A 71,157-nucleotide genomic window follows, 5' to 3' on the forward strand; every position below is an offset into this window, starting at 1 on the left:
TTATTTTTTTTAAGATTTTATTTATTCATGAGAGACACAGAGAGAGGCAGAGATATAGGCAGAGGGAGAAGCAGGCTCCATGCAGGGAGCCCGATGTGGGACTCGATCCTGGGACTCTGGGATCACGCCCTGAGCTGAAGGCAGACACTTAACCACTGAGCCACCCAGGCATCCCTATAATTCCTTTAAAAGTGTGCCTGGATTTGTTATGGCTTTGAGCTATTAGGCACTTTCTCAACTTACAGATGTTTATAAGTAGAACCACTAGTGTTCTTGTGAACGCACGTGGCTGGTGTGGTGTTAAGTTTTGGATGCTAAGGAAGATCTTTGCAATCTGTTGAGGTGGACAATCCTGCTTCTGTTCATACCTATCTGGTTCACCACTCAGGGGGCATGTCCGTATTGGGATGTGCATGTGCTCAGAAAGTGTGTTCAGTTTCTTGGATGAAACTGATGGGAATAAGCCCTTGGAGAGCAGTGGTGGAAAGGGTGTGGAGTCAGGGGGCCTGGGTTCGAATCCTTGCTCTACCTGCTAACTAATGAGTCATCTTGAGCCAACTCATGGCCTCTCCAAGCTTCGGTTTCCTCACCTGTAAAATGAGTGGAATGAAAGCCAGCTCACTCAGGGGGTGATGGTGACCAGGAAAAATCTTACAAATTATAAAGCACCAAATCTGTGGTCATGTGGTAACCATCACCCTTTGAATTCTTCACACACATGCCAGGGGACACTCTGCAAGTCTGTTGGATGAAATAGGAGACAGAGAACGACCAGCCAAATGGAAAATGAACTGATCCACCCTCCCCGCGGCCCCCCACCCCTCCTGCTCCCACTTTGAAGCTCCCACAGCTGTGAGTGAGAGCTGTGCCCCCAGCCTACTCGGTGCCTCCATTACAGACCTCAGGTACACAGCCCTCAAGATGCATTTGTAATTTTTATTGTTATATCTTTTAATTTTATTTTGCTCTCCCTGCTGTCTTGAGCAGGGGAGATAGGGAGCTGGTATTTATGGCTGCTCCCGCGACCTACCTCTTAGAATGTATGTATCAGTTAATTTAATCTTGCCTGGTCTTATTTAAACTGTTTTCCTGATTCACTCTCTTCATTCTCCATCCACAACCCCTCCTCCCCTCTCATCCCAGCCTCTTTTCTGTGGCTGATTCTGGGCTCCCTTTCCTCCTCCTCCCCTTCCCCCTCCCCCCTTCTCCCTCCTCCTCCTCTTCCTTCCCCTTTTCTCCCCTCTTCCTCCCCTTTGTCCTCCCCCTCCCTCCTCCCCCTCCTCCCTCTCTTCCCCCTCTTCCCCTCCCCTGTCTTTCTCTCCCTGCCTCCCTCTCTTCTTCCTCCTGCCTTGCCTCTGGCCTGAGCCTTTCCAGCCCTGGGTTCTGGAGGATGAAGAGGCCTCCTACACTGAGGTTGCTACAGTATTTTTCTGGTTTTTCCTCTGTGTGTGTGTGTGTGTGTATGTGTGTGTGTGTCTCTCTCTCTCTCTGCCCCGGTGCCTGATTGACATTTACAAATTACCCAGCTGAAAGTGTTCAATCCCTGACCCGCCTGTTTCTGTTCAGCAATGAGTGAGATTTGCAAGCATTTTGTCATATAATTACTGCAAATCCCTTGAAAATTTCCACAACAAGGCCAGATGAATGGTAATTTGGGGGCCTCCAGCCCCCAGTTGCTGTGCCAGACCACAACGGTCTGAGGCCAGAAATGCAAACCAGCCCTGTGTGTGTGTGTGTGTGTGTGTGTGTGTGAGTGTGTGTGTGTATTTTGGAGGGTGGTCTGGGTAAGGGGGCTCACTGGTCATTTTGTTTATTTCCCCTAGAGATTTCTGGGAAAAAACTTGAACGGTGCAGATACACATACTTCTCCACTTTCTTCCTTGTGGTGTGCATGCTGTAAAATATTTGGATTGGGAGATTTATTTGCTTTACACGGGTGTATTTGTGCTGATTTTATTGTATTGACTGGGTGCATTTTTTCTGCGTTCCACTACAGTTTTATTGTGTGCCAGTCCTGGGCATACATCACCTGCATTGTTTTCTGCAAAAATTACGCCCTGTTTCACTGTGTCTTGATAGGACTTACTACATTAGTACCTAAGTGGGGAGATTTGCAGTTGCCATAGCTGTCTCGCTGCCTCCCTCCGCCCCCGGCCACCCCCCACTTCTGGGTAGCACCGGGCACTTTGGGCTAGAGACCTAAGCACTTGGGTTTCTGTGGCTGCCCTGTGGTCCCTGGACCTGGGGAGGGGGATGGAAATGGAAGAGGTGATTGTGTTGGTCATGGGGTCATGTGGTCATGGGATTGAGGGTGGAAGAGGTCATGCCCAGCGCTAGGATGGAGAGAGGATGAGGTCCTCAAAGAGGAGAACCCTGCTAATTTGTCTGCTTTTGGCCAGCATTTGCTGGATTCATCCCTGGAGAGTATTCATGGGCCTTTCACAGTCTCTTCTGGGGAATTAATGAGTGTGATAGAGACCACAAGTTCCAGTTCCACCCTTACCATAGGCAGAGGGTTTGGCTGACATCTTCATGGGATAGTAGCTCTTCCTATCTTATGGATGTGGAAACAGTAGCATGGAGAGATGGCGGTCACTTGCCCTAGATCACACACTTAGCAAGTGGTGGGTGGAGATGGTAAAGCCCCTGACGGCTGGATACCAGGGCCTTCTTCTTACCCCTTGGGGATGCCCAGGAGGAAGGACACCTGGGACAGGTGACTTAAGGCAGAGAGGGTTAAATCTGGAAAGGGTCTTATAAACCATCTAATTCACCTCCATGAAAGATGGGGAAATTGAAGTCTGGGGGGGATCAGGGCAAGCGGGCTGTTGGCAGTTAAGTGGAGGAACCTTATTTTCCTTTTTCTGGGACTATTTATAGGGTTGGGGTCTGACTTTTGAGTTCTGTCTGGTCTTCCTGGACCCTCCATAGTGTGAGTGTGCGCCGGTGTGTGTGGTGACTGTATGTGTGAGTGTGAGTCTGTATGCATGTGTGCACGTCGGGCAGAGGGCCGGAGGAGAATGCCATAGCCTGAGTCAGTGGGTGAGATGGACCACCTGAGGTAGGCCTAGACCCCCTGCTGTCTCCCAAGGTGACTGTAGCCATCTCTTCTCAGTTCCTCTGCCCTGTGGTTCCTGACACTACCTCCTCTGTGACTGTGTTTTATGAGGGGGCTCATAGATAGAGGTGGGTCTGACCTGTTCCCAAAACTCTCACAGATGTCTTCTCATTTATAGCCCCTGGTCCTGGTGGTCAGTGAGTACGAAGGAAATGTAAAGGATTGATTTCAACATCTTAGCTCCTCCCCCCTCTCCATACCACTTTAAAAAATGCCAAAAATGATATAATTAAATTAAATTAAAAATGTGTCTTCTAATAAACTATATTTCCTCATGGTGAAGTCCCATTTTTGAGGTGAGGTTGTAATATCATACCTAGAAATGTTTTCCTTTGGGTATGAGCCGTCTCTGCCAGTTAATTGTTTCTACCATCATCTTAGGAGTGGGCAAGAGCAGCCCCACCTCTAGGGAGGGTCCTCTGGAAGGAAGCTGCTGAACAGCAGTGGTTGGGGCATGTTTGAGGGTAGGAGTCTGCCCAGCAGGCTCCGCCTGGCACCTGGAGACAGCCCTGGGAGATGCTCTGGACACAGTGGCCCCTGCAGGTGGGGCTGGGGAGGCCTCTGCTCCTCAATCTACAGGTAAAGGTACATGCTCTGCCCTCCTGCACACACCTGCCTACATGTGTTACCCGGCCCCATGTGCATAGAAGTGCTCATACCCACAAACATCACAAACATGTAGGCAGACAAACTGCCAATTTTATTTGTTTTTTTAAAGAGTTTATTTATATTTGATAGAGCAAGAGAGAGAGATAGAGAGAGAGAGAGAGAGAGAGAGAGAGAGCATGAGCATGAGCAGGGGGAGGGACAGAGGGAGAAGTAGGCTCCCCACTGAGCAGGGCTTGATCCCAGGACTCTGGGATCACAACCTGAGGGAAGGGACACTTAACCAACCGAGCCACCCAGGAGCCCCCAAACTGCCAATTTTAGATACTGACTCAGTTATGTGAACAAATACATGCAGGCTTTCTATGTCGTGGGCAGTACTGTGTGTGTATGTGTGTGTGTGTAAGCACATACGAGATATATGAGGTATATATCTTCCCATCAAATTGAAATCAGCCCATGGCTTTGGAGTCAAGAAACCAGGTGTCAGCCTTCTCTCATCTGTGACTCTGTGTGACCTAAGGCAATTCCTTTCCCTCTCTGGGCTCAGTTCTCTCTCAGGAGAGGATTAACTAGCCACAAGTCCCTGTGAGCCCTCCTTCTCTCTTCCAGGTTGTTTGCTTCTTTCTCAGGGTTTCTCTGAAGGAGGCAGGAGGTGTCTTTCCCTCTTCCTGACCTCCAGCCCCTGCTCTGTCTCATGGCACTCAGAGTGTTCGCACTTCCTCTGATCACTCTCGGTCAGAACCCCCTGATGCCAAGAACCCCGTGATGTCCAGAGGAGACACCAGTGCAGGCCACGAGCATGGGAAGGTAGGCAATGGGTGAACTGACCATGATTCTACCTTCTGCTCAACAGCTGCCAAGGGCATGACCAGATAAGCCTAAAATTTGGGTTTGGGCCAGAAGTTGTAAGGGGTCTCCTGGGTACCCCCACTCCACTCTACTCCTGAACCTCCTCTCTCCATGGATCTCCCTGCAGTGGAATGGTGAAGAGGCTCATCCCACCAACTTGGAGCAGTATCAGCAAAAGTCCAAGGGATGGCAGAGGACAGAGAAAGGAAGGGAGGGAGGCTGTGGAGGAGGCAGGCCCAGCTGGGGAATGTTGGAGATTCTCAGCCAGAGGGTCACCTGTACCTCCCCTAAGGGGAGGCTCTTGCTCAGTTTCCCCTGACAATACTAGAAATGGAAATATGAAAGTTTGGAGGCAAGTGCCTGTATCTGTGTACTAGATGGATTTATATAGCATCTCCTTTCTTGACTCCCCCTGAATCACACCCTCACTGGTGTGAGGGAGGAAGGGGGTAGAGCAGGGTGGTAACCAGGGGCAACCCCCCTCCTTCTCCCTCACCCTGAGTTAGTACCACTGAAGAGCTCTTCAGGGCCAGCAAATCACCCACATAATTATCCCTGGAAGTAATGGGCTTGGAGAGGTGGGGTTGGGGGGTGGGTAGTGTGGGAGGGAGCTCAGGATGAGGGGTTTGTTGAAGCTGAGGGAGCACAGGGATCCATGGGAGGTGGACAGGGACAGGATATGAGTGCTGGGCAGGTGTGGATCCCAACTGCCAACTCCTCCATCCCCTACTCCTTGTCTGCTTTCTGCATAAGAATCAGATTTGAAGGCTGTTGTGTAGTTTGAAACCTGATGTGTGTGTGTGTGTGTGTGTGTGTGTGTGTATGTGAGAGAGAGAGAGGGAGAAAAGGAGAGAGAAAGAGAGAAAGAGAAATAGAGGGCTGGGCCAAAACTAGGTACAAGTGTTTCAGGTTCTGTTCCTCTTCTTTGAACAGAAGTTCCTTCCTTGGAGGAAGGTGTGTGTGTGTGTGTGTGTGTGTGTGTGTGTGTGTGTGTGTGTGTGTAGGGAGGCTGGGATCAGACTCTTCCCCTTTCTGGGTTTAGGATGAAAACTATAATCAAGGTTTACAGCTTGCCACCCTCACCCCCATGACTCATTTCTTTTTTTTTTTCATGACTCATTTCTATTTAGAGTTTAGAGGGAGTGTGTGCATGCGTGTGTGTGTGTGTGTGTGTGTGTGTGTGTGAGAGAGAGAGAGAGAGAGAGAGAGAGAGAGAGTGAGAGAGAGGCAGACAGACCGACAGACATACACAGAGAGACAGAGGGGTGGTGAAGGGTTAAACTGAACGAGGCTTTTCAGGGCAGCAGGGAGGGGGTGATCTTTGAGGATGGAGCTAACTTCTGAGCACAGGCCCCAGATTACAAGGCAAGGCTGAGACTGGGGAGCTGGGTCCAATGGCTGGTCTATGTCAGCGTCTGGATGCTTCTCTGCCTCCCGCCAACCCATCCGAGCTCCAGCACAAATTTGCATTTAAATAGAGATTTTTTTTTTTAATGAGAAGGACCCAAGGGAGCCCCCAGACTATTAAGTTTTCTTCTGGGGGCTGTGCAGATCCTTCTTCATTTGCCCCTCCACCCCAGCCTCCCACCCCTCCTCCCCCAACCGTCATATTATTCTGTGGCCATATATTCTGAGGGCCAGATGAGGCCCCGGCTCTGACAATCTGAGGGCACTTGTGGGGACAATGGGGCCGGCGCTCTTGGGAAGATAGAGGACGCTTAGTGCTCGACCCTGATACCCCTTCCTCTTTGTCGGCTGAGGCCTGAGCACCCCACCCTTTAATCTCTCTCCTCTGGCCCTGGGGAGTAGAGGGGACTGGGCTGGGGGGTCCTGCTGCTGGCAGGGCTTTAAGCAGCAGTGGCAGGATGGTGTGATCATCATATTGGGCAAGGTGCATTAATTAGGAGGCAGGAGATCTGGTTTGAGTCCTGGCTCTGCCATTCCCAGGCTGTGTTGCCTAGTGCAAGTCACTTAATCTCTCTGATCCTCAGTATCCTCATCTGTGAAATGGGGCTCATAAGAGAAGCCTCCTTTGGGGTGAGCATAAGGTGGAATGCAGTAATAGGTTTAGCAGAGTGCCAAGCACAGGGTATGCCTCCACTGATCAAATTGAGAGGATTGGGTGGAGGGGAATTTCAAGGAGAAAGTCTGACGCTATGGAGAAAGAGGAATTGAAGGCGGGAGACCAGTGCTTCTTATTAGCTGTGAGGCTTTCCCTGTTTTCCCTGTTATGGTTGAGATGTTCTCATCTGAGCTAAGACTCGTGAACAACAGTTAATATAGCCAGGACTTGGGGCCCATGGCACCCAGTGTAGATTCTCAGTAAAGGTTAGTCCTCCTCTACTTTCTGTTCCACAGAGTGGGTGAGCTGGAAAGGTGTTCCAGGCACTTAGAAAATGTTTGGGAGGACTGGGGCCAGGGCAGACCCTCAGAGATCTGAACCTCTGGTGGACCCTAGGGTGTTCATCTGTGGGAGCTTGGGACTTGAAAGCTCTGGATGAGAAAGGAGGCCGGCTCTGCATGCTGCCCTTCCTCCTCCCAGGGACAGCCCCTGCTGGGTGGTGACATGGCTTTCTATGTTTAGGGGGAGTCACGGGAAATGAGGTGTTAGGTTGAGGAATGAGTGCGAGGTTGGCTGATGGCTGAGGAGTTTGGGAGGGAAATCAAGGGAGAAAAGGTCAGCTTGGATAGGCTCACTCTACCCTGTAGCTCCCATCACTAGTTCTGGGGGAAAGAAATGAGATATGACAGGTCCCTGGCCACCTGGGATGGGCTGAGAAGGAACACCGGGTGGGCATGGAAGAGGAAGTGTGTGTGTGTGTGTGTGTGTGTGTGTGTGTGTGTGTGACCTGTTAATCCTGATTCATCCCTTGCCCCCAACCCCAGATGCTGGTGGGCCCAGATGGGTCTTGGCATCTCAACTAGCAGAGTGACAGTGACAAGTTCTTTGATTAGAAAAGCCTCTGAGGATGATCCCTACCACAGACTCCTCCTCTCCCTCTTCCTCTTCGTTCATTTCTCCTTTCTCTTCCTCTTTTTCCCTGTCTCAGTTTCTATTTCCTTACCACTCTTTCATTTTTTTTTGAATTTTTAAGGAAATAATGTCTCACCGGCAGAGTTGGAGAGCCCCTCCATCAGGCCTGGCTAGCTCAGAATGCACCTCTGTAAGAATCAGGAAAAGGTGACCCCTCTGAGAAGACCCAGCCTGGGGATGGCGGGGACTGTGTGTGGTGGTTAAGGGTGCTTTCTGTGAACGAGCATCCTTCAGCCTGGTGGACAGAGCCTCCTCACAGGCCATGGCTGTGCCAGTGCAGGGAAGGCTGGACTTGGGCAGCGAGCAACCTCCACCCTGGGTCCCCCTCCTCCTCCTGCAGAGGGCCACCTCTGTCCAGATGAGGTTGTGGGTCCTTCACATCCGTGGCTTTGTATTTGCTCCCCTTTTTTCACTCCTTCTTCACTTCCTCTCTCTTCTTTCTCCTCCTCTTCTTGCCAGAGCTCATCTCTACCCAGAATGAGCCTTAACAAAAGAACACAGTCTTTTGCCCGTGTCTGTGTCTTTGTATAGCAAGTTCCGTATGTGTGTACATTATATCTCTTCTTGGGATGAGTGTCTTTGTGTCTTTCTCTTAGGGCTTGGCTCACAATCATGTGACTGGTGTGTATCCATGTGTCTCTGTGTATCTCAGCTCTCTGGACCCCCAACCATTCCTTCACCCGAGCTTAGAAGGGGACTCCATGAGGTTGAGGCCCTGTGCTCTCCAATCCTCTCCTGGTCCCTTCCTAGCCCAGGGGTACTTCCATGATTCTCAGTATTCCACAGAGCCAGTGAGAAGGGTAAACTGAGGGCCTGCCTTTCTCTACCTGCATTGGCTTCCAAGTGAAGTGGGTCTCCCTCCTACTTCCCTCCTTGGGGCGCCTAAGGCCTCCGAGACCAGAGATGCTAGGGCATGGGCAGGGGAGGGGGCAGAGAGGAAAGAGGCTGGGCAGGGGCTGGAGGCCCCTGGGACCCCTTTCCACAAGGACAGAGGCGGCACCAGCTGCTCCACAGAAGAAATATTCCCCAAAGTCAGAGTGGTCGTCTCGTATTTTAAGTGGTCCTTATTTATCACCGTCCTCCTGGGCTCCCTTTCCTGGCAAATGATGATAAAAGACAGCAGTGAGGGGGGGAGCGGGGGGCCGTTCCCGGCTGGCCCTGCAGCTGTCAGAGGTGGCAGCGCCTGGGGAGGTGCAGACACACAGCAACACATGGGCACAGTGACACACACACACACACACACCCCAATACTCATGCACAGTGATTTGCACACACAGACACACAATACCACACCTGCCAGTGGTGGGTGCACACACATACACACATATTCAGCTATGACAATGACATGCCCCCATACTGCTGAACACACACAGGTATGCCTAGTGACACTCAGAGCTGTGAACATCCATGGTCTGACACACGCCCAGGCACCCCATATACCAACACATGTGTACACTGACCAAAGCAAGCCTGTGTACACATGCCCATCCTGGGTACTCACCCACTCTTCTCGCCCACTGGGCAGATGGAGCCAGGACCTTCCGTGGGTCTGCCTTAGATGGTCTCCGCGTGTGCGCCTCCAGATGAGGCCACTACCTCTGAATGGCAGCCAGCAGATGTGTGTACATGCATGTATTCAGACACGTGGATGTGCAAATGCACTCATAGTCCAATTGCAAAAAAAAACACAACCCATCAAACCTCACCTCACACCATGCACAGAAGTTAACTCAAACTGGAGCATAGACCTAAATGTAAGATGGAAAAGCAATAAAACTTCTGGAAGAACACATGGAAAAAGGCCTTTGTAAGCTTGGGGTAGGCAGAGCTTTCTTGGGTTAGAGCACAGTGATAGCTGGAGTTGTATAGTTTTAAGCACGGGCTTTGAAATAAAAAGAAACTCTCAGTGATTCCTGTTTTATTATGTAACAGGCTGCATCAACTCTGGCAAAGTTACTTGCTCGCTGTGAGTCAGATGCCCTGTACAGGGAAGGTATTAATACTACCTACCTCTCTGGATGCCTGAAAAGCTCAGAGAACTAATACAAGTGAAAATTAAAAACTGTGACCTGCCTTACAAAGGTCAGCTAAATAGAAAAAAAAATCAGTTTTGTGTATTGTAATTATTCACACACGTCTATCTAGGCACAGCTCCTAACTGGCAGTCCATGACCCGTACACCTTCCAGCCGAGTGTGTGTGTGGGGGGCATGGGGACCTTCCTCCAGAGAAGCCCCCTCCCCGTCCCACACCCTTCTCCACATTAGCTGCCCAGTTGCCAATCAACCTCCCTCCCTAGCCTCAGCCCATTAGTACAGCTCCCTGGGGGAATCTATTTTTTAAAGGTTATTAGCAGATTATTGGTTCTTTATCAACCTCGGGTCTCCAATCTCCAATCTCCCAATGAAGCCATTGTTGCCTAATAAGATGCACTTGATGATCCTGGCATGAAGGTGGTAGAGGGCCTGGTGGGGGTGGGGCAGCTAGAAGGACGCAAGGGTTAACAGCACCGCCCCAGCCCCCACCCCCTTGGTCCTCAAATAGCTGAACTACTGTATGTTGTAGTTTTCAACTGCAAATCATCTTTAATAGCAGACATCACGGGATGGCTCATTACATTAAGCTATTTTTCATGCTATCTGCTGTAATATCCTCTAATCCAATGCGTTTCAAATCACCTCGGGCTAAAATAAGAGACATAGCGATGTAATAGCCTAGTGTATTAGTGGGTTAATTGCCCTGTTGTACTCTTTCTAGTAGCTATCTCTGGAATGACTTCTATATTAATTGTAAATTGCTTAATACATTTAACTCCTTGCCATCGCCCCGTCCCCTAACGAACAAGGCCACTACCCAGTTGCTTGATGGGAGGGTGTGTGTGTGTGTTTGGTGGGTGCTCCTTTCCAACCCCAGCTCACCTCTGTCTTCTCAGCCCAAGCGGACAGAGCTGGCTTGGAACATACTTCCCAGACTGATGAGAGGAAGGGAATGAGGGAGCAGTTACTGAATGCCTGCTCTATGCCAGGCCCTGGGCTAGGCCTTTGCACCAGAGCCTCATAAGACCCTGAGCAGTGGCAGTATTCTCTCCAGAGGTCATGTGACTTGCTCAAAGTCACAGAGCTAAGACCTGATGAAGCTGCTTCTGTGCCCAGACTTAAGGGCTCCTAGAGCCACAGTGTCTAGGAGCAGGACAGGACCCTAGTAGGGCTTTGAACACGAGGTCAACTGTGGACAGTAGCGTCCTGGGGAGGACCCTGTGGTCTGGAGGGGAGGCACACAGCTCTTGACCTGAGGGGGATCCTCCATCGGATGGGGGAGACAGAAGCCTCTATTCTGGGGCCCTCCAGTCTGGTGGGGAAAGCAATTTCTGTCCCCTGGGGAATCCTCAGTCAGATGGGGGGCGTGGGGGTACCAATCCCACTCACCCACATGGAGGAAGCAGAAATCAGATACAGATGAAGAGATGTGAGGCAGAGTGAGTGGTCACTGCAGTGTGCTGGGAGGATGAAGGCCCCTCGGCACCCCGGGGAGCCTCAGCTCCGGACTGGGCACGGGGCCTCATCCTGGTGGGTGGTGTGGGTTGGGGATGCGTGTGCCTTCCTCTCCCTTCCAGGGCAGATGTTCTTTTCATTTCCCTCAGGGCTGACCCCCTCCCACGACAGACTGGAGGGTGGGGACACCTCAGGTGGCAAGGCGGGGGATGGAGACCTCCTCCTCTCACGGCTCTGGTTCCAGGTCCCAGCGCCCACACCTGCTCCCCCTTCTCCAAAGAGGCCTCAGATGTCCTGCGGGACCAGGACCTGGAGTCTCTCCCGCATCCCGCCCCCCCACCCCGCCCCCTCTGTAGGCAGGACCAGGGGAGATCCCCGGAGGCCAAGGGAAAGGGGTGAAGGAAGGGAGCGGGGCTAATGCAGCCCTGTCACAACGGAGCCGCCCGGGTGGGCTAAACGGTCACCTTCGGCAGATTAGCACTTTTACCACGCACGCTCGCACGCTCGCTCCTCGTGAGTGACGTTCAGGAGGTAGTTACCAGGTCACACCCCGGCCGGCGGCTGGGCGGAGGGCGCACCTGCAGGCGCACCTGCGAGCGCGCGGGGCCCCCGCACCCGGCTCCGCCACCGCCCGCTCCGCGCCCAGGCCCAACGCCAGGCCCCTGCTGAGTTCGGAGCGGGCGGTGGTCGCCCGGCCCCCAAGACGCTGTTTGGGGCAGGAGAGAGAGCAACGAGGCCGGGGAGGCCGGGAGCCGGGGAGCCGGGGAGCCGGGGAGGGCGGGAGGCCGGGGCGCCGCCGTGGCCCGCGGGCGTCCCCTCCTCGGGGCTCCCGGCGGCGGCGGGGGGCCGGCGGCGGCTTTGTTGGCGGCCGCTCGGGAGCAACCTTGAGCGCGGGCGCTGCGACAGTGATTTAGGTGCTGGCATTGGAGCGTGAAGGTAAATGGCCACATTTCACCGTCAGAAGGTGAGCCGGCGGCGCCCGCCCCTGCCCTTCCCCCCAAGGCCCTGGCGGGGTGCGGGTGGGCGCTCCCGCCCACCCTCCCTGGACAGGAGCCCCGGTCCCTGGGCTGCCGCCCCAGCCGCTCCCCCCCTCCCCTCTCCTCCCCTCCCTCCTAGGGGGGAGGCTAGGGGCGCCCTGGACTGCTCCCGAAGCCTGGCCTCCACCCTCAGCTGCCCTGCTGGGGAGGCCAGCTGAGGTTACGTATGGCCGGGACATTTGCGGGTGTGTGGGAGGGGGGAGGCGGGGGGGGGGGGGTTCTGCTTCTGTCGGGAGAGGGGTGGGTGGGAGGCACCTCCTGGGTGCTGCCTGAGGTGCGGAGAGCTCACATACCCCATCTTAACTCCTTATGGGGCTCCTGAGCAGGGCCTACCTTATGTCCACGATGCAGATGTGGAAATTGAGGCCAAGGAGGTTAAGGGACCTGCTGAAAGCCTGAGCAGGGAAGGGGTGAGGAGGCTGGGGACACCTATCCAGGAGACTTCTGAGTCTGTGGGGAGCCCTCTCTTGCCCAATGTATTGCCTTCAAGAGCTCTGGGATCTAGATGAGGGTGGGGGGGCAGGGAATGAGGCCTCCAGCAAACCTCCTGCTGTTCGGGGTTGTGGTTATAAAAATAACACATGCTCTTGATATTTTAAAAAAATCCGGAAGTGTGGGTGTGATTAGGCAACACTTCATCCTGACTACTCTACTCCTTCCTTCTTCGGACCGAGACTTCCTTGCCTGGGAAACCCCCCCCACTCCCTCCACTGTGGTGCTGCCCCTTGAGCCTACTGGTTCTGAGTCAAGCCCATGTGAGTGCAGTGCTGAGATGAGTAACTTAATTCAGTTTGTTATTTTTGCTGAGAAAGAGAGGGAAGAAGAAAGAGGATCAAGCTGGGGTATGTGTGCATTGCTTGAGCAGGGGCATAACAACCTGACAGGATAGTCTCCAGCCCATCACTTTCCAGACTTGCAGCAGGGCTGCCTAGCACAAGGAAGGAGGTGGGGAGGAGGTGGGGGAAGAGGAAGCCCAGGGCTCCAGGTCTTGGCCGGGGAAGCCTTCTTGCACTGCCAGCCTTCACAGAGGTCTCAAGCCAGTGGAAGGGAAACTGCTCTCTGGCTCCACTCAGGCAGCTTTGGTTATTACTATTCATAAGAGCTGCCTTTTGGGGGCACCTACTGTGTGTTATGTATACCTTTAATCATGCCAGCAACCCTGTGTGAAGTGTGTGTTGTTACCCCCATTTTATAGGTGAGAACTGAGGCTGGGTGAGAATGGAGTCCCTTGTTCTAAGACTCCGTTGTTGACAGGTGGTAGAGCTGGACTTGATCTGAGTTCCACTTACCCTAAAGATTCTTCTCTCTGTAGCTTGCTGCCTCTTTGCTCCACTGTCTGGGTCTTGGGGGAGGGGAGGGGAACCCACCCAGAGCTCAATGGGAAAGGAAGCTGGCATTTACCTCCTGGTCAGAGCAGAGAGTAACTGGGTGAGGTGAGTGGAGGTCTGAGTTCTCAGGTGCTCTCTGTGCTCCTGGTTGAGGTTACCTTTAACTCTGGGCAGACAGGAGGCAAAGGCAAGACAGAGGAATAGGGTCACTCTATAGGCTGCGACCTGAGGGGCTATAGATTCTGAGGGTCTCAGAAGAAGATGGCCTGGATGGGAGAGAGGCTATCTTTTCATGGTCTAAAACACTGCTAGAGGGGCCAAAGAAACCAAGCAGACATTTTATAGGGGTGGAAGGCAGGTATAGACATCCCAGGGAGTCCATCCTCCCTAGGTCAGGGCCTGGGTGGGAGCCAAGCTAGTCATAGGACCCAGCTGCACAGCAGGCTGAGATGGTAGTGAAGATGGGCCCAATATCAGAAAGCCCTCATTCCTCAGACCCCCATGACTATGACAGTTTCTACTAGTTACTATTTAGTGAATACCTACCATGTGCCGCAGACTGTGCTATAAGGCTTCCCTTAATCCTGCCCACCACTGTAACGCAGTAGGAACTATTATTAACCCCATCTGACAGAGGAGTAAACAGAGGCACAGACTCCCATCATGCTGAGACTCTTCCAGGTCTGCTTTCAGCACCCATGGGGCTGGCCAGGAGGTCACAGCATGCAGAGAGAGGCTTCCAAACACTTAATTTCAGCACAAGCAGGGTCTGGCTCCTGGAAGCCCGTGGTTTTTTTTTTTTTTTTTTCAGATTTTATTTATTTATTCATGAAAGACACAGAAAAAGAGAGAGAGGCAGAAACATAGGCAGAGGGAGAAGCAGGCTCCCTGTAAGGAGCCCATTGCGGGGCTTGATCCCAGCCCCGCCCCCCCGCCCCCCCCCCCCCCCCATCATGCCCTGAGCCGAAGGTAGATGCGCTACCACTGAGCCACCCAAGCATCCCTCCTGGAAGCCCTCTTACTGTTCTTGGCTTTAAGTGGGTGAAGGCATCAGTCACAGCATGTAGAGAGGAGCTTCTAAACCCTGAAAGCCCTCAGTAGACACAGCTCTTACTCTTCTTGGCTTTAAGTGGGTAAAGGCATCAGGATGGAGCCATCTAGCCTTTCAGCCCTGAGCTTGAGGGGTCCTATTTCCTACCTGGGGTTTCAGGGTACACCTCTCCTTCCCAACTTTTCTCAATCTGCCTTTGTGTTTCCACCTAGCCTTGGATCTTGGAAGATGCATGTGTGTGCATGCAGGCATGTCAGAGAGGGAGTCAGTGGCTTTAGAGATGTCACTTGTCCTGTGAAGAACGCCAGGCAGAGTGCAGGCATGCATGTTTCCTGAAAAGCCCTTCCCAGGATAAGGTCGGAGTGGGGAGCTTCAGGATCCCCCACCCCACCACCACCATTTCTGATCTCGGCCGGTCACATGGATGGAGGTGGGCTATGTTGGGCTAACTTCTTTCCCTTTCATTGGTCTTCACTTTGGTGATGAGACCAGGGTTCTCTTTCCGGGTCCTCAGCATTCTGCTGTGCCCACCCTGGTCCTTAGAATCTTTGATTTGTCCAGTGCAACGCCTGTTAGGGATCCAGACTGCAGCTGGTCCAACCCAGTCTTCTGAGTGCTAAGGAGAGGGAGGCACAGAGAAGAGGAGTGACTTGTATGAGGTCACACAGCCAGCGAGTCAGTGGCAGGCCTCCAGATGATGCTAGGGAAGGCCGCCAGATGAGAATCTCATTGGACCCCCAGTTTGGAGGGGTCCTGAGTATTGAAGGATGCCACTCCCTCCTCTTTCCTGGGGTGTTGTCAGCTTGAGCACCGGCCACCCCCTCCCTGTCCCCACATACCAGCGAAATTGTCTTAATGCAGCAAATTGTTCATATGCGTGTAAGCAAATATCTCCTGAAATTATCTCTTATCACCAAACAGGCTGCGATGCTCACCGGCTGGAGGGCTGGGGTTGTCTTTCAATCCACTGTCGACGGGGAGGGGGCAGGGAAGGGGGGGCTGGCTGACACCAAAAATAAACCGGCGGAGAGGGGCTGGTTGTCGCGAGGGGCAGAGCGAAGTTGTCAGGCGGCGAGAGCGTGTGAGGCGGCAGGACGATAATGTGGCATGACACTTCTGAAATGAGCGGCCCGTTGCCATGGTGAGCAGCCAGGAGGGACCGGCTCTCCCGAGGCTGAAATAAAACACGCTTTAAATGATGTTTGATTAGAATTTAGATCATGTAACCGAATACCTCAGTCCTTCTCTTCCCTGTGCTTTTCTGCTTTTCTTCTCGCTTCTTCCTTTCTTCCCTCCATCCCCTCCCCTCCCTTACCCGGGGGCAGACAGATACACACACACACACACACACACACACACACACACACGCAGGCCCACACCCACGCGGTGTTCACACACAAGTGCACACACACGCACCCACATGCCCTTCTCTGCCTCTTCTCCCCGTTGTTCCACGCCTTGGTGGACCTTGTTTTGGAAAATCCAGCTCAGAGCAGATGCCAGGAGCCCGGAGGGGGAGGGTCCCAGCACTGGTCTCAGGGTCACGGGTTTGAGTCTCCGCTCTTCTTCCCGATAACAATAGAACTAAAATAATTCAAATTGTTGGAGCCTCTTGTGTGTGAAGCCCTTTATCCTCCACAAAGCTCTTCCAAATGCAAGTGCATGTGTCATTCTCATCACAGCACTTTACCTCTTTGTGCTCACGCCCATTTTCTGGATGAGGAAGCTGAGGCTCCAAGAAGCTAAATGTCTGGTCCAGGGTCACACAGCTAAGGGGAGGAGAGCCCAGGGCTCCTGTAGGCTGCCCTTTGGGCTCTGAGGAAAAACCCCTATAGGGGGAAGGGAGCACAGCCAGCCCTCTGGCCTCTGGGTCCTCAAACTTTTGCTTGTCCAACGCATTTGCTATTGGTTCTGACCTGTGAGAACCCTCTGAAGGATGGGTGGAGAGGCCCCGACCTGCTTCTAGAGGAATTTGGGACACATTTTGTAATTTTTCTGGCCATGTGCCCCACTTTTTTGTTTGATAAAAGATTTGTATTATATTTGTAGTGGTTTTTCTAGGGCACGCTGCCCACAAGGGGCAGACAGCCAGTCCTGGGGCTTGAGGGCACTGCCGCTGATGACCTGGAGTGGGTAATGGAGGGCAGGCAGTCATGTACAGACAGGACAAGCAGGGGTGCTCCTCAGAATCCCCATTCTCTTGCACCCTGGAGCTCCTCTGGGGCCCTGGGGAGGTTATCAACTGCCTATTTCTGTGTCAAAGAGCCATGGCTTGACCCCATGTCTATTTTCCCTAGCAGACCAATATGTCCAGATTGTCTCTCGTTATCTGCCAGTCCATCCATCCATTCAGTCACATAACCATCATATACTTGGTCAACAGCAGCTGTGTGCCAGGACTCCTACCCCAGGGGTGGCCCTGGTCTCCACCCTCACAATTGTGGGGTTTTGTTGGCCAGGGGCAAGATACCTTGAGACAGAGACCCAAACACACACACACACACACACACACACACACACACACTCACACATACAGAATCTACTTCGGAGCAGAGTGTAAAATATTCTGATGGAGGAGGGAGCAAAGTGCTCTGGGGACATCGAGGATGGGGTTCCTTGTGTCTGCAGGGGATCAAGGAAGGAGGTAATATTTGAAGGGAGAGTAGGAGTTCTCCAAGTGGTCAGACAGGAAGGGGTAGGCCAGGAGAAGAGACCTGGCTGTGCAGAGATCCACTGTCCCCAGCAGGGTGCAAAATTCCTGGAGGGATTGTATCTCTTCCATAAGACTCTAAGGTTTTGAAAGGTAGAGACTGAGCCCCTACACACTTCTCCCCAGACTGGGGGTTCCCTGAGAGGGGGTATCTTCCATTTCTTTTGCTTATTGCTCCAAAGAGAAAAACATTTATATCTTGCATATCATGTTTGCTCCGCAAAGCTGGGACCCTGCCTTAAATGTATAAGTGTCTTGCTTCCCTAGTGTCTGGCCAGTGACCTGCTATATAAAAGTGACTCGACATTTCCTGAGTACTTACTGCGTGCCTGGCATAGTGCTAAATGCTTTACATGTTATTAATTCCTTCAACCCTTACAACAGCCCTATGAGGTGAGTACCACCATTGTCCCCCTTTTATAGATGGGGAAACTAAAGGTCTGGGAGGTTAACTAACTTGTCCAGGGTCACACAACTAGTAGGTGGCAGAGTCAGGATCCAGACATAAGCAGTCTGACTCCAAAGCCCATACTCTACCCTGAGCTCTTACAAGTGGATTTTATTTACCTGTGAGATCAGTGAGCTCAGCTTCCCTTTGTGAGGTGGAGAAGTGGTACTTGACCAGCAACAACGACTCCCCCAGTACTTTCAAGGGCAGGAAAGAGCAAGTGGGGGGTTTGGCCACCGAAACTGAAACTGACATAGTAGGGAGGTGGTAGTGGCAAGGGCAGTAAGAGATGCAGGCTGCAGAGGCATCCATCACCTAGCACCCTCCCTTCGCCTCCTCTATGCGTCTGGTCTCTGCCAACACTTGACTCCAGGCTTTCCCTTCCAGCCCCACAGCCCCTGCCCTTGGCTACCCTTGAGCACCCTGGACCTCTCTGCCTGGCTCCATTGGCCACCAGTTAGCTTCCCAGAACTTAGATTTGATTGCTTTATTCCTGCATGCCACAACCTTCCACGTGTCTGCATTACCCAGTGCTACCTCACCCACGCTGCTCTGGTGCCCTAACATGACCCAGTCCTAGACTATCTTTCTGGCCTTGCTTCTCTCAACTTGTCCTGTTCCAGACCGGTCAATTCTTGCTGCCCTTTCTTCTCCACACATATGCAGACTCAGAATGCCCTCTCACTTATCCCCAAAACAAAGGCTTTTTTTTTTTTTTTTTTGGTGGGCTCAGCTCAAGTTTTCCCCACTCTGGAACACCTTCCCTGACCAGAAGGTTATGTCTTAGCTCAGACTTCCTTACAGAATGCCATAATTGGGGTGACTTGAACAAGAGGAATTTATTTCTCATGGTTCTGAGAATCCCAAGGTCAAGGCACCAGCCGATTTGGTTCTCTGGTGAGCACCTACTTCCTGGCTTGAAGAGGGCTGCCTTCTTGCTGCATCCTCACATCGTGGAGAAAGCATGCTGGTATTGCTCTGTCATCTTTAAATGGCATTAATCCCTTCATGGAGCCATACCCTGGTGACCCCATTAAACCTAATTACCTCCCCAAAGCCCCACCTCAAAATACTACTACACTGGGGATTAGGGCTTCATCAAACGGATTTTGGGTGGACACAGGTGTTCAGCCCACACAGCATGCCTGTCATGTGTCATGGGAATGCACTCAGATTCCCATATCATCCAGTTGTTTCTGGTTATTTCTTCAACTTGACCGTAAGCTCCTCGAGGAGCAAACTGTGGATGGCGATCATCGAGGGTTGATACACCTGATAGGGACAACCTCCTGTTCCAGGACCAAAACCTGATTTACCCCCAAGGATCCCCAACCGTTACCTTTCCTCTGCTGCTAAGGGAGTTTCTGTGTTTGGTCCTCTTTGGGCCCCAGTTGCTCTGTCAGGGGTAGTGGGTTGGAAGGGAAATGGAAAGAAGCCCAGAAATCTCAGATTAACTCCCTTCACAAAAGGCAAAGCACCGTCCTGGGTGAAAGGATGGCAGAGGATAAAAGACAAAGGGGAGAACCAGGAGAGCCAGGGGTTGGGCTTGGTGAGCATCAGGGGAGACTGAGGCACCATGGCTGAGCAGTGGGAGGCAGTGGGCAATAGAGGAAGAGGACTCCAGGAAGTCCTACTTTGTTTCAGGATTCGGATTTTGAGATCTTCAGTAAGAACATGGACTGGGGCCCCGCATTTCCATGTATTTTGGTGATGAACTGATGTTTCCTCTGAATGTGGCACCACACAGAGACTGACTGCAGGGTGGCTGGGAGTTAGCTAGGTTATGCTGCCACCAAGTGCCCTGGGGCCAGGAGCTACCTTTACCTGGATTGTTTCCAGTTCTCACAGTAGCACAGCAAGGTCAGTGCAGGAATGACTGGTGGGAAAGGGAGCGGAGAAAGGGGAGGATCTGGCCCTGACTTAGACCTTCAACCTTTGACCTCTAGCCCCCGAGCTCTATCTTAGAATGAGGCCACCATGGCCATTAAGCTGTGTTTTGTAGGAGATGTAGTAGGCTCATTAGGCTAGAAAATGATTATATCAGCTCCACTCAGTCCATGGGGTCAGAGGTGACCCAGGCCCAGATCCCTGTAGCCATCAGAGTCCAGATGACATGTGATTCCTTAGCCAGGGAAAGCCCTCCTGTGAAGCCTGAAATGGGAAGGACTGGAAGGGGTGTTCTGGAAGATGTGCAGAGAGGGGCTGGGTGAGTGGACTACACATCGTGAGGCCTTGTGGCGTGAACAATCTCAGTTGCATGGGCCACTGTTTTGGCAAGCTTCACCTGTTAGTGTGTGTGGTTCCTTCGGTGAGGGGAAGCTTTACAACTAAGAATAAGCTTATTTGAGGGTGAGAGGGAAGGCTTGGTTCAGCCTTGTGTGGGAGGCATGCCCAGGGCTCAAAGGTCAGAGAATCTAGGTTCTCCCCCCACATTTGGCTGTAGGAGAGCCCCGAAATTTTGCTGTCTGCCTCAGTTTCTCCACTGATAAAGTATGGATGCAAGAGTCCATGCTGCTCACCTTAGAGGCCACACTGAAATAGGCTGCAGTTAAACTTTGTCTGATTCTGGAGCTTATGCTTTTTCTGTTCCTCTTCATTCCTCTAAGTGTGATGTTCAAAGCCTCAATTCATGGGGTGTCAATAAGTGTTATGTTAAAAAAACTAAAACAAAACCAAAAAAACCCCCCCAAAAAACAAAACCCAAAACAGGTTTTATGATCAACTATATTGAGGGAAAGCTATTTTCTTCCTTCCTCCCTCCTTCTCACTCTCCTTTCTTTTCTTTCTTTCTTTCTTTCTTTCTTTCTTTCTTTCTTTCTTTCTTTCTTTCTTCTTTCTTTTCTTTCTTTCTTTCTTCTTCCTTTCTTCCTTTTTCCTTTTTTTAAGTAGGCTTCACACCCAACATGGAGCGTGAACTCACAACCCTGAGATCAAGCATCACATACTCTACTGACTGGGCCAATAGCGAAGGCTATTTTCAAAAAGTTAAGTAGGTTCTTTGCCGCAGGATGTCTCAGAGCCTTTATTATATTGATATGTGTTGGGTAATTCCAAGAGGAGAGCAGAGTTAGTATCAGCTTCTTTGCTATGAAAAATTTTCTTGTTGGGGTAGTGTTCCCTGGAGCTCACTTTGGAAAATGCTGTGCTTCACTCTGCTACTTCCCAGATAACAATAGCGACAACAACAATAGTAACACCATGGAAGAGGTCATCACACTCATGTTAACTTTCTCTCAATTGCAGTGATATTTTTCTGTCCATTATATTTTGAAGCTTTTTCAAAAAATGGCTCTTCTCATTGCCCCCCCCAATCTAAGCACCCTACTTCCTTTTTTGAGCTCAGGCAGTTCAAGCCTGTGGGGGCTCATTGTTCTCTGTGACTGTAGCTCTTCTCACCTCTAAGCCTTTGCCTGGGCTGTGCTCCTCAGTGGTCCTCCCCTTCTTCTCCTTCCCTACCTTGTTCATGAGGAAAATGTGAGAGGCTTGAAGAGAGAAGTGATGTGTCAGGAGGCATGTGGTGAGACATGACCCTGTTTTTTTTGTTTGTTTGTTTGTTTGTTTTTTTTGAGGCATGACCCTTCTGAGAGGCTGATGTTGCTGGGTTCATCCTGGGGCCAAGCACATGGCCACTCTGGGTCTCTCTCTGTCCTGTGTCTTTTTTTTAAATTATTAAAATATTTTATTTATTTATTCATGAGAGACACACAGAGAGAGGCAGAGATGTAGGCAGATGGAGAAGCAGGCTCCATGCAGGGATCCTGATGTGGGACTCGATCCCAGGACCCCAGGATCACGCCCTGAACCAAGGCAGACTCTGAACCGCTGAGCTACGCAGGTGTCCCTGCTGTGCAAAGCCAAGGAAGGGCTTTCTTTTGGCATACCGTACTTATTTTTTCAAAAACAGGTTTGCTGGGAGTATAATTTATATACCATGAAATTCACCTGTTACATTTTCATTTTAACTTGTTTATTGTAATAGCTTTTTACATAAGGAGCACAAATCATTACACAGGGCAATGATATTTTTACAAGTCAGAACACCTGTGTGGTCACCACCCATTCCAGCAGCAGAACGTCTCCAGCCCCTAGAACTGTCCCTGCATGTCCTCATCGTCAGGCACTCTCTGACTTCTAACCCCACAGAGGTTTATTTTTCAAAACTCACCAACCCTTTCTTTTCTCCTTCCTTGTTCCCTCCCTCCTTCCCTTCTCTCTCTGCCTCTCTCCTTCTTCTACCCCTTTATTCCCTTCTTCCTTTCCTGCTGGTTCTACTTCCAACTAGTTATTTGAGGTTTAGACCAACATGCATAGTAAGAGAGAATGTGGAAGCCTTCCACACGGTGCCCGGGGAGGCAGTGCAAGTGGGGGTCAGGCGGGGAAAGGCCTAGACCCCAGGTTGGCCACTGCCAGCTATGAGTCCCAGAGCTTGTGCCTGAAGCTCTCTGGGTCTCAGTTTCCTTTTCTGGGAGATAGGAATAATGACTGACTTCAAAGGGTGTTGGGAAGATTAAATATGATGTTTTTACCTTATGTCTGTGAAGTGTTCATGGGGCACCCCCTGTAGGAAGTGTCAGGAAGGTTACGCCATGTAACTACATTTCTTTCTTTTTTTGTTTTTTAAGATTTATTTATTTGTTTAGAGAGAGTGTGCAAACACGTGCACGGGCAAGGGGAGGGGCAGAGAGAGAATCTCAAGCAGACTCCCTGCTGATTGCAGAGTCCCAAGCAGGGCTCCATCCCACAACCCTGAGATCATCACCCTGAGATCATGATCTGAGCCAAAACCAAGAGTCGGACACTCAACTGACTTGACCACCCAGGTACCCCCCCTCCCACCCCAATGTATTTCTTATCAGGATGAGACTTTGTGGACATGAGGTCCAGTGGCATTTATTGAGCACCCACTGTGTATTAGGGCTTTGCCTCTCATCTGCATGGCAACCCTGCAAGGAGAGATTTTCTGCATTTTCCTGCACAGATGAAGAAACGAGTCCTGGGGAAGTCCGTCCTGAAGACATAGAGGTTAAGTGTTGGAGCTGGAGCATGATGCCAAGGAGTTTGGATGGAGTGCCTGTGACCCTAACACCCAGTATCCATGTCTTCCCGGCTACAGCCTTCCAAAGCCTCATCGGGGCTGTCTGTAACTGTGAGCCGAGTACCCCTTTCTGCTGTGGAATCTTTTGTCTAACACAGAGTTGCCATCTTCGAATGCCAGACAGTCCTCCTGGGGCCAGAGGTGGAGTTTTGGGGAAGGGATGAGTTGCCCAGGGTAGCGCATCAAGGGAGCTGCCTGGTGGTAGAGGGTTCAGACTGTCCTGCGTGTCGGTAGTGGCCGGGCCTCCTGGAAGCATGACCTTCAGCCCTGGGAAGATTCAGAGTTCTGGGCAGGGATCGGCCCTGTGGGGTGGCTGCATCTCACCACCCTGGGGCATTGGAGAAGAGCAGCCCACACCCTGCAGCCTCTCCTTGTAGGGCCCTGTCTTGCTGGGCCGGCTTCATGGGGTAGGGAATGTGGAGGAGGGCCAGGAAGGCTGGATATGGTGGTACTGGTGATTCCTTCAGCTGGGACTGGACCCAGATGGAGTGATTTGTCCTCTGGCCCTGCTGAATGCTCGGTAAACAGCAGGTCACAGGTGGGATTCCTGCTATGTCCTCTCCATCAGACCAGCTACCTAGGCTAGTCCTGGGCCCCTGAGGCCTTCCCCCCCACCCGCCCCCCAGCTGCTAGAATCCATGTCTCTTGGTGTGGCCCCAGGGTGGAGGGCAGTGAGGGCATCCCCACCCAGTGCTCTGGCCAGCCCCCCACTTGTGGGTGGGCTTGCTGGGAGTGCTGCCACGGCCTGCCCTCTTGCTAGCCCCAACCGTCCCTGTCCTGACCTGCGGGTTCCCTGGGGCCAGCCTGGACATCTGTATCCATCTTGCCCCAAACTCTGGAGATTCTGACACATTTCCTTTCATTGCTTCCAGCCATGTTATTTAAAGTAATTAACCTTAATTTATAAATTTTTATATCAAACTGCCTTTTAACTTTTAGAACTGGCAGGAGCAGCCTTATCCCTGGGCTCCTAATAGTTCTCCATTTAATCAAAATTCATCCATCAGGTTCCAGTGTTAAATCATCTTTTAATTGGGAGTTACATTCTGGTTAATAGTTTTATAATTCGCCTCCTCTAATAGTTTTTACCACAGGGATCTCTACTCCATTTTTCCTCACTCTATTATTGCGGCTCGCGCTTCTGCGGGACGGCTTAGCCGGCCCCGCCTCTCTGGCCTCCGCTGGCCGCCTCTTTTGTTCTTGGTGGTCTCATTAATTCCCCGAGAAGAGTCTCTTCTCGGGCCTCCTCCTGAGGTGCAGCTCTCTGGCTGCCACAGCCTTCGGAGCTGTGGCCCCGGCCGCCTCCCTCCCTCCGGGAGAAAGCCAGAGACACAGAATGCGAGAGCGGGACACGGAGACAGGAGGCCCAGGGATGCACAGAGAGACAATGCGGAGGGAGGAGGGTTCTGGAGGCCGGCAGGGTCCGGCCCTGCCGAGATAGGCGGTGGATGGGGAGAGAGAAGCAGAGGAGTTTGCTAATGGAAGTGGCCCCAGCACTGGCTCCCTCCTGGCTCCTGCCCGCCTCCTCTCGGCCATGTCCTCTCCTGTCTGGGAGTCCAGATGGAGGAAGGACTCAGTGGCTCTGCCTGAGACCTCAGGGCTGCCAGGGCTGCAGCATTCCTGAAGGCCGGCAGGGCAGTCCAGGGCCTCTCCTCATCCACTCTGGGCTGCTTCTGTGCTTGTTGCTCCTTCAAGATATTCACAGAAGCCACCAGGCCTCCTGCCCTCTGCCAGTGGGACAGGGCACAGAGACTACAGGACAGGGGTGGGGAGACCTCTGGAAAGCTGGGGAGGAGGGCAGACAGAGGAGACATGTGCAGAAGGTGGATGGAGGTCCTCCAGTTAGGGAGCCCTGGACTGTGAGCAGACACACTCGATGGGCACATGCACATACACATGTGCACACACGTGTGCTCCCACAGAGCCACATACTTGCACAGGCCTGAAACAGACCTGGGTGCTGCTGGGCTGGGGGCCAGGCCTGGGGCCTATGGGTGGGGGTCTCAGAGAGGACCTGGGGTAGGGGTTGCCAGAAAGGGTGAGGGAGGAGCCGGGAAGAACTAGAAGCCCCAGGACCTGGGCTGAAGCTGCAGATGTGGGCTTCCCTGGGGACGGGGGGGGGGGGGGGGGGGGGGGGGGGGGGGGGGGGGGGGGGGGGGGGGGGGTGCCGCTTGACCCTGAAGTTGCATCCTGCCAAGTCTCCCTCTTCAACTCCCTCCAACTCCCTCCAGTTGGTGACTTTCCATTTCAGTGGGTCTCAGTGCCCACTGCTTGCCAGAGTCACCTGAAGAGTGTTTAAAATCCCAGTGTCCTGGCTCCCCCTTCCACTGTGGTGGTTTTAAAATATACTCACAAATCCTTTGATCCTTCTCCCTTCTAGAGATGGAATCCAATTCCCTTTCCCTAGAGTGTGGCTTCCTTCTAACAAACAACAAAAAAGCAGAAGTGACTGTATGCTCTAGGAGGTTAGGGCATAAATTGCGCTTTTTTGAATCCCTCACTCAGGGAGAAGCCAGCTGCCATTTCACAAGGACGCTTTGGTGGCCCTGGAGAGACCCCCGTGACAAGAAACTGAATCCCTCTGCTGACAGCCAGGGGAGTGAGCCGTCTTGAAAGTGGATCATCCGGCTGGCCCTTGGCAAGCCTTCAGATGCCTGTAGTGCCAACAGCCATCCATACTGCAGCCTCGTGAGAGATCCTGAGTCAGGACCACCTGGCCAGCTGCTCCCTCAAAATCACATCAGAGAGGAAATGTTTCAAGGGGCTACATTTTTTGGGGAAATTTGTTAGGCAGCAATAGGTAACTAATACACATTCATTCTGTCAGCTTCCCTGGGGAGGGGCCTGGACACTGGTGTGTTTAAAACCTCCTGGGGTACGCCAGTGTACATCCAGAGTTGAGAACCCCTGACCTAAGACCTGTGTGTGCTTGTGAGAGTGTGTGTGCTCGTGCACCTGGGTGTGTGCACGTGCCATGTGCATGTGTACGGCGGCAGGGGAGCACTATGTCACACATATTGGTCAGGATGCATAAGCAGCAGTCCTAGCACCCCCTTGAGTGTGCCCCCCTCTCCAAGTGAGTCAGGCTGTGTGCCCTAGGTACCTGCGTCAGAGCCTGGCTTGGGAAGGTCTGGGGCATGGAAAGAGCTGTAGAGATCTTGTGGCCAGACCCATAGGGGTCATTCACCACGTCCTCTCCATGAACTTTTCTGAGTTTCTGCATTTGTGGGCTGGGAACAGACGGATCACCATTCTGCTCAGTCCTTTGAGGAGGCATTAGTTGTGTTGGCTCTATGCCTCCTGGCCTTGTTTTGGTAATATTTTGGTAGCACCAGGACTTCTGCTGTGATGGCTGTGGATGTGGTGATATCTGCCCTGCAGCGAGGCAGGCATGTAGTCAATCCAATGTGAGGTCCCTCTGCAGGATGGACTGGAAGTGGAGGGGCTGCCCGTGAGACATTCCTAATAGGACAATTTTAGTCATGTCTGGTTTAAGCCTTTGGGATTTGAGACCAACAGTCTTGCCCTCCTAAATGCCAGGTGGCACAAATTGGTAGGATGAGGAGTTGGTCTTCACATTGCCAGAGAGTGAAGATCTTGCTTCTGAAGCAGAGAGCAGAAGAGTTGAGTTCCTTTTAGCTGAGGTAGGTGGGTGGTTCCAGCCGAGTCTAGACCTCCCCTGGCTTTGTGTCCTTGGTTGAGCCTCTTACCCTTGCTAGGCCCCTGTTTTCTCCTTTCTTCCTTCCTTCCTTCTTTCTTTCTTTCTTTCTTTCTTTCTTTCTTTCTTTCTTCTTTCTTCTTTTGTTTTAATTTATTTATGAGAGATACAGAGAGAGAAGCAGAGACACAGGCAGAGGGAGAAGCAGGCTCCTCGCAGGGAGCCTGATGTGGGACTCGATCCCCGGACCCCGGGATCATGCCCTGAGCCAAGGGCAGAGGCTCAACCAAAAAGCCACCCAGGCATCCCGACCTCTGTTTGCTCATTCATGAAGTGGAGGAGCAAATGCTCTCCTGCCTTGTGCATGGACACACTGCATCTCTTCAGTGGGGTAGCTTGTGAGGTTGGGAGAGGGAGATCCTGCCTCGGGGGGAAGTTCACCAAGGCTCCCAACAATCTGCATACAGAACTGGTTCCCAATCCTGGCTCTTACTTGCTGTGTGACCTCAGGCAAGCCACTGCCTCTCTCTGGGCCATGGTCATCATATGAGATAATAATGCCTGCCTCATGGGGTGTGAGGATGTAATAAGATGCTGCTGGTATGTGCCTAGTGTGGGGCCTGGTATCCAATAAAGGGCAAATTCGCTTTTTATAAGCCCCAGCCAAACTTTTTCAGGAGTAATTAGAAAACATGCTTCCTGGGGATCCCTGGATGGCTCAGTGGTTTAACGCCTGCCTTCAGCCGAGGGCGTGATCCTGGAGACCTGGGATTGAGTCCTACAAGGGGCTTCCTGCATGGAGCCTGCTTCTCCCTCTGCCTGTGTCTCTGCCTCTCTCTCTCTCATGAATAAATAAATAAAATCTTAAAAAAAAAAACATGCTTCCTTTTCTACGGGAAATAACTTCTCATTTCCATGGGGCAGGAGGAGAAGAGATGAGGGAGGAGGAGGAAGAAAACAGCCTTTAAGGTGAACCCACCATATGCCCCAGGAGGGCTGTGCTCAGATTTTCAGCTCATTGTGGCATTTAAGCCTCATGATAATGAGGAGGATTGATCCCATGTTGCAGATGAGGAAACTGAGGTGCAGGAAATTTAAGGAACTTCCTGGCTCAGTGTCACACTGCTAAGGAATACAGAACCAGGGCTGGAGCCCAGGCCCAGTGACTGCAAATACTGGGCTTTTTCATGGGTGTTTGAGGATTGAGAGAAGTCCAGGCTGTGGGCCCTACCTTCTCCCCATGGGGCCCTTGACCTCATTTCTTGCTCCTTTCAGAGGCTGTCACAAGGGAGAGGCAGGTGGGCGGAAGTGATGATGGAAGAGTCAGGGAGAGGTGTCCAGGAGTATCCTGCAGCTTGAAGGATTTAGGTTAGACTTTCAGGAAGAATTCAGGTCCTGAATGCTCAGGGCAGCTGCAGGGAGCCTATGGGGGCTTCCTCCTTGGGGCACTCGGGGGCCGTGAGGAGCTAGGCTCCCCTCCCATGCAGTGGGACTGAGCTTGGGAAGAGGGCGAGGATTGGTCCTTTGGGGAGGCGGAGGTGTTGTCAGATTGACCTCTGCAGGGACCCACCAGCCTATATTTCGATGGACAGGCCACCTCTCATTGTGCTGGTGCAGCTAGTTTGTCAAGCTCACAGGCTCCATATACCAGAGCTTATATTCCAGCCCCTGACGCTGTGAGCAGAGTGACTTTGGACAAGCCACCTAACCCCCTGTGCCTCCATTCCATTATCTGTAAAATAGGGGAAAAAAACCTGTTTCACAGGTAGTGTGAGCCTTAAATGAGAAAAACCCTTTATATTATTTAGCCAAGTGCTTGACACAAGAAAAATCACCCAGTATGTGGTAATCACTGTAGGAATCATCTAAGAAGGCAGGAGAAAGCAGCACACGTTCAGTCTGGAGTCCCAGCTGGCAGTGCTGAGTGGCCTGTCTTAGTCCTACATTTCCCCTTCTGTGAGGTCTTGAAAAGATCCATAGAACTCCTTTGGGCCTCAGTTTCTTTAACTGCCAGATGGGATCTAAGTCCTGCCCTTCTCTGGGGACAGAGAGACATCAGTGGCCAGAAATATAGATGTTCTGGGCTGGAACAGATGGAGCCCACCCTTCACCCTATTCATGTGGTATCCCACATGGGGCTCCCCATAACAATCTTTGTCCTCACCACCATAATCTATTGAAAACACATTAGTTGAGTCCTCTCCCACTCTGGTGCCAGGCTCTGTGCTCATGTTGCCAGTAGCACTTGTTGGGGCCTAGCTCTGTGTTCTTCGTGCTGCAACAGCCAATGGTAACCTGCACAAACCTGGGAGCAAAGGCAGTGATCGCTCCTGCTGTATGGGCATAGGGAACTTGCCCAAGGTCACAGAGGAAGATAAGCATCCACCTCTTTCTGCCTCCAAAGCTCCATTTCTCATTCCCTCCATCCTATCGCTTCCCACTGGATTCACATGGGGCACTCCTGGGGCTCAGGATTAATGTCATCTCTACAAGTGGGCAACCACGATTCCTAGAGAGTCAATATCTTGTCCAATGTACCTTCCCCCGGCAGGTGGCTGAATCCAGGTACTTCTGATCCTGGATCCCCCTCTTCCCTGCTGCCCCAGGGATACCTCACCCCTGTGGGACACAGATGCCTTTGGTCCTAGTATCTGTTTTCCTATTTCCTTTCTAACTTCTGTGTCCCTGGGCAAGCCTCTGATCTCCAGCAATTCTGGCAGTTGGGGAGCTTTGTAACTCAGAAAGTTGCTGAGGAAGGGTCCTTGCCAGGGCCACTGTCCTGGGAACTGAGCTCCGTGCAGTGACATCTGATTGTTGAAGGGGTTCCAGTCCCCATGGCACATTATCTCACCCTGGCCCTTACCTTTGGCGAGTGAACTTTCATGGGGCCCATTTCACAGATGAAGCAGCTGATGCTCAGAGAGCCTGAGCTAGACCCTGTCGCCCAGGAGCCTGCTGGCCACTGGGCCTGGCTAGCTCCTGTCACAGGCAGAACAAGAGGTGCGTGCAGGGACAGAGAAAGAGTGGGGGAGAGCGAGTGGAATGAGCAAAGCTCAAAGCAGAGCTGGCCCTGCGTGGTCGGTTGGGGTGGGGGTGGGGGGCCTGAAGAAGGGGACAGAGAGAGCCTTGGCGCTTCTAGTGCCCTCAGTGGCTGGAGCCGGGCTGGCATTCCCTCTCAGTGTAGGGGACTCAGCTGCTGATAGGCCTTCTGCCCACTCTGCTACCTTCCCAGTACAACTATCCCAGAGCCCAGGGGTAATGGAACAATAGAGGGGATAAAGGGGGGGACCTCACAGCAGAAGGGGAGCATGGGAGAGAGGTTGTTCTCTTGAAACCTCAGGGCTTCTAGCACTGCCAGTGGGGTTGGGAGAAGCCTTAGAGTCCTTCCGGCCTTAGAGAATGGGAGTGCTCATTTTCCCAGTGGATGAAGCAGGTGAGGAAAGGAGGAGTGGAGACGAGGCAGGAGTGGAAACTTGGAGAAATCCGGGGATAGAAAGAAAGAGACTGGGGATGGCCCATGGCAGCCTGAGCAGAGGCGGCAGATTGTGACCAGCAGGAGAGGCAAAGCTTGTGTCTCTGGGGTGCTGGTGAAGCTCCAGGGTCTCTATCTCTGTGGGGGAAGAATTAGGACTCTGCTGCCCAGAGAGAAGGCCCAGCTTTCTTTCAAATCCCTTTTGGTGATGGAGGGGGCCAGGCAGGGCTGTTTCTTTTTCTTCTTCTTTTTCTCCTCCTCCTCCTTCTCCTCCTCCTCCTCCTCCACCTCCTCCTCCTCCTCCTCCTCTCCTCCTCCTCTTCCTCCTCCTTTTAAAGATTTTTATTTATCCATGAGAGACACAGAGAGAGGCAGAGACATAGGCAGAGAGAGAGGTAGGCTTCCCCCCAGGACTCTGGGATCATGACCTGAGCCAAAAGCAGATGCTTAACCACTGAGCCACCCAGGTGCCCCAGGCAGGGCTTCTCTAGGCCAAGGGACTCCCGCCCCCTTCTCCTAGCCCAGATCCAGGGGCTCTCATTCCTTATCCTAGCCCCTCCCACCTTCTGCCTTGCACCTAGGAGAAGTCTTGGATTCCTAGAATAGGATTCCTAGGACGGACTTCCAGGCTTCAGCCTGACATACAGATGGGGAAACTGAGGCCCTGGCAGATTTAGATAGATTATGTTGGGCTCATCTGAACTGTGGTCAAGTAGTGGCATGGCCTAGAGTCCACTGGTGCCAAGTCCTGGCTGGGTTTTGGTCCTAGCTATTCTTCTGGGAGGAGGGAGTGCATATCTAAGCCCCCTTTCAACCCAGCACCACCCAGGGAGACTTTCTTGAGGGCAGTGAGTAAGGCTAAGAGGCAATGGGGAAGTGGATGCATTGATCAGGAGCCTCCTGGGGGTGGGCATTTTATATGCCCTTTTGACTCATCACCATCTGTAGGGCAGAAATTATGACTCCCATTTGACACCAGAGGAAAGCCAGACTCAGAAAGGTTAATTAAATGGCCCAGGGTCACTCAACTGGTAAGTGATAGAAATCAGGATTCGAATCCAGGTCTGGCCCCAAATCTAGGCTCTTCCCATGCTGCTCTGTGCATGGGATTGAGAGTGGACTTGGAGGGAGAGCAGCTGTCTTCAAACTGAGGCCCCGGCCAGGAGTGGGAGGACTGCCAGCATGCAGCAGGGCAGGGTGGGCAGGTCCCTTGTGCACGCAGACCTGGAAAGCCTCAGCTAGAATCCTGGCTTTGGCATTCTTCACTCATGTTTGGCTGGGTGAGACCCTTTTCCTTTCTGAGCCACTGGTAGGTAGATGGAGTACCTGTGAGGTGTCTCCCAGATATTTGGTAAGTGAATGAATGAAAAAGCAACCCCAGGTATGAGGACGAAGCCCATTTATTCTAACTTGGGTCTAAGGCTGGAATGCCACCTTCCACTGGGGATGGAATTCCTGCAGGGACCCCACCCCTGAATCTCTGCCCCTTTCAACCCACCTAAATGGGGTCCCGCAGCCCTCCCTGCATATCACGGGAGGCCAAGAGACCCAGCTGATTGGCAGTGGGTGGGGGCATACCTACCGGTGGCCCTGATTCTAGTGGCTGCTTGTCACAGTTTGGCATCCCCTTCCCTACGAAGTCACCCTGAGATCTCTCTTTCTGCACTAGGTTAGTTGCTGTTAATTAAACCAATTGTTAGACTTAATGCCCACCCCATTAACATGTCTCCTAGACCCATTAATCACCCACCAGTGGAGGAAGAGGATGGGAGGTGCAGGTGGGGGTGGAGGGAGGATCCTGAAAAGGGAGCCAGGCAGCCTCAGGAAGAGAAGGGACCTAAAAGACTCAAGCCCACCCCTTGTTCCCTCCTGGGGGTCTTGGAAGTTTCATTCTAGCCTCCGAATTCCCTGAGGCCTGCTGCCTCTGCATCCTGTGAGGTCCACCTGAGGCCTTTTGGCTGCCATGACCTTTGGGACCTCTTTACTATTCCGTTTCCCTGGAGCCTCCGGGGCAGGGCTAGTGAGAGCAGAGGTGACTGCATGGGTTCAAGGTGGGGACTAAGCTCATTCTGGCAATCAGGAAGGAAGGCTGGACAGGAGCGAGGGTTCCCACGGGGGAGCCAGGGCTCTCCCCTCTCTACGCATGCCCATCTTCCCAGTCCTGTCCCCTCTGCAGCTCCTTGGGGTCAGGTGGGACTCCACTAACACCTCACCTCTCTGCTCAGGCCTTCCTGGGGGTGCGTGGACAGCAGCAGATGCTGGGCCCCCGCAGGGATGCTCAGAGATCTGGTGGGCCTCCCCCTGGTGCCTCCTTCCTACTTCCTTCCCTCCTGGCGGGCCCCTGCCCCCTCCCGGCAGTGTCAGGGTCCAGCTGGGGCAGGGAGAGAGCTAGGGTGGGGCCAGCAGAAGGTGCATAAATCATTATTGGCGAAGACCTCAGCCCTGAGCCGCCGGGTGGAGGCTGCTGCTCACGGTTCAGGCCAGGGCATAAATCATAATTCCCCTACAATAGATCCTTTTGCAGCCGCCATCAGGAAAACTGTGTTGGTTTTATCGATTTTTTGACACGGGGGCCTAGGCAGCGGGCGGCTCCTGAATCATTATGAAATGAAACTGATTAGGAATTCATGGAATACTAAATAAACTTTACGAGCCCGTTGTAAGTTTTTTGATGCATGGGGAGCGGAAAATGAAAACTAATGATATAAAAATTACACAGCGTGCTGAGTATTATTATACCGCTATTGATTTGTTTCAAACTGTACATCAAAATCGAAGAGAGCTGGGGCAGCTCCTGCAGCGATGCTGGGGATGTTTGGGCTCACTGGGGCTGGAAGACTTTTTTTTTTTTCTGTTTTTATTTAGTTTTTTCTTCCTCCTTCTTCTACCCACCATGCTCTGAAATTTGACTCCCTTCTCTCCGCCCGTCTGCCTATTCGTCCAGGGAAAGCCCCAGGGGGTCACCTAGTCACCCACTCAGCCTCTACCTCAGCTTGGAACCCACACCCTGGCTCAACTTGAATTCCCGGCCCCCACTGGTCTTTTTTTCTGGAGCTGCATTTTCAGACTATGTGTTTTTCTTTTTCCCTTCTGCCTTCCCTTTGTTTCTCTGGGGGAGGACAATATGCTTCAGGTAAAAAGATCTGAAGGTCCGTTAGCACTTTGCTGTGTGACCTTGGGCATGTCATTGCACCTCTCTGGATATCGAAATGTTTGGACTCCTTAGACTGGGTTTCTCAAAATATAGTCTGTTGACAGCCCACATATCATCTTCAGGGCTTGTCAAAAAAACTAATCCTGGGACACCAGGTGGCTCAGTGGTTGACCATCTGCCTTTGGTTCAGGTTGTGATCCTGGGGGTCCTGGGATCGAGTCCCCCATCGGGCTCCCTGCAGGGAGGCTTCTTCTCCCTCTGCCTATGTCTCTGCCTCTCTGTCTCTCTGTGTCTCTCATGAATAAATACATAAAATTAAAAAAAAATACTATTCTCTGGGCCCCTCCTTAGATAAACTGGCTCTGAATCTTGGGAGGGGGATCCAGGATCGTGCATGCAACTCCCATGCATGTTTGATGTAAACCACTGTACCCACTGATCTGAAGTGACATATCAGACCGACTTATCCCTTTGGGTTGTCAGAAGTGGCCTTAAAACTGTGAACATTGCCCTCTGTATTAGACAGCTTTTGTTGGTTTATGATCAATAACAAATAATCCCCAAATCTCAGTGGCTTATAGGAACAAAGTCAATTTTTTGTTTATGGTACATATCATCAGTGGGTCATTTGTGGCTCAGCTTTATGTATCTTCATTCTGGGGTTCAGACTGAAAAAGCAATTCCAATCAAAGGCATGTTATGCCAGTGGCAGAGAGAAAAGAGCAAAGAAGATGGTGGAAACATGTAATGTTCTTAAAGTTTTTGCTTCGATGTGGCATATATCACTTCTATTCCCTTTCCACTCACCAGCAGGAGTCATATCCTCAAGTCCAATGTCGATGGAGTACACTTCTTCCACAGGAGGACGGGCACCAGGGAAAGACCTCATAAGGATAGGTTGGGAGAGAAGGCTGTGGAAATGGTAATATGCTGTATGCACCCTCCTGTTTTGGTTTGGGGTCCAGGCTGCCCTAGAATTTGGGGTCCAGGGTTTTATTTGGATGGACCAATGGGGTTTCGCCTAGTGCAATTAGGAATGGTGCTGCTGCTTTACAAGTGTGCCCATTCTACACAATCACGTGTCTCATGACAGTTGTCCATTGACTTCTTCCTCTGCCCGCTCCGATCCTGGCCTTCCTCTCGGGGGTCCTCCGTGGACATGACTTCAGCCCTTTGTCTCTCTCTTTGTTTCCTTCATTTCTGCCTCCCTGCTGGCGAGGCCTGTAAACACCCACTCTGGCTCCTCAATGGAACTGCTATAACAATTAAAATCCTCTTATAAAAAAAATGTCTTTTAACCTCTAAGTTCAGAATGTAAATTTGGATTTTTGGTATTGGATTTTCTTAAAGTAGAACACACACAGTAGCTTTCTTTTTAGCAAGTGCCTGACTTTTTCACAAGAGATACTCATGAAAGTTCTCTCTTTTACTAGTATTATTCTTATACTGGTCAACTTCATATCAGCCTAAGTCTCAGAAAGGTTGAACTCTTGCCCTGAACACACAGTATGTCATGCCCAGAATCACATTGTTGCCCAGCCCTGGGCATGCCTGGAGTGACATCCTCCTGAACCCATTTGTACCTGATGTGCAGGGATCACTTGGTAGGAGGCACCCACTGCATTAACTTGGGTCCAGGAGATGTGAGGGATGTGAATGGCACAAGTCTGGCCCTTGGGGACCACAGTATCTCTTTGAGGACACAGCAGTACACACACACACACACACACTATACGTTCTGCGTACAGACCTTTTCAGAACTAGACAAAATGGATCACACAATGGTCCAGAAAGGATGCAGGAGTAAGCATCTTAAGGTTCAAGTTCAAATCTCAGTTCTGCTTCTATTTCAGAGGCTTTGGATAAATTACTTTTTTTTTTTCTTAAAATCTGTGATTCAGTTTCCTCCATTGTCAAAGGTGGATTTGGACTCAATCCAACTGAGATTCCTTTCAGAAGATTATAATGGGCAGAGGTTAACACACTGGCACAAATCCCACAAGATTTTGATACCTGTATCAGTCCCAGCTCTTTTCAGTTTGGGAAAAGAGGATGATAGAAACCTAAACTCAAACTGGCATAAGCAATAAGGAGATTGCTGACTACTGGAGAGTCCAAGGGATTCTTCAGGTGCAGTGTGATCTGGAAGTTCAGACCACTTATCAAAGATCTGTCTTCTCTCAGATCTTCTTATCTTTTTCTAGGCTGGTTTCCTTCTCAGGTATGCTTTTTACTCATGGTGACAAAATGGTTGCCAGTAGCACTAGGCCTATATCCTAACCGTTCAACGAAGGAAGTATCTGCTCCCAATAGTAACAGTAAAATTCCCAAGACTGAATTTCATTGTCCCAGCTTAGGTCAGATGCCCACTTGTGCATCAGTCACTATAGCTGGGGACAGAGGGAGGATTTCAGGCCCATGGCTATCCCTGGGGCCAGGGAGTGGGCTCTGCCCCTGCAGAACCACATGGATTCATTGTGGGAGATGAATACAGACTCCCAAAGAAATTTGAGGTACTGTTTCAAGAAAGAGAGATTCTAGGCAGATGAATGTCACAGATGTCCACTGAAGTCCCTGAGGTCAGGAGCAGTAGCAGTGGGCAGGGTGAGGGCAGAGTAGGTTAAGGCTCTTTTGGTCCTAAGTCATGTCTGGAACTTTAGAGACAGCTAGGATAAAGCCCAAGGCTGGGGTTGAGGAGTGCTTCACGTGTCAGGAGAGCTTGGAGACAGCAGAATAGCATGGAGGCTGTCCAGGGCAAAAGGGAAGAGTGGCCCATTTTTTACCACCAGCATCCTCATTTCTTTGAAAGCATGGTTGGTGAGTCATGAACAATGCTGGTCTGTAAAGATAGACACCTGGGTTCACATCCAACTTTACTTCTTCCCAGCGGTGACCCTGAACCAATCAATCCCTTACTCTTGGAGCCCAGTTTCTGAGGATCTAGTGAGAAAATATAAGTGCTGGCTCCACCCTGGCTCCTAGAAGTTGCTCCAGTAAGACTCATTTGTCCCCTGGTGCTAGCAAGACCTTGCATGCAGAATTCCTCCTGGGTTCTCAGCTGATTTGTCTGCCATGTTCTCCATTCTGGTCTTTGACTGAGAGCAGAACCACATCACATACATGCTTGTTGGCAGCCTTGGCGCTGTGCCCGACTCATGGTTTCGGCCCACGAATGGCTGAGGAAGACAGTAACAGGGAACATCTGATTGGGTGGTTCTCCGCGTGTGCAACCTGCATCCAACTGCCCCCTTCAGCCTCTGCTCTACCCCTCTACTCACTCCGTAGCATGCATCACATATATATCCAATTCCCAGAGTGCAGGCGAGAAGAGTGGATTTTCCTGCAGTTTTCATGGGAAGGCAGGGCTGCAGATGACATCACACACCATACCCCAAGCTAATCATACCACCTACAGGGCTTCTCTCTTCTCTTCCAGACACCGCTCTTCCCCTTTCTCTTCAATCTCAGTTTCTTAAAAAAAAAAAAAAACAAACCTACAGACTTCAAACCCCCATGTTGTATGCAGGCAGCAAAAGAAAAGCCTGATCAGATACAGGCCACCTGGCCCTATTCTACCCGCTTCACCTATTCGTACTGTGGGCAAACCACGGGCTTCTGCATCATTGCATGCCCATCAGCTTCTCAAGCTGCCCCCATGTTGGTGCCCTGAGGCTCAGAAAGGGGTCGTGATTTGCCCCATGCCACCCAGCCCTTCTGCAGGGCTCCTCTCACTGTGCCCCAGGCTGCATTGGGGGGGGGGCTGGGTTTGATTCCTGCGGGTGGGAGATGTGGGGTGGGGCAGGCTTGCTCCTGGCTGACTCCTCTCATACACCTCAGGGTGATACACACGCTGAATTCAGATGTGGTTCTGAGAGGCCATTCATTCATTCCTGACCATATCGACTGCAGAATTGAATGCTACAAGTAAGAAGGAGTTTAGCTATTATTCTCCTACTGATTTGATTTAATGTTTGGTTTATTCCTGTCCCTACCCCCTCTTCTCCTCGTCACTTTGACATTTGCATACTGTTTCCCTGCAGTTTTGTCGAACACACGGTTTTTCTGGTAACTCCCTGCTTTGGCTTGAATGGTTTTGTTCGGGGGAGTCTGGAGCCCACTGAGGCATCTTCTTGCTTCACTACCTTGAACTTTTTCTTCCCACCTGCTGCAGGGAGAGGCACATAAATAACCCGATTTCTCTAGTTCTTGCCCTTTGTGAGCCTCCAGGATTCCCACTGCCTAGTAGACTTTGAGTGTTTGAGCGTCCTGGGTGGGTGGGAGTAGGGCAGCTAAGCGTGCTCATAAATGAGTCTGCTCCTCCTCCCCCTGCCTCTCCCCCTCCCCCGCACCGCCACTCCGTCTCGCAGTGGGCAACCTCTGCCTCTCTCACCAGGCACCTCTCTGCCAATGCCTGGAAACCCTCAGGATGATAGAGCTGCCCAGCAGTGAGGTGGCATGTTCTGTCCTTTCTGATCCGTGATGCTGCCTTTTGCTAGAGGGGTCCCACTGCAGAGCTGCTCACGCCTCGGGGTTTATGGAATCCCTGGTTGTCTTAGTTTGCTGTCTCCCAGAAGCAGATCCCAAGACAAGGATTCAGTAGAGGTGACAGGGGTATCGGGATGTGGGACAGAGAAGGGGACCCTGTGGGGAGTTGACCTTAATCCCACCCTAGTTTTTCCAGATTGCCCAACATACCTGACGGCAGGGGTGAGTACCCCGGGGTTGAGGGAGAGTCACGTGGGCTCTCCACTAGAAAGCTGTTGAGCTGAGATAGGGCCCAGTCATGACAGGATGGTCTTCAGCAGAAATCTGCAGATTCCTGTATTCTAACTCATGTGCCTGGACTCCTCTGTCTAGCTGGCCCGTGAGCAGAGCTAGAATCAGTGGGGTGAAGGTGGAGGGAGGTGGCTAGATGTGCAAGGGGAAGCTGACACAAAGGCAAATGCATCAGCAATAGGATGATTAAAAGTGTACAAGCAGAAGTCAAATGATCACCTGCCCAGGGATGCCATCAGCAGAAGACAGGGAGCTAGCATGCCTTAGACACCTACTGTGTCTACCCTGGATATATGGGGCTAGAATGCAAGCTTCTTAAAGACTAGGGCCCATGTTTTATTTCCTTGTATATTCTCAGTGCTTAGCATTGTGCTTGGCTTCTGGTCAGAAAACCTGGAATAAACAAACAAACATACAAAAAAAAAAAAAAAAACAGCTACCGTTCACCTACTAGGTACTAAGTACATTCCATTCATTGTAGTGAATCCTTAGGACAATCACTCATGGGAGGTACTATTATTCCCATTTTACAGATGAAGAAACTGAGGCTCAGTGGTGTTAAATGACTTGCCTGGGGACAAACATCTAAGTGGCAGAGTCAGGATCTGAACTCAGGTCTGTTTGCCTTTTAAGTGCCTGGTTTTCCCCCTCCTTTGTGGCATGTTCCTGCACCAGAAGGGAGGTCAGACTACAGATGTCCTTGGAAGGTCCTCCAACCTCTGAGATTCTATCTTGTTAGCTGCTGTCCCCCTAGCCCCCCACCAACCACAAAGGAAAGGCAAAGTCCTTTCCTCCCCCTCAGGTGGCTTGTGGCGGATTACTTAGCGCTTGACACGGCGTGTCTCTGTGTCACTGTTCCCGGGCGGAATTAAATCAGGACAGGAAAATATTAATTTGGAGTTGGGGATGGAGGCCGCTCCTTTCCAATTACTCTCCACCCCGTCAGGCTTATCCTGGCGCAAACAAGGAAGGAGGCTGGATTAATTGCTTTGGACTCTGCCCCACTCCAGTCCCAATTACTGGGCCGGCTTGGCTCCCAGCATTATGAAGCGCACTGCTGTGCGGGAAATTGTGTGAAATTTTAACGGATTTTCAGGCGCAATAATGGAGCACAGGATTCGGGGCCAGCATTCGCCGGGCGGCTGGGCCCTCTGTGCCTCAGCTGAGGTTAAGCTGTTTGGGGTTTCTTTGTGTATTAAAGGATCATCTGGTTAACCCCAAAGCCCAGGGCCACCAGGACTGTTCAGACCCTGCCCCTGCAGAGTCAGGGTAGGTTTCTGGAGGGCAAGGAAGCCCACTGCCTTGATAATAATGCTACTTCCTGAGCCTCTGTACGCCTCAGGTGCTTACCCACAACATCCATAAACCTCATCCTTTATAGTTCTTTCTCCTTATCCTATAAAGGAGGAAAAGGGGATGCGGAGAGGTTCAGTAATTTGCACAAGGTTACCTTGTGAGTTAGTGGCAAAGTCAACATCTGAACCCGGGTTTGTCTCCAAAGCTACCCTGTTTTCTGGCACCTCTATGCCTCCTCCCTCATCTTTCACTTCTTCAGGATGCATTATACATGTCCCTCTCCCACCACACTTGAGCTTCCAGGAGGTAGGGCACTTTCTTATCCCATCTGTGCATCTTCAGCCACTGTCAGGGCACCTGGCACACAGCAGGTGCCCACAAGAGATGTGTTGAACTGCATCTGAACTCCAGGATTTGTTAATGGAATGAAGAGGGTAGGCTGGGTGCCACCGAGCAATCATTCCCAGATCAATGAGAACTAGCCCCATTGGAGCCCACCTGGAATCCACAGGAGGGAGTGTGGCTCCCAATCCTGCCATGTCCCAAGTCCTAAGTACTTCCCATGTAGAGTTGATTTCCTTTTAAGATTTATTTATTTGACACAGAAAAAAAGAGAGCACAAGCAGGGGAAGCAGCAGGCAGATGGAAAGGGAGACGCAGGCTTCCCTTTGAGCAGGGAGCCTGATGTGGGGCTCAATCCCAGGACCTGAGATCATGACCTGAGCTCAGGCAGATGCTTAACTGACTGAGCTCCCCAGGTGCCCTGCTGTGTAGAGGTTCTGTTCATCCTCACCATGATCTTCAGTGATAGGTGGCATCACCCACATTTGAGAACTGTAGAAATGAGACTCAGAGATGTGACTAGACTTGCTTGGGGTCATACAGCCAGTAAAGGATGGCCTCGGATGCCACAGTCCAGAGCCCCATGACTTTGGTTTGCCTTTGGTCAGAGTTGGAAAGGCCTGGAGCATGGGCTTCCAGCTTCAAGGTTTCCACACCTTTTCAAGCCACAGTACCTGTAAACAAAAGTCTACCCGTGAGTTTCATGTGTCAAGCTTGTAAAAATGGAAGTGCTCTGGTAAAAGAGGGACACTGGGACCATGTATGGCTCCAGAGCAGTTGGTTGACTAGGACAGTTAGCAAGGGGAATGACCCTTGGAGGAAGGACCATGGAAGAGCCTAGGGACAGGAGTGCTATGTAGCTCACAAAGCAGACTCTGGCGGGGCCCCACACAGAAAGAGAATCCCACATTCGTGGTGGGGCCCAAAAGAGAAGACCCTGCAGATGATGAGGGTCATAGAGGAGTGAGGGCAAAGCATGCCATGATCATCATTAGCTGTCCAGTTCTCACCTGCCCCTTTTAACAAAAGGAGAATTAATTATGTGCAGGGGATGCCCCCTTAATGGCCATCATTTAGTTTAATTTAAGAAACAGGCCTCTGTGCACACCCCCTCAGCCAGCAGCACCACCAACGGCAGCCACATTGATTAATGGCCTTCTGGAAACAGGAGAGCAGTGCTTCTCAAACTGGAGCGTGCCTCAGAATCTCTTGGAGGGCTCATTAAGACATGGTTTGCTCAGCCCCACCCCTGGGTGGGATGCAATAATTTGCATTTCTAACAAGGTCCCCTTTAATGGGACTGGGGAACACACTTTGGAAATCACTGTAGTGAAGACAGGTTTTCATGTGGTACCATCACAGCACCCGAGAACTCTGTGCTTCCCCCAACCCAAGGGCCCTTTAATCAAATGGAGGAGGTATATAGCTGTCTGGGGCTCTGTCTCTGCACTCCTCAAGCCTACCCTTCCCTCCAACAACGTGTAAGACCAGTGCATTTTCTCAACCTCTCCATGGCCCCTACCCTGGGCACTTCCATTCCAGAGATGAATGGCAGAATGATGCCAAGGGCTTGATTCTCTGACCAATCTGCCTAAAGGCAGCCCCTCCTAAGCTGGATTCTGGGGATGCCCACTTGCTCAGCCTCAGCCCCGAGCCCAGAGGGACCCAAGGGAAGCTGGGCCCTGTCCTGCAAGCCCTTTGCTCCCACCGCCAGGTAAGAGAGGTCAGGCAGTGAGCATCTCCGGAGGCCTGGCAATGGCAGGAGGGGGCCAGATGATTGCAGGCTTAATTGTGGCCCCAGGAACCCCCCCACCCCTCCTTGCCCCATTGATCCGGCTCTGCAGGCTTTGCCAAGACTACCATCCAGAGAGCCTGTTTGCACCTGTGTCAAGGCAAGCTCAGGAAACCTAATTAGCTAGTTTGGTGTTTTATAATTAGGTCCTTTAAAATAATTCATAGGTGGTGATAATAAGCCATTTAGAAATCTATTAAGCTTTGGGGGAAGTTTAAGGGAAACTTTGTAACCATGTGCACACTTGCTTTCTCTTTTTCCTCTGTGCCTTTTCCTTCTGTCTCTAGTTCTTTCTGGTTCTTTCTCCTGCCCTCCTTCCCCGTCTGCATCCTCAGAGCTTCTCTGACTCCTCCACTGTGCTAAATGTGAAGACCTTTTGATTGCCACCCTGGTCAGGCAGTGCACACACTGATTCCATCAATCCCCCCCTTGGAGCAGGGTACAGTCATTATCCCCATTTGACAGCAAGAGGACCAGAATGCAGAGAGGTGGGACAGCCCCTCTGAAGCTACATGCCCGTAAGTAGCTGAGCTAGAAGTTGAGTGTGGACAGTCTGGCTCTTAATCCCTCACCAAGGCTCACTTTCCTCAGACTGCATCACCCTGTCCATCCACAGCCTCTGTCCTCCTTGCTCTAGTGCTCCCACCAAGTTGGTGGAGCTGAAATTTTACAAATCACATTCCCGTTTTCTCAGAGAATTGGTGCCAGGGCTTCAGAGCTAACTTCAGATGGGTTTGTAATGGACAATGGCTTCTAATACGTTTTGCCTCTCCAGCAACTCTTCCCACTTGGATTCCTGCCAAGGTAGTGTGGTGGAAGGAACAAGCTGAATGCTTCTCTCCCCCTCTCCCTCCTCCCTCCTTCCTCTCTCCTTTCTTCTCCCTTCTTTCTTCCTTCCATCCTCCTGTCCTTCCTTCCCTATGCTGGGCCTAAGGAGCTAAAGTTGAAGTCAGCCAGTTTCTAGCTGAGGAGCCTCCATATCTACGTTAGAGACCCCACTATATCCCGTCACCCATGTGTTTGCTTCAAAATGCTTATCATCACATGAAATTCTCTCCAAGATTTGCTCACTTCTTCATTTACTTGTTTATTACCTATCTCTCCCCATCAGAATACAAGCACCATCTGGGTGAGTGGGGAGCAAAGACAAGTCTATATGTATCTGATTCCCTGGGGCCTGCATTGGCTCCTAGCACAGACTCTATTAATAGTGTTGAACCTGGGACGCCTGGGTGGCTCAACGGTTGAGTGTCTGCCTTCGGCTCAGGGCGAGATCTGGGAATCCTGGGATTGAGTCCCACATCGGGCTCCCCAGAGGGAGTCTGTTTCTCCCTCTGCCTATGTCTCTGCCTCTCTCTCTGTCTCTCATGAATAAATAAATAAAATCTTTAAAAAAATAGCGTTGAACCTGATCTTCAGTTTCCTTAGCTGTAAAATGGGGATGAAAATGTCTCCTCTACAGGCAGCGAAGTGCCTAATACACAGCAGGTGATCTGCAAATGTCCATGCTCTCATTCCACTCTCCTTTCTCCTTCGGGTAAGCATGGCAGTGCCCAGAGAATTTCTGGTACTTTAAGAACTTTGATGACTCTTTTTTTTTTTTTTTACAGTACAAAGAATTTTCCTTGAGGCAAATGAGCCCTCTTAGATTTATCTACTTTGGAAATTGAGTGTTTTTGTTTGTATTGAGCTTTCTTAAAGTGGGCCAACTGAGTGTGTATAACTACAGAAACATATAAATGTATATATTAGTACCTTGTTACTATAGTTCATGATTATGCAGATTCTGAGAGAGCAGGTTCAAATTATGCCTCTTTGAAGCATAACCATGACTGTAGAGATATAAAAGTCAGATACAGGGCTGCTGCTCTGTAGCATGGCTGACAGAGAGCTTGCATTGAGGAAGAGCTGGGACCCTCCACTTACTAGTTGCATGACCAGTGGGGAAGTTACTGAATCTCTCTAGGACTAAGTTTTCTCTTCTGCAAACTGAGGAGGGGGATAAAATTTATATCTATCTTATAGCATTACAACCCTATTAAATGAGGCCACAAGATCAATCATTTATTGAGTGAAAGCTTACTGAACAACTTCTATATGCCAAGCACTGTTCTGAGCTTTGGTGATTCAGCAGTGAGAAAGACATTTGCTGCCCCACAGGGTTTATATTCTTGTGGGAATAATGCATGTGAAGCTCTTAGAACAGGGCTCAGTGAGTGCTGGCCAGGAAGGTGGCTGTGTACCAAGTGGTTTTACAGTGACACACCTTACAGATATAAGTCCACATCTTCTCCTTCTCTTGCAGAAGAGGTACACAGGACTAGATACATCTCCCCTGTAATTGACCTAGGGTAGGAGATAGATTTGCTCCTTTCCTTCATAAGGCTGGGATTCTTTGTGTGTGTGTATTTTGGGAATGAGTGGGTATGGAGGAATGTGTGGCATTCAGTGGACAGGTCTCAATCTCATTTTTTCCTTGCCCCCCTTCATGCACAATTTTCTGGCCTCTCTCATATGCAGATTTCACCTTCCATACTTGGCTTTGGCTCACCTTGTTCCCTACTCTCAGACTACTCTCTTCCTGACTACAAACTCCACTCAACCTTCAACGTCCTCCTTCATGAAGTTGTCCCTGCATCCTCAGCTGGGAGAAATCCCTTCCTTGACTCCATTTTCCTCCTTTCCATGGCTTGTGTCCCTTCCCTCCCCAATGTCCCTTGGCTTATTTCTGTTCCCTTGGTGGGTTGTGAACTCCTTCAGGGCTAGACCCTGTTCTGTTCATCTCTGTGTCCTCTGCACCACATTGCTTTACTTGAAATAGGTTCCCAACAAACATATCTTAGGCAATTAAAGAAACATATGGCTCAGCAGATTTATTTAGCATCATCAGACTTTACTTTTCTGGGGTGGGAGATTTGAGGCAGGGGCCTTTTGTGGAGTCATCACTGCCTTTTTTGCCTGTGTGCAGAAGCTCTCATGTGTACGCTGCAACCTGACTCTCTGTGCACTCTTCACATGTATCCACATAGCCTGGGCAGTTGTCTTGGGTGTGTATGTGTGTGTGTGGGGGGGGTATGGTGGCAGCCCAGTGCCCAGTGATGGATGAGGGGGGTGGAGGTGACTTTCCCAGGGGAAGATTAGCGCCTGGCAGCTATGATTTGTCTCATGCCCTCCTGTCCTTTTGCTGGGCCCCACTGCAGAGTCATTCATTACAGAGGCTGCTGTCACAGGGCTGGGGGCAGGGGCTGAGCAACGTGTGTATGTTGGGGGTGTTGGACCCCTCTCCCAGAGAGCCTCTCATGCCAGAGACCAGAGCCCTCTCTGTGGCCATGAAGCAGCCCTCCAGAATTGTGAAGAAGAGGAACAAGTTGCAATTCTCCTTCTCAGATCTATCCCTGCACCTAGAGGCAACACTGTATGATAGGATGGGGAGGGGTACTCATTCATTTATTCATTCATTCACTTGGCAAAGATTTTACTAAGTTCCCACCATATCTTCAAGGAACTCACCATTTCTGGAGGAAGGTGAGAATGTAATCAGATAGAATAAGGATGGTAGCAGTCTGCTGAGACAGCTGTCCTCCAGCCTGGGGAACTTGAGGGCAAGGGCTTCCCAAAGGAAGCCATAGGGATGGTGGAATGAACACTGAATGTAGAGGCTGGAAACTGAGGCCTGAGTCTTAGCTTTATTACCTTCCTAGTGCTATGGCCTTGGATGAATCACTTCAAATCTGCTTAAGCCTTAGTACCTTCATCTATACAATGAGGCCAATAATATGTCCTCCATCCATAAGGCTGGTTTGAAAATGAAAATGCTGTCAAAGTACTTTTTAAATTGGAAGGTGCTGTCTGGATGTGTGAGGTTATTGCTTCTTCCGATTTGGTACAGGGATGGTGTTGGGGGTAGGGAGGGGTAAGAGGTGAGACTACAGGAAAGATAATACAATGCCCACTTGTATTAATACAGCCCTCTACAGTTTACAACAGTTTTTACACTCTTGTTTCTTGATCCTTACAAAAACCTTGCAAGTCAGGTCAAGGCAGGCATTATTAATTCATTTTGCAGGGCAGGAAGAAGCTCAGAGAGGATACATGACTTGCCCAAGGTCACACAGTCAGTAGGTAGAATCTGGTTCTTTCTGATACTCAGGCCTCTGTGCTCTTTTCCTATTTTTACACACCGGAGTCTCTCCTCTTTGGTAACAATCTCCATTCATCTCTGCTCCACTCTGGGTGGCATTAACCCCACCCTCTAAGACCCTCCTTCCACGAATGGATGCTGCATCTTCCCCATTCCCTCCACCTCCATTGTGCCAACTCATGACCATTTTTGGACACATTGGTGCCAGGGAATGGGGGCTGAGCCAAGAGGGATCTGTAGGTTTGAGAATGTTGGGGAGAAGAGGGCAAGCTGAGATTTTCCAAAAGCTTTCATCCAAATGTGGCATGCCAGCTGCTACATTTGTATGGTAAGGAGAGAAGGAGAGCACTGAGGAGAGAGGGAGGAAGGAAAGGAAAGGAAAGGAAAGGAAAGGAAAGGAAAGGAAGAAAGAAAAAAGAAGGAAAGAAGGAAGGAAGGAAGGAAGGAAGGAAGGAAGGAAGGAAGGAAAAAAAAAGAAAGAAAGAAAGAAAGAAAGAAAGAAAGAAAGAAAGAAAGAAAGAAAATAGAGGGAGAGAAAAATCAAAGTTGGGTTGGAAAGCATGAAGAGGGACTAAGGGGTGGGAGAAAATACAAGAGAATGAGGAATAAGGCAGAAAAGAATCTGGGAGGAAGGGAGGAGAGAAAGGAGGAAGGATCGTGGCCTGAGAGACTGGGAGAGCGTTGGGGGGAGGGCTGGCTCTGCTCTGGCAAGGGGTGGGAGATTGAAGGCTGAATCGCAGCAGGCTGTGGAGGAGAGAAATAAGTCATAAACGCTGGGGGAGCAAAGGTCAAATATAGACTGATGGCTCCATTGTTTCCTAGCTCGTGAGGAGGACCCTGTTGGGGGTTGCTAGGATGCTTAACCCTTCCCTGCCCAGCTTTTTGATGGTGAGGCTGGCATGGGGACGCAGAGTGAGAAAAGCACCTGTGTGTCAGGGGTGAGGATTGGGAGGTTGGAATAAGGGTTGGAAAAAGACCCCACAAGGTTTGGACTAGATCTTGGGAGAAGGGACTCAAGGGTCCTCTCCACTTCATAGGAAGTAAATAAAAACATACCCCTTCTCTTTTTTCTACTGGTGATAGTTCTCTTTTGCATTCCTATGGGGGCAGGTTTTCTAGGGGAGAAGGAAGTTATTGGAAAATGGTTCTTGAGTAACACCTATCATCATCAACAACAACAACAAATAATAATATTAACATTATAAAATAAATATTTACTGTACTAGACTGTAAAAACAAAATTACTGTCAATTAGTATTTATCATGAGCACATTAGTATGTTATTATATGTGCAGTGTTTATGGTTTCCACTAACTTTAACAAACATAATATGATTTAAATCTAACAATCTTGTGCGATTGGCATTATAAGTACTGTTGCCACTGAAGAAACTGATGCTTGGGACTTATCCAAATTGTGCCAGTTAACAGCTTTTCAAATCCTAATCCACGATCTCTCCACCCCTCTACAACTTTCCTTGGGCAGTGTCACATCCAATATAGAGGGGAGAAAAAGAGAGATTTTGAGGAAATATTTTGGTTATAAAATGTCTCTTGCCAGTTGGGAAAGCCAAATGTAATTTAATTGGTTAGAGAGGGAGGAGAGAGGTTAATGTTAGTCTATGGGACTAGACTTCAGCACCACGGGCAGTTCCAAGACTTGGCCGCCCTGACCCCTCTAACTGTCCATTTTTGCATAACTCACCTTCTTTCAGGGAGGGGTCTATCACCGACTCCTTGGGCCCTCCCCAGGGAAGAGCTGGGGGGCTGCATGTCGGCTTCTCAAGCTCTCTAACCACCCCCTTGCACCCCCACCCCTGCACCAATGATGTATAGACTGACAAAGGACTTAATGCTGTGAATACATAAAGCGGCGGAGGCTTGGGCGGTGGAGGGTGACAGCTGCCCTTTAATGCTTGGCTTTTTAAAGATCATGGTAGAGTTCAGAAAGTATAGTCATGAGGTTTAATGATTTAATGGGGACGACTGGGGAGCAAAAATAGTTACTGCGCCCTGGGGAAAAGTGACTCCTCATACATATTACTTTAGCCTAATGGCCTATAACGCCCTCCCCCCGCGCCCGCGGGGGGAGTCACGCTACATAGCCGCTGTAATACCGAATGGCCTGATTAAATGCATATTAAACAATACTAAATTGGGAAAAAAAAAAGCAGAGGTGGTGCTAAATGTATTTATTCCGTTCTGTGGGGGGAAGATGTGGCTCCTCTGGTGTTGGGTGGAAGAAGTCCTCCATCCTAACCTGCTTCTCAAAAGATGTGGTGTTCCAGTGGGGTCCTGAGGAAGGTGGGAATCTCAGTTCTCTGGGAGGAGCTTATATAGAGGGAGACACCTCCAAACATGGGGATAGATATTAGGCATCAAGGATGTGGAATGGCAGGAGTGAGAAGGGTGAGCCAGGCCCACTGTCCCAAGAGACCCCATGTGGTTCCCAGCTTGGAGACCTGTCCACAAAATGTAGTTTGATTTTAACCAGTCATTTTTGAGAGGCTCCTTTTTTGTAGGTCCTGGGAGTACTCTGGGACTCTAGGATCCACTGGGATGGTCTCTTTACCTATAAACTATTTCCCCCACAACCTTCTAATCAAGATAACCAGTTTCTAAGATATTTGATTAGGCTAGAATGAGAAATCAGCTTCAGTTCTCCAATGCTCCTGGGTTCATTAGACCATGAATATGCATTGGAATCACTTGGGGAGGTTTTTAAAATGCCAGTGTCTTGGGGTTATATCTCAAGAGATTCTGATTCAATTGGCCCTGATGTGGCCCAAGTGTTGGGTGTTTTACAAAAGCTATCCAGGTGATTACTGGCCGACTGGCTCGTTGGCATGAAGAACATGGACTTTGGAGCTAAGCTACTTTGATTAGGTCCTGAACCTGCCATTTATTACTAGTATAACTTTGGGCAAGCTAATCCCTATGTGCTTCAGCTTTCTCATCTATGAAATGGGGATACAACAGTGCTGATTTCATAAGGCTGATGTAAGGATTAAATAAGATAATACACGTTAAAGTACTTAGAATAGTGTCTGGCATATAGTAATTGCTATGTAAGTGATAGCTATAGTTGGTTTAACATTTTAAACATGCCTCCCTTGAGGCTCCTATCATAGACTGCAATTCATTAAGTTGTTTATGTATTTATATATGCTATCCAAGTTCCTTGAGGATGGATTCTAGAGTCTGTACCTCAGGGGTTTTCTTTCTCTTAGGTCCTGAATGTTCAAGACCCAGGTATATTCGGATATTACCTTCCCTGAAGAGATGAAGAAAAACTTTGAAGTTTGGATGAGGATGGGGTAAGAAGGTATGTAGAAACCCAGTTGCAGGTGGATGCCATGATGAAGGCTCTGCCTGTCTTCTTGAATATTTGAAACACTTGAGAGTAGATGGTAATGGCTGCTACATTAAAAAAAAAAAGCCCACTGGCTTTTTAAAAGTGGATATTAAATAGAGCCCTGCTTCTGGTTTCTTTGTGCTAATATGGAGTTGGAAGGTACATGAGTGTACATTCATATTTTACTTGCCTACAGACTAACTTTGTTGAGGTACAATATTATCTCTAATAAGGCTACTGGTTTACTTAGCCACTGACTGGGATGCAGTGGTATGGGCCTAGAAACTAATCAAGGCATGGGTTACATTCCCCAGTGCTCTTCACCTGCTCCTGGCAAGCACCTGCCCTTGTGTCTTGGGAAGAATGTGGCAGGAGTATGGACTACAGGGAAGACACCATCTTCTCAGTCTAGCTTCTCTACTTTTGGATATGTGATATACAGGATTCTTTTAGAGGGGCCTTTCTAATAGCATCACTAATAATGACCCTTTCCAGGCCTTTTTTCCTGGACAGGAGAGCATTGTCCCTCATTCATGTTGCCCTTAGATACTTCCCATCTTGGTTCATCCTACTCCTTTCATCTGGATAATTTTGTGTCCAAGTTCTGCCCACCCTGCGAAGCCTAGGTTGAATACCATCACCTCTAGCAAGTGTCCTTGAATGAAACAGGCTTTCTTTGTCTTAACTACTTTACAGCTTTTATATTTCCCTCCCTCATTGCCCTTATTACAAACTGCATTGTACCATAGTTACCCGGACTCCTCCTGGCTCAGCCACTGTACTCTATGCTTCTGGAGGGCATGGAACCTTGCCTAACAAATATGTGTATATCCCACTCTCTAAAATCTAATGCAAGATTTATCTCAGAATTGGCATTTATTGTTGAACAGATGTATGGAGGGTTGAGTAAATGAGTGAGTGTTCTTACCTATCAAACCTCATATTAAGTAAGAATGCATGAATTAGCTTTCCTAGACCTGGTCAGAAAGGCTTGGAAGGGATGGAAAACATCCTACTGGGGGAGTAAGTGGCAGAAAGCCCTTAGTTCCAACCCTAGACCATCCCTTTGGGGGAGGGAAGGGAAAGGAAAACTGATTGATTCCTCCTTCCTATTCCACAGACACTCCTCCACACACTCACACATTGTCACACACACACAGACCTTACTACCTGCCTTCCTACCTTTTTCTTCTCTCAACTGCATTTTAAATAAATGCCCATTAAAAAAATCCTCTTCTTTCCGTCACTACATGAGCCAGACCCTCCCACCCCCAGGTCCCTGACGCTCTTAGATTTTCCTGCTGCCACGTTCCACCCTGAGCCATGTCTTCTAGTATTTTGCTTTCAAATTGTGTCTCCTGCCATTTGTGCCACATTTAAAATGCTAACAGTACAGAATGTCATTTACAGAACCGGGGCGTTTGCTCCGGAAAATTAATTTGACTTATTCCTTCTGCCTGTTCCTATCTCCAGGCCAATATTATGCTACTCATTCTACAAGAGTAATACTTAATGAATAGGACTATTAATAATGTCAAGGTCCGCGGGGGCCTGGCGGCTAACGGATAGGCGTAGACGGAAGGAACCCATCACCTGACTCCTGGTTTAATGTCCCATGAAAATATCAGGCACTGCAGTGTAATTATGGAGCAGGGAGAGGCGAGTGGATGACGACCCAGAGTTTCTTAAATATTTTTCAAATTAGTTGATGCTTTTCCTTTTGGGGAGGAGGATGCTTATCCCCCTTCCCCATTTTTAGTTCTGGTATAGAAGATGAGGTGGACCTGTTTTTATTAAATACACATACACAAACACAGAAAATAATATAAAATACAGAGATGCTAATAGCTGCTCTCACCCCAACATGTTGAGACACTGGAGTATGAGAGGGAGAAGGAGGGCTTAGGTTTTCATTTAGGGGGAAAAAAGTGGAATCAGAAAATCTGATTTACAGAGTACCCCAGTGACCCTCCTTTCCTCCATTCACCCCCCCTTTTCCAGTCCATGCAGAATCACAGAGCTAACAGGGGCTTCTAGGGAGAATGTGAGTCTCCTGGTTACCTGTAGACCTAGGCCCTCCCTCCCCACCCCCACCACACTGCCCATAGTCCTGAATACTCAGGAAAGGGAAGAACATCCCTGGCTGCACCACTTCTTTGCTTGAAGCCTTATTTTTCTCACGTCCTAGATTATGGCCCTGAGTTGGTTCACATGGCTGCTTTTATAGGAATGGATCAGCAGGGTTGGGCAGGAGTGTGGGGGAAGCCAGAACTGAGGGTGAGGGACTTGGGGTGTCAGTCTCATCTCACGTGCTGAAAGGGGATAAGAATATCTGTTGTGCAGGATGGTGGTGAGGCCATGAGATAATAGGTACAAAGGGCATGGGGCTGTGGCTGACACATGAAGGGGGCTGATAATGTTAGTTTCTTTTGTCCAGTTCACAGATGGTGCAGTCAGGCTCAACCAGGCAGGAACCAAGCACCACTCCCTCATTTACTCAACCCTCCATATACCTCCATAACATCTCTTGTGCTGGGGAAGATTGGTGAGTGGGAGCTTCCAGTGTACTGGGGAACATTTGCCCTCGAGGGGTCCCCACACTCCTATGAAGAAGTCATATCCTCCACCCTGGTGGCCCCTAGTTTTGTGGGAGACTCGGCCTCTGATCTGAGAGATTTCAGGTTTATTGGCAGAACCCCTGTTCTTGAGGGGCTTCCAAGGAATCATGGTGGGGGTAGGAATAATAGTGTCTATTGTGTGTGTGGGGGGGCAATCTTGTGAGATAGTTCCAGCCTCTGTTACTAGGGGAATAGAGAAATCCAGTTTCTGATTAAGGTGGAGGGCTTCTAACTTGGTTAGGGGAGCTGAGCTCCTACCCTTGAGGAAACCCTAGTCTGATAGAGGAGCCACAGGCTCTGGGTGGGGGCTCCCAGTTTGATGGTAGAGGAAATTCTCACTCCAGGGAAACTTTAAATCTGGTGAGAGATGTCTAATACTGGCATAGTAATATCCCAATCTAATGGTGGAGGCAAAGTATGTCTTTGAGAGATTTTAGTCTGAGAGTAACAGCCCAAAGAAGGCCCCTCTGATGGGATGTACCAGAGACCATCCTCAGGGAGCTCCCAGACTACTGGGGGACACAGAGATCTTGGCCTCAGGAGGTGCCAGTATGATTAAGAAGAGGCTTTTTTCTGCAGTGGCAGATCTCCCAGTCTTCTTGCAGAGATATAGAACCCACTTTGAGACAGCTTTACCCTGACAGGGATGGTAGGGCGAGTAAAGGCAGGCAAACTGCAGAAACTCCAAAGAAAGAGAGGCACACACCTTTCAGCTTAGTTGGGGAGAAATCAATCTAAGCCCATCAGCATGGCAAATATCCTGGGAGGATGGGACTGGCCGCTGGCATCTTTCCTCGGTGCTTGGAGGTCTCCCTATTCAGCACCACGGCCAGCGGCCACACTGCTGACGTACATCCTAGTTCACACAGTTCACTCTCATGCTGGCCAGGCTTCGTGGCAGGGCCGGGTTTGCATGTCCACGTCCATGGGGACCCTGGGCTTGAGGGGCAGGCAGCGAGGGTGAGTGAGAGGCGATGGGGCGCCTCCCTCGCACATCTCTCCGTGAGTATCTGTCTCCCCCATGCGTCCACAGCTCCTTACAGAGGCATCAGGAGTGCATGTCAGCATCTCCTTTCTGCAAGGCTGGGCCAGCTTTAAATCCTATGAAGAGGAGGGGACATTTGTCCCCACTTCCTCTCCCACTCCAGGGTTAGGAAAAGGGTCAAGGCTTCCCTTAGGGTTAGCAGGAGCAGGCCAGGTCTCTCTGAAGGCCTAGGTGTGTGTGGGAATGATGTTGCTTTGAAGGGGTCATCTTACTATTCACATCTTCTTGGGACACTGCTGGGCTGAATAGCCTCCTTCTAAGCTCTGCTTGCCCTGCTCACAGCATCGATGTCAAGCCTGGGTCAGCCTCTGGTCTCAAATACTCCCCTCCCCCAATCTGGAACTGTATTGGAAGGAGAGTCTTAGGAGAATCTTGCGTGGGAACACGTGGCTTCTGTGAAGGACCCTGAAGGGCTTGTCCTGTGCCAACTTAAGATCAGGAGATCAGGACCACCACAGTTACTCTGTGCTCAGCCCTTCTTCCTCACTTTTTCTCTATTACATGTCCCTTAGCATCTTCCACAAAAGACATGTTCATGGCCCCCCTGCTCCTTTCTGCACCTGAAACTTGGGCCAGGTGGTCCAACCAGACCCCTACTATTTTACTTCTCACCCCCAACCTCTCAGAAGAAAGGTAAAAGGTTGAAGCACCTGGACACAGAGAGACACCTCTTCTCCACTCCTGCCTCCATCCTCATAAAAGGCAAATATAGAATCAGCAAAAAGGGGGGGGGAGCCAAAAAAAGTAATAAAATAATCCAATTAATAATTATTCTGATGGACTCATCAGAATTCACAGCTCAGCCAAGGAAAGGGTAGAAGAAGGGGGTCAGGGAGGACAGCCGTGAGGGGTGCCTTCGTGTCCCTCACCCTCAGGTGAGAGTAAAAGAGCCTCCTGCCAAGTTCTCGTTTTCTCGCTTGCTCCTTTTTTTTTTATTTTTTTTTATGGGGCATCCTGAGTGTAAAAAATATGACTTGCCTTTATGGTGCTCCAACAGGAATGAAGCTATAAAATTATGAACAGTTTTTATGACGGCTATTCGGGGGATGCTTTTATATTGATGGTATACAGCCTGAATCTGTCTTTTTTGCATCCCACCCCCCTTCCCTGGGTGGGGAGGGGAAGTCTGTGTAACTATTTTTCATGCATTTAATATATTAATTATCCGGTAAATGCTCCCCAGGCTGTGCTCGGGACATTGGAGAGTGACAGGTTCTCAGCGAGCCTCCAAAGGCAGCGCATCAGCCTGCAGTGTATTATGTCGGTGAGGTCAGGGTGGGGTTAATGTAACTTTTTATTTGCTGATTTTTCATAGGCGGGAGCAAAGCTGGGATGGAGGGAGGGAGGGAAAGGGAGGGAGAGGAGATGGAGGGGAGGGAGGAGAAGGTGCCAGGAGAGCAGAGATAATGGTGAGGCAGATCTCTCCACCCCCAATTCACCTCTGTCAATGCCAGAAGGTTTGATTAGGTAGGAAAGGAGCAGTGGCCTCTCCTGGCTGGCTCTGTCTCCCAACAACACACATCCCTGGTGACACTTCTGAGCACTCCCTCGCTGCATCTTGCACACTAGGATGTGAGCTCAGTTTCACCATTTGACTCCTTCCTCCCCACTCTCTGAAACCCAAACCCAGGACCCTGGGACTGGAAAAAAACAAAAGGTCACATAGGGGGTCCCTGACTGACTTCTGTTTGCAGCTCTCAGATGGGTACTTGTATATAGACGTTTGCACACTATCATGTGTAGACTTGTGCACACTGGTAGGCTGGCTTTGTTATGTAGTTTGCATGGTCTCTCATGCTCTCACATGTCAAATTCTCATGTAGAGGGACACCTGGATGGCTCAGTGGTTGAGCGTCTGCCTTTGGCTCAGGGTGTGATCCTGGGGCCCCGGGATCAAGTCCCACATCAGGCTCCCCTTACCACAGAGTCTGCCCCTCTCCCTCTCCCTATGTCTCTGCCATTCTCTCTATGTCCCTCATGAATAAGTAAATAAAGATCTTTAAAAAAATTCTCATGTAGACCTCTTGCCCATTCACAAAGTACAGCTTCTGTCAATTAAATAAAGGGATCAAGAAATGGGTCCCACTGGCCACAGTTTCTCATCTCTGTCGTGAAACCAACTGCCTCGTGTCTAGAGTTGAGGCTCTGTCCACCCTGCAATAAAGAAAAACTGGCAGACAATCAGATAGCACATCACTGCCAGGATGAGTGGTGGTCTGCAATGCCAAGTGCCAAGGTTCTCCTTGAGCCTATGTGTGTTCCTGAGAGGTTGAAGGTTGCCGCTTAGACCAACCTCTCTGTCTCTGGCCTCTGGCTCCTGCCCCTCCATCCGCCAGCCCCAAGAGGGCAGCACAGCTGGATCTTCTCTACTTATACCAGTCTGTGATCCTAAGCGCCTGACTCCTGGTCTGCCAACCTTTAAAGCCTTTATTTTTGTTTTGTATATTTTTTACTGTAAAAATGTTTCATCACTCAGAAAAGTATGGATATTTTTACTATACTATTGTTTTATTGGTGTAGATACTTTTGTGTGTCAGGCAAGACAAGGGTTGCTCCTGCCAAACCAGGAGCCCAGGTGCTGGAGTTCAGGGCCTCAGCTCTGCTTAGCTGTGTTGTCTGATGCCCCCTTTCCCTTTGCCAAAGAAGACAGCAAGGGTAAATACCTCTGAGGCCTCGCAGAGGCCTATCCATCCTTGCCCATGGGTGGCACTGAGGCCAGTGTGTGTGTGTGTGTGTGTATGAATGAACCCCATCCCTTTCCAAGAGGAGAAGTTAAGAGTTTGAATCCTAGAAATATAGGTCTGAGTTCAAGTCCTTGATCTGCCACTTCCTGGTCTGTCATCTGGGGAGAGTATCTTGCTTTCAGACCTCAGTTTACCCATCTGTTATTGGGGGTGATTATACTGGGAATGGAACATTACAGGAATGTTGTAAAGAATAAAGAAGCTAATACGCATAAGATGCTTAGCTCAGTGCCTGGTACAGACACTATTGCTATCATCCTGATGATTATTTAGACTCTCCTTACTCCCACAACCCAATTTCTGCTAGGCACCTACCCCTCCACAGGTTTGCAAATTCTGCATTCCAAGTGGCTATTTCCCCTTAGGCTTAGTTGTGGGCTTAGGTTTGAGTTGTGGCCTATTATGAATAGGTATGTGGCAATGTCTAGCTATGGTCCAAACACCCAAGCAGGCTTAGCACGTATCTGCCTTTATCATTTTAGTAAGCCATCCTGGAAAGAGCCACCATCCCAGACACCTAGTGAGCATGAAGGGTGGTGTCACATGTGTTACTATATGAGGTATATAATGCCATTATGGCATCTCACTGGTGAGGAGCCAGAGGATCAGAGACATTCAGTTGATGACACACCGGCCTGAGGTTACTCAGGTGGTAAGAACCAGGGTCAGGCACTTCAAGGCCACACTATTCTGAAGCTCATGTTCTTCCCATTCCCTCAGGCTGCTTCTCACTGTTCTTAAAATGATCCATCAAACTAAAGCAGTGATAGCAATCTGGCAAATATAAGTGCCTACTATCTGATAGGCAGTGGTGAGGGGCTCACAAGAAAGAGATGCTGTTGCTGCCCAGGTGGAGTCTGGAGGACTTGGGGGAGATAAGACATTTAGTAATACATACATGTAGCTGTGGTACCCCTACTACTACTGTGCTACTAATAGCACTGTCACTAACAACCAGAATAGTTCATGCTTACTCTGTGTCAGGCACTTTGCCCAGAACATTATCCCATATAAGATCATTTTATCCTTATAACCTCACAAAATAGGTACTGTTATTACCTCCTGGTCTCTAGATGAAGAAACTGAAGGGCAGAGAAGTGAAGGCACAGAGAACTTGCCCAACTTGCAAATGGAAGATTCAGAACTGATCCTAGAGGTGAAGCTCTTACCCTCGTAACCCGTTGTATGCCAGAGGCCTATGTTTTCAAAGATCCCTCACCAATTTGGGATTCTTATTCCCATTTAAGTATATATGAATTTTTGGCCCCTAATTTTTTTCTTTTTATCTGGGTGCAAGTATCTAATGAAAGTATTTCAAGGTGCTATGTTTCTGATCATAACGGTTCTAGGAATGGTAGTTAACATTTGAGAGCCTCCTATGTGCCAGGCATTATGTCAAGGGCTCTAGCTACATTACCTCACCTAGTTTTCTCAACAGCCTCAGGAGGTGGATACTATGATGATCCCCATTTTACAGATTGGGAAACTGAGATTTTGAAGAGGTTAAGCAATTTGCCCGAAGTTATACAATAGGTGGTGGAGCCAGAATCTAAGCCTAGGCAGTCTGTCTCCAGAGCCTGAGCTATTAATCCTAAGCTCTTAATAATGAGAAAGAAGCTTGTGGAGTCAAAGGGATAAGTCAGCTCCCTGTTGCTTCTCTCCAACCCCATCACACACTCCTCCACTTCCTCTCTCCTCCTCAAAGGGCTATGGGGTAGGATTCTCTCAGAACCGGATGTATACATACGGATCTTTCCCCCCATGAATGTGATCATTTTGTTGTACTATTCTTGTTTTTTCTCCCTCATTTGATGTCTATGTATGTAGATCCATTTTATTCTTTAACTTCTACCTAATATTACACAAAATAGATTCACCCAAATTCTCCCATGGATGGACATGGGGGTTGTTTCCAATTTTTAAATATTGAATGCAATGAGCAGCGCTTCTCTGAGCATTCTAATACAGGTCTTTTATGTCCATGTGCTCAATACCTAGAAGTGGAACGGCTGAATGGAACAGAATGTGCCTTTAAAATGTTTATAGCTGTTGCCAAACTATCCTCCAAAAAGGCTATATGCTCCCCATCCCAAGCATGAGAGGACTCCCATTATCTTACATCCTTGCCATTAATGGCTATTATACATCTTCCTTTTTTCATTTTTGCTTAGCTGATGTATGAAAAAAAATCTTTTTGTTGTTTGAATTTCCTTGATTACTGCTGAAATTGGGGAACTTTGTATCTATTTCCTATTTTTTCCTATCTTCTTTGCCCTTTTGTACATCTCATCTATGCATATGTTTTGCCTCTTTTCTGATTGGGTTGAGGGCTTAAAGTTGTGTAGTTTTTTAAAAAAGATTTTGTATATCCATTTATTTTAGAGAGAGAGAGAGAGCTTGAGTGGGGGGAGGAGCAGAGGAAGAGGGACAAGTAGACTCCACACTGAGAGCCCCACACGGAGCTGTATCTCACAACCCCAAGATCAAGACCTAAGCCAAAATCAAGAGTCCCACACTCAATCAACTGAGCCACCCAGCCACCTCTAAAGTTTTTTGTAACATTATTTTTCTGACACATTCTAAATGAAGAACATTAGAAACAGACAATCATAAAAAAAAAAACTAGATATCATCCATCATCTCACCACCCTGAGATACCACTTGGTAACATATTGATGCATTTTTACCCCCCCTTTTCCCCCTATGCAAACATATGTGCTTCCTACCTCCATTCTTTGCATAGCATGGTTTATACAGTTATACGCTTTTTTCCCACTTGTCCTTATAAAGGGCACATTTCTCTGTATTATTAAATATTTTATTTTATTTTATTTTATTTTATTTTTTTTAATAAAAATTTTTTTTTATTTATTTATGATAGTCACAGAGAGAGAGAGAGAGGCAGAGACACAGGCAGAGGGAGAAGCAGGCTCCATGCACCGGGAGCCCGACGTGGGATTCGATCCCGGGTCTCCAGGATCGCGCCCTGGGCCAAAGGCAGGCGCCAAGCCGCTGCGCCACCCAGGGATCCCCTTATTAAATATTTTAAACACAATTTTATGTTTGCTAATATTGATCAAATTGACAAGTCAAAATGTATTGAACCATTATTCTAATTGCTATATAGGTTACTTCCCATTCTTCACTATTATAAATAATGCTATAGTGAACATCTTTATACATAAATCTCTGTTCACAGCTCTGATTATTTCCTTAGGATAGATTCCTTGAAGTGGAATTACTGGCAAAGGGTATAAATTTTTAAAGATTTTTGATCCATATTGCCAAATTGCTTTTTAGAAGGGTTATGTTGATTTACATCCCCACTAACCACGTAGGAGACATTCATTTAAGTGCACACTTTATAATTAAAAAACAAACTTTTCAATTGGGAGGTAATTGTGTCTTATTGTCTTAATCATCATTGTCTCTTGCAGTGATGTTAAACATATATTTCCTATACCTCTCAGCCATTTGTATTTAGCCATGAGTTGGCTATCCATGTTCTTTGCTCATTTTCTGCTGGACTCATTTTCTCCATTATTTATTTTAAGATTTTATTTGAGAGAGAGAGAGAGAGAGAGAGAATGGGCAGGTCGAGGGGGCAGAGGGAAAGGGAGAGGGAGAAGCAGACTCCCCACCAAACAGGGAGTTCAACTCGACTTGGGGCTTGATCCCAGGACCCTGGGATCATGACCTGAGCCGAAGGCCGGAGCTTAACCAACCTAGCCACCCAAGTGCCCCTCTCCATTTTTTTTAGACAAAGACTGCTGGTTTTGCAAATGAAATTATTGGAGTCCAGCCACATCCATTTATGTACCATCATCTATGGCTGCTTTTGTACTACAAAAGAGTCTGATAGTTGCAACAAAACCGTATGGCCCACAAATGCTAAAATGTTTACTATTTGGTTTTATAAAAATATTTCACAGAAAATGTTTGCCAATCCCTGATCTAGAGCAGCATTGTATGCCACATTTAGTAATAGCCATGTTTTAAAAAGAAACAGATGAAACTGATCTGGAGTATATTTAACTCAGTGTAACCAAGATATTATCATTTCAACATGTAATCAACAGAAAAATTATTTTTGTACCATCTTTGGAATCTGTTATGTATAGACTTAGAACACATCTCAATGCAGACTAGCCAGATTTTGAGTGTTCAGTAGCTACATGTGACTAGTAGCTTACCAATATGGGACAGCACAGTTTGAGAGCCTCTGTGAAACAGAGACAATGCTAATATCACTCACTTCACAGGGTTGTTGCAAGACTTGAATGAAAGGCTATATGTACATGTAGTTTGTAAGGCACACACATGCGATGGGTTATGATTATAATCATGGGCTGGGGGGATCCAGGGATGATTTGTCTTACTTGCTGAAAGATGGGCAGGAATTTGATAGGAAGTGAAGGAGGTTGTTAAGGATAGTTCAGATGATCACACACAAACACACGCACATACACACACCCTCCCATTTTTATTTCTTCCCTTCACCAGCTCAGAGTCTCCTGATTAGTACTTGGGCCTAGAGAGGGCAACAGTTATGTTCACTCAGTCCAGGAGAGATTATTCCATTCATTGCTTCTTAGTTCCTTAAATTCCCCATCATTTCCTGTGGGTTGTGCCCAGAGTCACCAGAGCTATCTGCCTCTGAATCCCCCTGCTTCGTTCCCAAGCAGAATTAAAATTTGACTTTTTAAATTTGCTCCTTCATTCATTCATCAAGTGTTTATCGAATATCTATTGTCTACCAGCTTCTGAGGTGGGAGCTCTTATTTCATAAAGGATTTTCTCAAAAGACACATTTGCAGGCAAAGTTATTGAAATGAAAATGGATAAACAATAAAGAGGTAAATGCATTTGGCTATAGAGCGGGTACAACATGAAATCATGCTCTGAGCTTCTTGGCAACCAGGGCAAAAAGGGAAATATATTGGATTACATCATTTCCAATCTGGGAGGTTGGAATTCTGGAGAAAACAATTGGCTGAGCCAATTTTGTCAGGGAAAGAAAAGTATGCCACTGTTTTTCAAGAGAAACAAACTGTTCCCTGGTACTACATTCAAACAGGCGGGCATCAGCTGAGGCACCGCTCAGGGACCTGGAGCAGCGTAATGAACAAAGCTCTCCACTGCAGATTTACAGCAGGTGCAGCCCTGATCTTCATGTGGCTGTTTCTTGTATATGCCCTCAGTAAAAGCCGAGGGCACAGTGTGAATGCTCAGACTCAATGAAGGCTATCCTGCAAGAGGCTAACCTAATGTGGTCCAGGTATGTGGTTTTCTAGAGATTTAGCTAGAAGAAGGAAAGGGTTAGAAATCTTGCTGGAGCACATGCCCTGGCTGTCTGTCAAATCCAGTCCATCCTATGCTTTTCCTGGGGTGGATCCCGGTCATTTCCTGACTCCTCTCCTCCTGAGAGTCTGCCTCCAGACTCTCCATCAGGCAGCCTGATTTTTTAAATATACAGACCCCCATCATCACCCCCATACTCCACAGGCTTAAAATCCATCAATGACCCAAGTGGTGGCATGTGGGGTGAATTTGTTCTCAGCTTAGAGTTTTTAGTCATCGCTTGAATTCTTTATAACAAGTGTGGATAATGCTCACAAAAACAATAGAAAAAAATCTGGATCAAGATCCCCAAAGGCACCAAGATTCTAATGGTTAATTCTGGGTGGTGGGACTCTGGCTGTTTTCTTTGTTCTGTATACTAAAGTACATTTTTAAAGTAAAGAAAAAAATCACGAATGTTTCCTTGTTGCTTTCATGTTGCCTGGCACCCACATCTCTTTTGAGCTCCTGCAGCTTCCTTTGCATAGAAACTATGTTTATTAGGCACCTGCTGTGTGCTAAGCACTTTAGAAAAATACAGATATTACCGCATTTACCAGGTGTTGGGTCCATTTCATGGATGAAGAGACTATAGTTAGAGTTACAGAACTTTTCTGGGGTCACAGGTGAGAGTAACAAAGGGTAATTAGAACCCTGGTCAGCATTAGGCCAGAGTCTGAGTTTTCCTTTACATCACTTTTCTTTCTTTAGCCTAGAATAGTACTTGGCACATTCTAGGTGTTTAATAAATGTCTATTATTAAATGAAGTACTTCCTTTTTAAAAATTTATGATAGACATAGGGAGAGCGAGAGAGGCAGAGACACAGGTGGAGGGATAAGCAAGCTCCATGCCGGGAGCCCGACGCAGGACTCGATCCCGGGACTCCAGGATCGTGCCCTGGGCCAAAGGCAGGCACTAAACTGCTGAGCCACCCAGGGATCTCCCTAAAGGTACTTCCTGAATATGATTTCTATAGTAGATATTTTTGAAATGTTTATCGATTTTTTTTTCTCCCTTCACAACTACACCTCCCTCGGCCCCTGAGGACCATTGCCTGCATGGAAGGATGGGGCAGGGCAGAGAGTGGAAGTCATGAGGCTTTCGGCCTTTGGTCTTCAAAGCCTCAAGCTCTCAAAGGAATGGACCGCATTTCCTGGTTGAGAGTTTAGGCTTTCTCTACCTCGGAAGATGAAGCCCGAGCCTAGGCAGAAACCTGAGAGCTAAAAGTGCTTGCTGAGAGCTGGGTCCAGGGAGTTGGCATCTAGATGGCTTCATGGAGAATCCCATGCCCAGATAAGAGGAGTGGCATCACTAACATGCCTTCCATCATGGCCTGGGAGAGCATAGAACTGAAGGTGCTACTTGGACAAGAAAGAGTGTCCTCTTGGGGGTGTCTAGGTGGACAGATGATGGATCCTGTGGCTCTCCCTCTGCCTCAGCACTACACAAGGCCCCTATGACTCAGAAGTAAGTCTAGGATAAGGGCAAGAGCTGGAGAAAACCCAGAAATGCCCGAGATTGAATTTTTTTCCATTGCCAGTGGAATGAGGACTCAGAATGGAAATTAAATTGCATTAAAGAAAAATAAAGTTTTATCTAACACTTTGTTCATTTTTAAAAAATAAACTCTATGCCACACATGGGGCTTGAACTCATGTTACCAAGATTAAGAGTTGCATGCTCGGGATCCCTGGGTGGTGCAGCGGTTCGGCGCCTGCCTTTGGCCCAGGGCGCGATCCTGGAGACCCGGGATCGAATCCCACATCGGGCTCCCGGTGCATGGAGCCTGCTTCTCCCTCTGCCTGTGTCTCTGCCTCTCTCTCTCTCTCTCTGTGACTATCATAAATAAATAATAATAAAAAAAATTAAAAAAAAAAGAGTTGCATGCTCTACTGACTGAGCCAGCCAGGCACCCCATTAAAATTTTTTTTAAAAGAGATTTATTTGTTTTAGAAAGAGAGAGAGCAGGTGCTAGAGAACATGCACACATGAGAGCAGGGGGAGGGGTAGAGGGAGAGGGAATCCTTAAGCAGACTCCCCGTTGAGCACAGAGCCTGAGGTGGGGCTCAATCCCAGGACCCTGAGATCATGACCTGAGCTGAAATCAAGAGTCAGCCAGGTGCCCCCAGGCACCCCATTTTTTAAAAATATTTTATTTGAGAGAACAGAGCAAGACAGAGAGAGAGCATGAGTGTAGGGGGAGGGGCAGAGAGAGAGGGAGAAGCAGGCTCCCCACTTGAGCAGAGAGCCTGATGTGGGGCTCCATTCCAGGACCCTGGGATCATGACCTGAGCTGAAGGCAGACACCTAACCAACTGAGCCACCCAGGCACCCCTACCCCATTTTTATTTTGTACTTTAGACTGAGTCTTGGGCCTGAGATGTTTACTGACTGCCCTCAGCTGGGTATCTGCAGGCTGGAGAAATACATTCCGAGTCTGTACTATCCTCTGAGCATGCAGAAGGAAGCCTGGAGTTTCATATTACCTACTGAGGGTGGGGAGGTTCTCAGGCTTTGGAACTCAGAAGAGTGGAAGACATCCTAAGGCAAAAGTTAAGGAGATTGGTAAATGTTTTCCCCACCAGGAAGGTCTTGCCTCCCTTGTGTGCCGGTGGACCAGAGGGCCCCCTTGTGGGAAAACTCAGGGTTTCCCCTCCAGATAGGTCTTTCTTGTACCCATCAGGCTCACAAATGAGAACTTGATTTAGATCTTCAATTCCACACGGCCGACCATAAGAATGATCTTGGCCTGAAAAACTTTCAGAGCAGATATGACTGGTTGCCCATATCCGCATCATTAGTGCCCCCATTGACTGTCTCCTTCTGAGCAGCACTGCTCCCAGGAGGACCTTCAGGATGAGTGAGCCATGAAATGACCACCTGGGGGCTAAAAAAGTTGGGGGTGGGTGCTGCTGAATGAAGTTACTTACCAGTGACCCTTTGCATTTGAGCCTATGCCTGACAAGAACAATGAATTTGGCCTTGCCGTGGTTAATGCTGTCAGAGCTCAGCTCAGGCTGTGGGAGAAGGAGGGACACCCTTAATGGGCCAACAGGGTGGCTGCAGTGTGGTGGTGAGACATCACTTACCTGGAACATCTGGTTCAAGTTTGAACTCTGCTCCTGCCTGGGAGGCAACCCACTTCCCCTTTCCGAGCTTTGGTGCCCTCATCTGTTAGGAATGCCTACCTCACGTGGCTGTGGGGACAGCACTCGAGAAGCTCTCCGTGGCTTCCCCTAAGGATCTCTCATCCTATTTGATTACAGCTGTGCCTCATCCAGTCTTAGCAGCAACCCCATGTCACACGTGGAAATCCCGTTATCCCATGAAAATGGTGTGATTCAGTGCAATTAGGATAAGGAGGGAGTTGGGGGCAGCCACTAGTGGTTATGCTGCAGCTGGCAAGCTAGTGGCCTCTTTGCTACCAGGAAGCTGCTTCCTAGGCTGGTGCTGGGTGTTCTGGTTGAACCCACGCCTTCTACAAAGCTAGATATCCCATATTTCTCGCAAACACTTTTATTACGATCTTCCCCTGGGGTGTGGGGAGGTTGGTGTTAGTTGTAGGGCCATTCAGAACAAATTAGCTTTGAGCCTGGGAATCTTTTGTTTTAGTTGGAATTTTCACAGCAAGAAAGCCACTGGGGTGACAGACTCTCCTGTACATTATCTCATTTGCTCCTCAGGACACTCTGATGAGGTAAGCTCAGTAGGCATCATTTAACCTTTTAAATATCTCTCTATCCTGTCCACATCTCCCCAGTTGCCTCTGCTACCTTCTTAGTGCAGACCACTGCCAAATCTCTCCCTCTTTTTTTCTTTTTTAAGATTTTGTTTATTTATTTGAGAGGGAAAGAGCGAGAGCAAGAGAGCAAGAGTGAGTGAACGCGCAAGAACAGGAGGAGGGAGAAGCAGACTCCCTGCTGAGCAAGGAAATGAGTGTGGGGGCTTGATCCCGGGACCCTGGGATCACCACCTGAGCTGAAGGCAGATGCTTAACTGCCTGAGCCATCCAGATGCCCCCGTCAAATCTTTTCATTAAGCTTTTTTGAGATCTAACATATTTAGGAAAACGTACAAACCCTAAGCATGCAGTTTGATGAATTTTTACACCAGTAGAGCCACCATCCAGATGGAGATATAGAATATTCCCAGTTTTGAGGTGCCCAGATGGCTCAGCTGATCAAGCAACTGACTCTTGATGTCAGCCCAGGTCCTGATCTCAGGGTCATGAGTTCAAGCCCTGTGTTGGGCTCCATGCTGGGTGTGGAGCCTACTTAAAAAAAAAAAAGAAGAATATTTTCAGCTTTACAGTAGATTCCCTTTTCCTCCCTCACAATCATTATCCCACCCAAGGATGACAAGGATTCTGACTGTCCTACTTATAGGATTCCTTTACTTGTTTTTGAGCTTCATATAAATAGACACAGGCACTATGTGTTCTGTTGTGAGAGCCATCCATATGGTTGCATCAGTAGATCACTCTTTTTCATTGCTGTATAATGTTTCAGTGTACAGATGGACCACAATTTGCCCATTCTGCAGTTGTTGGACATTTGGTGTTGTTCACAACCTTTTCCTATTACAAATTAAAGACCGTGTCTTTTGGTGGGCCTTGTTCTGGGCCATAGGGTATACTTATATTTAACTGTAATACCTATTACCTATTACCAAATATTTTTTCCCAAGTGGCTTCACTAATTTACATTCCTACTAGCAGTGTATGAGAGTTCCAGTCACTTCCCATCCTCACCAACCCTCAGAATTGTCACTTTTTAAAATTTCACCCACTCTGATGGGTATGTAGTAGACTCTCATGCTGGTTGTACTTTGTGTTTCTCTGATAATTAATGACATTGGACATCCACTCATTTGTTTATTGCAAGCCACAGTTAACGTTCTCAGTGAACACAGAAAGGACTCCTGACCAACCATCCAGTTTCTGCTTTGGGTCCCTCTAATCTCATCTGCCCAGTCCATCTGTGGCGAGTGTGTTCTTTACGTGTAAGCTGGATCATGTTACTCTCTTGCTTAAAAACCGTCTATGGCATTCTCTTGCCTTTTGGATCAAGGGCCAGTCCTCGACCTGTCTGCACCTGCCCAGAAGCCCTGCCCATCTCTCCAGCTTCATCTAGACCATTCTCCCCCTTACGCTCCAGCCACCATGGCCTCCTTTGGGCATATGGGTTGTTTCCAGTTTTTGGCTATTACAAATAAGCTCGTCTTTCTCCTTCTCTGAATTCAACACATTCTATAATTATATACTGACGTGACTATGTGATTGATGGCTGTCTCCTCTACAAGACTGTAAGCTTCAGAGGAGAAAGCCTGGCACTTGTCTTGCTCATTATCATATCTCTGGTGGTTAATGTAGTGCCCAACATATAGTAAGTCCTCAATTTATAATTGTTCAATGAATAAATATGAATGAATAAATATGGTCTTAGTTTACAGACGAAGTGGCTGAGGCTCTGAGAGGAAAGGTGCCTTTAGATTGCACACCTGAGGCTAGGAGCCAGGTTTCCTGATGATTCCTTGCTCTGTCTGCTGCCAGGCCCCACTGCCTCTGATAAAATAAGGCATTCTTCTGTCACTTTTGCACAATTCTAGTGTAAGGAGTGCTATGTTATGATTATTGTTGTTGCTGTTGTTACCAACTCCCAGGGCAGTTCCCAGGAGATGGTGATGGGGTCCCTTTTGTTCACCACTGGATCCCCAGTGCCCCGTACAGTGCCTGGAACAGCAGAGATGGTTAACATCAGTCAGAGTGATAGTTAACTACTGGTGGCATTGACGCATTGTTAGTACGGACGAGCATAAAGAAAAATGGCAGCTCCCGCTAAAAGCAGATGCTATGGGACTGTCCGTATGTTTTCATTTCACTGGGATTTTTTTTATAGGACTGATTATTGCTGTAATCAGGAAACTTGGTGGCAGGTACCTGGAAATTGGTCATGGGCTAAATGGCATTCACTTGGACCTCAATAATCTACCACTTCCTCGGGTGGCACCCACACAAGTCGGCTTTCATTTGCCCTCTTGGGAAGAGAGTTGGCTTGTATCAGGAGGCTGGAAACAAGAGGGCACTCCAAAGGCCACAGGGCACCTACCAAAGGGAATTAGGACTTTGCTCATTGTTGGCAAGCAAATTGATGCTGTTCATTGCAAATGGATCTTATTTGCTCACCATCAAGTCTTATCTGCTCATCCAAGCGGGTCTTGCTGCCGCGCTGCTTGGCAGCAGATGGGTTCCAGGGATGGCAGCTCCATGGAAGTAATAAAGTGGCGTTTCGTTTCCAATTGTCTCTCATTGAGACCTCTCGGTAATTCGGATTGATTGTCCTATAGTCCAACGCAGGGATGACTGAGGGAGGTTTGTCTGGGCCAGGATTTTTTATCACTGTCTCAGGAACTGAGTGATACACACAGCAAGGATGGTCCTGAGCTGCCTGGGGACCCTGTCCTTTCCAGCCAGGGGCCAAGGCCCGTGTGGGGGTGATGTGAGGAGACACCGGAACTAGGCTTCAGGGCTCCTGATGCATCCCCAGGAACAGTTCCCATCTCCCTGCCTCTGCTGTGACTGTGGTCTTTCGGATTCCCAGTGGCTTCAGGCTTTGTCTGCAATGGCAATGGCTCCTCCAGCCTCTAAGAACCACTCAACTGAGAGCCCTAACGTGCATCCACAGCTTCCAGGGTGGGGGATGGGTAGGTGGGAAGGCCAGCAGAGAAGGTTGGGGAGGGGGGGGATGGAGAAACAATAGCTCCTTAGTCTCGAACTGTCTTGTTTTAGGAGCAGAGAGAGGTAGAGGTTCTGGGGTACTGAGGGTGAAGCTGGGGTCTGGCATGGCACTGCATCCCCCCCCTCACACCAGTAGCTGAGCCACTGGCCAGCATCTCTGCTCAGCTCAGAACCCTCTGGGAAGGCCTGTGTTTAAAGGCCCAGGGCCCTGCTCCGGGGAACGAGGGTCAGCCTTGTGCCCCCTCATCCCCTTTGCTTTAGATTTCTGCACATTTTTAGCTCTCCTCTTGGTCCTGTCTCTTATCTCACCCCCCTCCCACAGCCCCATCCCCTCAGACCCATCTACCCCTCAACCCCATCCGGCTGCCAATTGAAAAGGCCTGAAAATAATGTGAAATAATATAGTTTATCACCCAGAGGCTGCTGACAGGCAGCGCGGCCACCTCTGAAAACAGGCAGGGAGGCTGGGAGGGCGAGGAAATTATAGGCTGCACAAAGGAGAAAAAGTTAAAGTGAGAGCTCCATAAAAGAAAGTGGAACTATTATGCTGCAAAATGCCAACTCATTACAAAGCGGCCAAATAAGAGAGAAATACGGCGCTGCCTGTAATAGCAGTTTACAAGGGAGCATTGTACAGCAACAGAAGAGACGCTGCTATAATTTGCTCTAACAACTCCAATTATCCCTTTTATTGATTTGGCAACACATTTAATAGGAGTAGCCACACCTCTTCTGTTACAAATCATTAAAGGTGTTGAACGGTGTAATTTTAAAATTGTCCTCCTACGGTTGTCAGTATGACAGCATAATTCCCCTTGATTTCGGCTATGTAAACACCGAGGCACGGTCATTTCCCCCTACAAGGCCAGAGATGTTGTCAGCCTGGGGTTTTTGTGCAGAAACATCCATTTAATACATATCTTTTTCCCTCAGCCGGCTCTCCTAATTGCAGAGAGGTTTGGTTTAGTTTTTGTGTTTTTCGCCTCTTTTGCGCTTTCCCACTTCTCTTCCAAGTAGGAGGAGGGGTGTGTGTGTGTGTGTGTGTGTGTGTGTGTGTGTGTGTGTGTGTGTGTGTGTGTGTGTGTGTGTGTGTGTGTGATGGAGATAGTGGAGGGACATAAACAGGCTGTTTGGCCTTCCCTTTCCTCCTAGGCAGCCTTAATCGCTACTTAAGTCTGGGCCCCGCACTTAACATCCTGGGGGCAGGCCCTGCGCGCCGAGCACAGCGGGAGGCTCAGGCGCGCCCCTGGCGGCGGAGCAGAGCTGCCGAGGGGCTAAGGGAGGCCGGGCGAGGCCAGCCACAAGGGCTGGGCGTCGGATCGCCGTGTCGGGTCGGGTTTGGGGTGGGCTAGAGGCCCGCGGGGTGCGCAGGGAATCTGGGCGTCGGAAGGGCTGGGGCCAGGGATGCCAGGCAGGGTGGTGGCGGGTAGGAGAGGGCAGCACGGAGGGCAGGGTGGGGAGACAGGTGGCTGGAGAGGCCAGGGCGGGGTGGGGCGCAGGAGGGGCGCGAGGAGGGTGTGCCCATCGTCCACCTTTTTCTCACGCGGCGCCCTCATGGAGCCCTGTGTGGGTTATTTACTCTGGGTTGGCCTCTTTCACCCACCTGCCAGCTCCTTGGGGGGAATTTTGTGGGTTTTGTTGTTGTTACCGATGCATCCCAGTGCTTAGCTGGGTAAGGAGGCTCCCAACAGTTGTTGAAGGGACAGGGAAACTAATGTTTAGGAGGAGTCTAAGCAAATGCCAGCAGGAGGGCTCAGGTGGTGAGAGGGGGCAAACAGGGGCAGCAGGGTGGCTTGTTGGGTATCTGACCCTGTGCCATGAGGTGGGGTTGTGTGGGTGCCTGGGGCAGGCTCATGTCCTCCTCCTCTCCCCTAACACCACACCCAAACCACTTCCAGTCTCCTGCGAGTGGGCTGTGTTCAAGTCTGCCAGAGACCACTGGCTCCTACTAGGAACCATTGGCCAGGTGTTGGGGGGCAGGGAGGGAGTGAGAGTGCTTTGATAAGTGGGGACCACTTTCCAGATCCACCTCCAAGAAATCCTTGGGCAGGCTCCCCTACCTTGACTTTTCCTCTGCATGATAGAGTTGGGCCTGGAGCCTTTCTGGGGGGGTGCTGCTTCAGGTGATTGCCAGTGGGCCAGCTTCTAAGCGGGCGGTCAGAATGAAGCAGACAGCCTGTACTGCTTCATTCAGGCTGCTGTGTGGCCTTGACCTCCTGCACTCTACCACTGGAATTGGACCTAAACTGCAGAAGGAGGGATTTAAGTTAGACCCAAAGAATGTTGGCTCTAAGGACTCATGGTTCCAGAACAATTAGGTGACTGGGGATTTTCCTAAGGTCAGGAGAGCCTCTTACCCTGCACTGTGCCACGTGAAGGTTCTCGATTTGGGGAAGGGGGATGCTGACTCAGGCATGGTCAGCAAGGAGACTAGAGAAGCTGGGCCCTCAGCCTTGGCTTCCAGGACAGTCGCGGGATGGTAGGCAGCCCCAGCAGCTGTCACCTGCCCATGTATCTGTGGACCTTGATCAGGTCTGGCTCTTCCAGGGCATTTACCAGGGCCTGCCCACCTCCACCCTCCACTGAGCCTGGTGTACCCCTAAAGGAGGAAGTGTAGCTATCCTTAAGCCCCACTCCCCACAGGAGAAAGCTCTGGGTCTGCTGTGTGTACTCCTGCAAGGTGAGGGTGGTGGCGTGTGTGTGTGTGTGTGTGTGTGTGTGTGTGTGTGCATGTCTGTGGCTGCCTCTTCCTCATGCTCTAAGCACTCCTGTGTGTCTCTGCTTCTGCCTTCCTCCTTAGTGCCTCTGGGTTTCTCTTTGTGTCTCTTTCTCTCTGGCTGTCTTTCTGTGCTTTTCTGGGCTTCTTTTCATCTTTGTGTTTTTTGCTCACTGTATTGTCATTGCCATTTTCATGCTGGCTCTCTCCCACCAGACCATGAGCTCTGTGGGAGCTAAGAGTGTCTTTTATCTCCCTGTGCCTGCACATAGTAGGAGCCTAATACATTTCTGTGCAATAAGTGGGTGGATATCAGACTCTGCCCAAGAATCCTTTTGTGTCTGCTTGTACCCTTCTGTGTCTGTGCGTGTCTGTGCGCGTCTCTCCGAATCTAGTTTTGTGGCTCTGTGTGTAGCAAGACCTGGTTTATTCTCAGGCATATGTGTATTTCTTGGGTATTTCCCTTTTCCTTGTCCTTGTCTTCAGGTCTGCTGGTCCATAAATGTCTCTCTGCCCCATGCCTGCTGGTCTCTGACGGGGAGCATAAAGGGTGCTGTGTGCAGAGCAGGTGTCTTCCCTGGACGTTCCCCTTGGAAGAACTGGACTTCTAAGTCTGCCCCTCTCTCCACCTGAGTGAGCTTCTCTCAGACCCTTCATCACAAGAGGCTGTGAGCACCTGAAACTGCTTACCTCCCTCTCAGCCCTGGATGGGGTGAGCTGTGCTCCTCTCTATCTCCTCTCACCATGACCCCAATCACAGCACCTGCCCTTCTCTAATTGGCCGATGTCAGCGGAAGGGGGGAAGGGAAGGCTGATGTCCAAGGAGGAAATCCCATTAGGGGAGCCGGAGCCAAGTTATTAGTGGTTAAGATGTAATTGGAGTTAGTGAATAATCTCATTCGATTCATCCCATATTTATGGCGTACCCAGCTGTGTGACCTTGGGTGAGATGCTTCACCTCTCTGATGAAATAAGACCTCAGTGTTTGCCAAAGACCTCCAGATTTCTGGCATTCTGAGTCCCTGAAGCTGGAAGGAATCTCTTTCCACTGAACTCTGTTAACTTGCTGCTGCCCCTCTCCTGGGATGGACTCCTATCTTGTCTCTGAATTATTTGTGGGATTGCCTGAGTTCCCCTCCAAAACTCTGCACATCTCCACACTCCTTATGCCCCACAGTTAAGTGCCTTGCACCCAGAAGGTG

The 71,157-nt window shown here is 49.5% G+C and overlaps 2 long non-coding RNA genes across 3 annotated transcripts; one reads left to right on the plus strand and one right to left on the minus strand.

Moving 5' to 3' along the window:
* Nucleotides 1–3,786: 3,786 nt before the first annotated feature.
* LOC140597794 (uncharacterized) lies at nucleotides 3,787–10,688 on the minus strand. Its single transcript, XR_011999735.1, has 2 exons — nucleotides 9,112–10,688; nucleotides 3,787–8,706 (listed from the first exon to the last, which is right to left on the minus strand). It is a non-coding gene; the product is annotated as an uncharacterized lncRNA (long non-coding RNA).
* A 1,245-nt stretch (nucleotides 10,689–11,933) lies between these two features.
* On the plus strand, nucleotides 11,934–32,610 carry LOC112917966 (uncharacterized). Of its 2 annotated transcripts, none has more exons than XR_011999732.1 (4): nucleotides 11,934–12,064; nucleotides 22,297–22,494; nucleotides 22,653–22,820; nucleotides 25,275–32,610. It is a non-coding gene; the product is annotated as an uncharacterized lncRNA (long non-coding RNA). The 2 variants fall into 2 exon arrangements; XR_011999733.1 differs by lacking the exon at nucleotides 11,934–12,064 and adding an exon at nucleotides 12,371–17,619.
* The last annotated feature ends 38,547 nt before the right edge of the window (nucleotides 32,611–71,157 follow it).

Source organism: Vulpes vulpes, chromosome 2, assembly GCF_048418805.1.
Source record: "Vulpes vulpes isolate BD-2025 chromosome 2, VulVul3, whole genome shotgun sequence".
In the NCBI taxonomy this organism is placed as follows: Eukaryota; Metazoa; Chordata; class Mammalia; order Carnivora; family Canidae; genus Vulpes; species Vulpes vulpes.